Source organism: Vulpes vulpes, chromosome 15 (genome assembly GCF_048418805.1).
Source record: "Vulpes vulpes isolate BD-2025 chromosome 15, VulVul3, whole genome shotgun sequence".
Taxonomy (NCBI): domain Eukaryota; kingdom Metazoa; phylum Chordata; class Mammalia; order Carnivora; family Canidae; genus Vulpes; species Vulpes vulpes.
The window spans coordinates 56,590,602-56,662,690 of record NC_132794.1 but is presented as its reverse complement, the minus strand read 5'-3'; the positions used below and the strand labels follow the sequence as shown (position 1 = coordinate 56,662,690).

Here is a 72,089-nt window from a genome sequence, read left to right as displayed (position 1 = left end):
TTATTAAAAAATTTTTTAAAAAATAAATAAAATAAAATCTCCATGTTGCTAAAACATCATGTGATCCCACCACTGCCCTGGCAGGGCCTGGTGCCCAGAGAGTATCCAGTGATGAATTAAGAAAGGAGCAAAGAAGAGATGGAATCTTATCCTCAACTGGAGAAGGTGGGGTAGGCTAGTGTCTCTGGCACAGAGTACGTGCTCAATATCTACAGATATTTATAGAATGAATTAATAAATGAGGATATCTAGTTTCTGACCCAACTCTGCTTCTCTATGAATCTAAACAAATCAATTTAGCCTCTCTGGGTCTCCACACTGAAGAGCTTGCACAAGACCACCTCTAGCTCAAGTGCTCTATGGCCCCAGGGCTGAGGTCCCCACTGCCACGGTGTCCCCTCTCATGAAGGAGAGTGGGGTTGATGCAATAGGCCATGGAGTCTGGACACCAGTCCATAGACCAAGAACCCTCTCTGAAATTATCATAGGAGATAATGCAGAAAATTTATTCATCTTTCTCATTGTTTCTCTCTCTCTCTCTCTCTCTCTCTCTCACACACACACACACACACACACACACACACACACACACACACACCACTCACTCTCATCTCCCAGATCACCCTTACTAACTTGGCAAAGGTTTCAGCATGGAATGTCAGCTCAGGAAGGGCTGATTCTAAGCCCCCAGCAATGCCTCAAAGACTCCCGTATAAGTGGCCCTGTGTTGCACTGAATATCGTCAGATCCATTTCCCTGTTTCTCCTCCTGCATCCCATCTTTCATCTGTGCCCAACACTCATCAAGCCTCCCACAGTGCCAGAGGGGCATGGGCACAGGCTCCAGGCTCAAACTCCCTCCCTGACACTTATAAGCTGGTTGACTTTGGGCAGCCATTTAGCCATTCTGACTCAGTTCCTTATCTGTAAAATTAGGTAATAATGCCTGCCCTCAAGCTTTTTGCAAAAATTAAATGAGAGAGTGAACATAAAAAGCCTTGCACGCTCTTTTTTTTTTTTTTTTTTTTGCCTTGCACGCTCTGATGGGGGTATTGCAGTCAAGGAGAAAGATTGGGTTCAACTCCCAAAAGAGCAAGGACAAGTAAGGATTTACAGCCAGTGAGTGGAGCAGAGTGAGGAGTCAGAGCACGGAAAAATACAAAGAAGAGACATCATAGGGAGGAGATTCTTGCTAAACCAACTTAACAGGATTCTTGCTGAAGGCAGGTCAGGGTGATCAGATACCAAGGGTGTGGGGAATGAAGAATCTGATCATATATCAGGGTGATCATATATCACAGATGGGGGATTTCTTTAAACTAACTTAGCAGGATTTAGGATTCTAAAACTAGGTTGGGCAGGAACAGACGAAGAAGCCCAAGGTCGAGGCCTAACCAAATAGAGGGCTCAGAGGAGCCTGACCACAGTGTGATCAATGAGAGAGTCTTGGTCACCTGCTGTGATGGTCCAGCTACCAGTTATCAAGCCAGACACTGGGACTTAGTGTTCTGAATCTTCAAAATAATACTGGAAGGCAGGAACCCGAATCATCAGCCCTGTTTCACTGATCCGGAGATGAAGGCACCAACAGGTTAAGCATCTCACCCAAAGTCAGACTGCTAGTCAATGACAGAACAGAGGTTGGAACCCAGAAAGTCTGTCTCCAAAGCCCATAGCCAGTTGACACAACTTCTCATCTCCTTCATTCTTTGATGGACTTCATGCTTAATTACTCTGTCCACCACCAGTTTGGGACACAGAGACCTAAAGAGATAGGGATCTCATATCATCCTGCTTTATGATGGACCTCCTTTCACATTCTTAATATGTACTTTGGGGCCTAGAAAGATAAGCCATTGTAATGATTGCTCCATAATGTGAATTGACCAACAAAAACATTGGTACACAAAAGAAGAAACCAGAGCAGATTTCTGCAATAGTTTCTATTTTCGTTGTGTTCTGCTTTTGTTTGATAATAAGGGGGAAGAGACTGAGCCTGAGCACTCATCTGCAGCAAGAATTTTTTATTACCAGGGCCTGGAAAACAAAATGAGTTTTAATTTCTTCCAATTTTATTTCAACTTTGCCAGTGGACATCTGTGCTCATGGGCTTGGAAGCCATAATACATGGCTAACACTTTCCAATAATTTTCTTTTGATAATTTCCTCTGACAGTGTTGAAAAAAAGGGGGGCCAAACATGGATTAAATATCACATGACAATACTTTCCCAATTCTATGTGGCAAACTGATACTTTTTTTTTTCTACCAAGATAAGATGGAGAAAAAAATGATTTAATAGGAAAAGCATCAGGCTAGGCATCAGGGACCTTGAGCTCTCATTCTGGCTACCTACTCTTTAGCTATGTGACCTGAGATGGGTGACTTCAGCTCTCTGGATGTCTGTTTCCAAAATGCAAAACGAGATTTTTAGACTATCTTACCCCAAACACTCTCCCAGCTCTGAAATTTCCTGAGTGATAAAATATTGTGCCAAGAGACCTTCACAGTGTTAGCATTTTGGTTTGGGGCCTAGTTTGAGTTAACCTGGCTCCCCAGCTAACAGAGGGAGAAATCCATCATTAACTCTGCACTTTTATGAGCATAAAAAAGGCAACATTTATGCCAGGGAGACCACATGACACAACATAAGCGAGGGCATCCGGCTGAGCAAGGAGACAATAGGGAGTAGTGGGGACAGTGGTGAAGACGGTGTCTCTGAAAGTGGCAGCTGTGAAAATGCAGGGCTGGTATGACCAGAGTTTGATTTTTCAAGAAAAGATAGAAGTCTAGATTTTTATGAGATTTCCCAATTTTTAAAACACTACTGGGACCTGGTTAGCCAATCCTAGGTCACATGTGCCAGATCTCTGTGCCCTTCTCTTGGCTCCCAGAGTGCTCTGTATTTCCTCTGTCAAGCAGACCATCCATCCTATTTACTCATCTGTCTCCTTGCAGGGCTCAGAACATTGTGAAAGTCACGGGTTCTATGTCAGTCTTGAGTAGCACATTTGTTAATACTAAATGGAATAAAGGGATCTTATTATTTACAACTAAAGCCTCACGAAATACCACAGAGTGCATGGCTTAAACAATAGAATTTTCTTTTTCTCAACTCTGGAGGCTGGAAAGTCCAAGTGAAGGGTCCAACAGGGTTTAGTTTGGGGGGAGGCCTCTTATCAGAGCTTGTAGACAGCCACCTGCTTGCTAGGTCCTCACGTGGCCTTTCCTTGGTGCATAAGCTAAAAGAGAAAGTGAGCTCTCTGGGGTCCCTTCTGAAATGGACACTAATCTTACTGGATCGGGGCCCTACCCTTATGACCTCATTGAACTTTACTTCCTTAAAAGCCCCATCTCCAAATACAACTATACTGAGGGTTAGGGCTTCCACATATGAATTTGGGCAGGACGGTGGGGAGGACACAAATATCCGGTCTGTAACACTCACCTAATTTTAATCCACAAGAATTTACTGAAGGGCTGGGGAGGGACAGGACAAGAAGCTGAGTCCAGAGGGTGAAGGAGATAGGAGATACAGAGTCCCTCTGCCAAGCTTGCTTCTGCCTTTGCCCTTTCCTAGTGGCCCATGCTTCCTTGAGCCAAGGCTGCTACAGAAGACAGCCCTCACTCCTCACCTTGCTGGTGCTCCTCACTTTTCTGCTCTTCCATTACCCACTGAGCTCAGTGATGAGCTCACCCTAGACTATGACCCTGAGCATTCTCCAAGCCACCACCCCCATCCGCGTGCATCGTCTCCTTTCTTTACCATAAACCTGCTAGGGAGACGGCATTGTCCTCATTTTTCTTTTTAATTTAATTTAATTTAATTTTACTTTATTTATTCGAGAGGGAGAGAGAGAGAGCAAGCGAGCACAAGCAGAGGGAAAGGGCGAGACAGACTCCCTGCCGAGCAGGGAGCCCGATGTGAGGCCCAATCCCAGGACCCTGGGATCATGACCTGAGCTGAAGGCAGATGCTCAACTGATTGAGCCACCTAGGTGCCCCTATCTTCACTTTTCTAATGAGAAAACTTGGGTCCAGGCAGGTGGAGTAATAGCTCCAAGGTCTCATGGCTTGTGAGTGGCAGGCCCAGATCCAAACCCCAGTCCTCTTGGCAACAATGCCCCTGCTCCATCCGTTGAGCATCACTGCTTTCCTGCCACCCACCTATCCACCAGGTGTCCTTTCTCTGACCTAAGCTGACACTTACCAGGAGTCGATCCCTCACCTTCCCCAAACTCTGCCCTTTCCAAAGGAAGACACCTCATGTCCCAGCTGATCATTTCCCTCCTCAGAGCCAGCCTTTCATGCTGCAGGTACGAAGTGGTTCATGGGGAATAGTTTCTGGGGTCCCAGCAAGACCCCCTCCCACAGAAGTTGTTTCTTAACACCCTGCTTTCTGATGCTTGAAATTCCATTTTTTTAGCTCCCTAGGTCAATCCCTAATAACGAAGGTTGGCTAATCATCAGAATCATCCAGAAGGCGCTTTTTAAATATGATGACAAAGTTTCACTGATTTCCCTCATGTTTATAAAAGTAACAGACATTTTTTGTAAAATTTTGAACAATATATAAAGATATAAAGAAGAGAATAAAACTCACCTGAAATGCCACCCTACATAAACATCACTGATATATCTATGACCATAAATTCATGCATTTCTTTAGGAATATATATTATATATACAAATAACATTTACGTCGTCTTATCACCCATGCTGTTTTTTAATTGCTACCTCTTTAAATGTAGTATTAGGGGGATTGCCTTATGTTCTACCTCTGTCCCCCTTTTATCCAGTCCTCAGGCCAGGTCACCAATGTTAACAACCTTTCTCTATGTTCATCAATCATATGTAAATATGCAGACAAGGACAGATTGATAATGACAATGATGTGCAGTACTGAGAAGTTTAAAAGGTAGATATGGATTATCCTTTGATTTATCCCTTAAAAAATCATATACATTTCTCTGACTCTTGATTTTCTCATTTAATAATACTTCATAGGAATACCTCTTAGTCAACTTTTCTAAACCACAAAATCTCTATATAGATAATTACAATCCATTAAACTATTCTCCTATTGATGGAAGCTTCATGTCCTATTCTTGTCACTATGAATGACATCACAGTAAACATCCTAGGACATATCTTTCTGTACACCCTGCTTTTATTCTATGAAAGAGGGTCTCTGGAATGGAACTGTTAGGTGAAATAATGTGTTTTTCATTTTCATTGCTAATTCCAAAATGTTGTAGCAATCTATATCTCTCCCAACAGTGTGGAACTATATTCCTTTACTGCTTCCCACTGGCAGGAAGTATTGTCAGACTAACGGTTCACCTAACCCCTTTCTTTATCCTCCTCGGAGTAGTCACACCAGGCTCCCTAGTGCTTAGACATATCCATCCACAGACTGACTTCTAGCTGGTGAAGAAAGAGCATGGGGAAAGCCTTGTGCTCTACTCCCAGGCTCAGTTCACAAAACTGCCCCCTAACTCCCTCGCTGCCTTTCTCCAACAGCTGTGGAAGTCATGTATTAAAGACAGAGGCACACAGAATGGAGGGAGCCTGGGCTCCTGAATCCCTGCCTGGAAAAGAGCTGCTAGCCAAACAGGACCACCCACTGTGGACCACTTTTGAGCACCCAAGCTCATTTTTGTTGTCTTAAGCCATAGAGAATGATGGATTTATACGTATAGCAGTTAGTGTGGCACCCTAATTCACACACCACCTGCCATGTGTGGCACAACTCTTTTCCTCAAATTATCATTTGTGTATACACTTTGCTTATAGTAAAATGTAAATTTCAAAATGCCTATATTTTCTTGTACAACTGCATTTTATAGCTTCTATATTTTCTGTCTAAAATGGTCTCTTGGAAGTTTTTCAGAAATACTGATTCTAAGATCCATCCTAGAAAATTCTGCTATAAGCAAACTGGACTGGAGCCAGGAAATCTAGATATTTTTAAAGCTCCCTGGAGGATTCTTCTATTTTCCCAGGATTGAGTGTGTTGCTCAGGCCATTAAGGTGGCAGCCCCTACAACAGTGAAAGTAACTCTGGGGGTTATATCCAGCCTTATCACCCATTGATGCCTCTGAGAATCAGCTTACCTGTCTTCTAAAAGTAAATTCCTAGGAGCATCTGGAGAGAGCCTAACCTGAACCTATGTGTTACCCATCATTATGAGGAGGTCCTGAGTTCAAATCCTGATGACTCCTTTACCTCGTACATGCCCTTGGGCAAGAAACTTAACTTCTCTGAACCTCCTTTCTCCTTCCCTACAAAATAGGGGTGATTATAATTCCTATTTTGTGATATGAATACTGACTTTAACTTTCAGGGTCAAGGCAAAGATAAAGATACATATAAAAATATTTAAGCCTAAACTTGGTATATGGGAGCAGCCCAAGAAATTTTTACTATTAACTTTAGGTTAGAGAGATAGCAAATACCTTACATATATAAGTTACCTTATACATGTATATATATACCTTACATATATATATATATATATATTACACACACACACAATTAAAGAACAGTTTAGCTTTACAAGCATAGAAATATTTCAGAAATTCTCTGAATTTCTCAAAGCCTGCTTAGTTCTATGTGTATTGTATTAGCATATTTATGCATGTGTGTAAGTTTGTGAGGTGTGACATGTTGGTATAATTGTGTGTGTGCATGTGTGCGTCTGTGTGCAAAAAAAAAGCATCAGGTTAAGTATAAGGACTGCAAGCTCCTAAAAAAAATTTGGATGCTGTGACAATGATTCATGAAGAACTGTTCAGAGTGGTTTCTGACTAAATGGACAGAAAAATAGCTGGTGACATTATATTTAGAGAACTCAAATCTATTGGGGGCCCACACTGTGCCAGACCATGTGCTAAGGGTGTTATTTACTCTCTCATTCATCCCTTAAATAAGCCCATGAGATTGTGTGTTACTATTTCAACTTATAAGATGAAGAAACCAGGGCTCAGAGAGGCTAAGTATGTTGCCCATAGTCACACTGCTGTGAAAGGATGGAGTCAGGATGTGTTCCCCGAGTGCAAGGTTTCTTTTGGGGATGATGAAATTTTTCTAAAATTAGATCAAGGTGATCTTGCATAACTCTCTGAATATATGAAAAATTGTTGCTGTATATTTCAAAACAGTGAATTTTATGCTATATAAATTATATCTCAATAAAGCTGTTTAAATAAAAGTGCATTCAGGTCTGCCTGACTCCAAAATCAGACTTGTATAAAATGTTTTCTGGTTTAAAAACCTGCCTTTCATGTGCATCACTTTGTTGATGTCCAAACTGCCCCCTTCTCCTAACACCATGAAGTAGCTGTCAAAATCCCACATGCCAACAGGAGGGGAGGGATGGATAAACAAAGCTAAAACTGTCTTATGGCCTCTCAGGCCAGATGGCCAGCAAAACCACAGAGAGGCCAGGGGTGGGAATCAAAGTCAAGAATCAGAGTGAGGTATGTGGGAAAGCGGACAGTCAGGGCAGATGGTACCCTTCCATGCTCACCACAACTGCCACAAATCCTCTGTGGTCCATTTACAATGTGGGCTTGCTAGCCTTCATTTAAAACTCAAATCACATCTTGTGGATCCTACCAGAAACCCTCCATCGCTCTCCTTTGTCTTCAGAGTTACACACAAAGCCTTCAGGATTAAACCCAAATCCCTGAAGACCCAAAGCCACATGTTCCCCCACACTCTAGCCACCCCAAGACTGACACAGGCAGTCCCCCAACTGTAAATGGGCACTCAAGTCTTCATGCTTCTGCCCTGACACTGCTCCTTGTCTAACTAAAGGATCTTCCTACTCAGCACTGGATTCCATTTTAACATTTTCTCTGTGGTCCTCCTCTGCCTTCTCTCTTCCAGGGCCCCCACTTCCTAGTTCTCCAATTACATTTCCTTCATATCCCTGGGTTAGTACTTTTCACATGACATTGTCACCCTTTGTTTCTTGCCATCTTTCCCCCCTCTCTGCAGCACTACCACTACAGTTCCACACAGCCAACTGCCCCCTTAGCCACTCCACTTGGAAGGGGCATAGGCACTGCATTGGGCTGAATTGTGTCCTCCAAAAAGACAATGTTAAAGTGCCAACCAACCCTAGGCTCCTGTAGCATGATCTTACTTGGAATAGGGACTGTAGATGTAATTAGTTAAAGATGAGGTCATATTGACTAGAGTGGCCCCTACCTCTAAATTTGACTGATGCCCTTATAAAAAGAGAAGGCAGAGACATAGATACACAATAAGAAGGGCATGTGATGATGGAGGCAGAGATCAGAGTGGCGCAGCTATAAGCCAGGGAAGGCCAGAGATTACCAGCAACCACCAGAAGCTGTTAGAGGCAAAGAAGGATCTTTCCCTAGAACCTTCACAAGAGCATGGCCCTGCCAGTATCTTGATTTTGAACTTCCAGCCTCCAGAAGTGTGAAAGAATACATTTCTGTTGCTTTAAGCCACCCAGTGTGTGGCACTTTGTTATAGCAGCCCTAGTAAATTCATACAAACACTTTGTACCTACAGCAAGGTGAAGGGTAGCAGAATAGACCACGTCAAATAATGCCTCTTTGACATAAGGATTATTTTAAGCTGAAAGCAATTGAGAAGAGGCAAAGACAAGCTTTTCCCTATTTGTCTAAATGCAGGACATAAACTTGTAAAGGTGTCCCCCTCTACCAGGATGGACAGAAGTTCATCACCAGAGACAACTCAAAACCGTCACCCACTCAGAGATGACACCAAGGAACCTATATAACAAACTATTAACTGGCCCTTATTTTCTACTAATTACTAATTATTTGCCTTCCTACAACTTGTTGCCCTAAAACTCAAGGTACTTTCCCTTTGTCTTGTCACTTATCTGAAAACTTCATTGGTTTTTTTGTTTGTTTGTTAAGATGGTGTACAACCCCAACTTCTAGCCACTCCTTTGAGTTAGTCACCTCTGGGTACTTCCATGTGTATGTGTAATGCACATGTCAATAAACTTGTTTGTTTTTCTCTGGCTAATCTGTCTTTTGCTAGTGTAATTTACAGGGCTGCATGCAGCCAATGAACCCAAGATGGGTAGAGAGGAAAAGATTCTTTCCTCCTTGACAAGTGCCAAATCTGATTTCATGATCTTATCTCCAAACTGGCCTCTTCCACTGCTTTTAGCACACCCAATCCTGTTACATTAGCCAGAAATCTACAGTGTAGCCAGCTTCCTCACCATCACCTTCCTATCCCCAATTTCAATTCATCACTGAGTCTTACTGATTTTATCTACTAAATATCTCTGGAACCTGCTCCCTTCTCTCTAGCTTCACTGCACCAACCTCCTTTATCATCTCTCACTAGACTTCTGCTCTCCCCACACACATCCTTGCCCCTCCAATCTTTCTCCACACTGCAGGCATAAGATTATTGAAAAAGAGCTCTGATCATGGGTCTCCATGCCTGCTTAAAACACTTCCTGACTTCCCATTGCTCTTAGGAGGAAGACAAAACTTACTCCTCCAGCACAGTGGGTGTCACCTTCTGTCTCTCCCTGAGATCAGCTGCTTTTTTACCTTTTGGGGGTTTGGGGGTTCTTTTATTTATTTTTTTTAAGATTTTATTTATTTATTCATGAGAGACACAGAGAGAGAGGCAGAGACATAGGCAAAGGGAGAAGCAGGCTCCCTATGGGAGCCTGATGCGGGACTCTATCCTAGGACCCAGGGATCACGCCCTGAGCCAAAGGCAGACGCTCAACCACTGAGTCACCAAGCATCACTGGAGGGGATGCTTTAATACACCACACCCCCCACACACAGACCTTTTACTTTCACCTCTCCAGTTCATGACTCCCAGTAACATTTCTTAAATCTCTTTTTTGTCCCCTCTCTTCCTCTGAACACATTACAGAGCTTCTTACTTGCCATATGCCCGTTTGCCCTCACATGTGTTTCTTTTCCTCCTCTCTCTGTCTCTCTGTCTCTCTCTCTCTCTCTGCACTTCACTAATCAACTTCAGTTTTCCAACTAAACTCTTCCCCTCCCCCTCCAGCCTCTTTGCTCCAGTCTTTCTACAGCATGAAAGTCCTGGAACCCTTCTAACAAATGGAAACTTCCTAATCATGGGGGTGGGAAGAGAAGGGCCAGGAAGGTACATAGGGATTAAAAGTTAATGCATAAAGGCAGCATTATCCTAATCAAGAGGAGAGGAGAGAATATTCAAGTCTAAGTATCTTTTAAGATGTGGAAAAGAGAAAAAAATAGTTTTAGGAAAATGTCTACAATTTTTATCTGAACCTGAAATGCTGAATATTCCAAAAGTTCTCAGCTGGGGACGCCTGGGTGGCTCAGCGGTTTAGCACCTGCCTTAGGACCAGGGTGTGATCCTGGAGTCCCAGGATCGAGTCCCACATCGGGCTCCCTGCATGGAGCCTGCTTCTCCCTCTGCCTGTGTCTCAGCCTCTCTCAGTCTCTCTCTCTCTCTCTCTTAAATAAATAAATAAAATCTTTAAAAAAAAAAAAATAAAAGGTCCCAGTTTGTATGCTCCACATGGAGAGAACATGACATAGATACACACAAAACCATGGTCAGGTAGATAGGATACCACACAGCATTTTGATGTTCAGGAGCCAGTGGCTGAATGAACAAATTCAGTGAGAGGAAAGCAAGTATGGGAGAGAGTGGTGAGCTGATAGATTATGGGTTTACAGAGCCAGGCATGTAAGATGGTGAGTGATAAGCAACATCGACAAAGAAAGCTAAATTTTTGTGATTTTTCTGAAGGTTAATGAGTCATGAGTCAACCAGTTCTAAGTAAACATTTCAAGCTGCATTTATAGGTCTTTGGGCAGTAATAAAAATGAAGGCATTACATTTGTATTTTTATTCAATTTTACTTTATTTTAGATATAACTCCAGAATTGCAGAAAACTTGCAGGAATAACTATTTTATACAATGTCCTCAATTTGGGTTTTTCTGATGCTTTATCATCATTAAATTCAGACTATGTCCTTTAGATAGGAATGCTATGTAAGTGGTGCTAAGCCTTTCTCATATCCCCTATCAGGAGGCAGTATATTTTTATTTGAAAATAAAATATAACATAATATGGAGAGATTGTTCTGTGAATGACTGTGCAGAGGTTATATTTACAGTAAAAATGAGAACAAACAACTCCTAGAGGGACCACAGTAGGAACAATGGAGTTGTTTTCCAAAGTCTGCGGTTGTTTTCTTTCTGTCTATAAAAATTTTTCCATGTCTAGTCCTGAATCATGTAAGCCCATTTGGCCTTTAAAACTTTAAATTAGGGCAGCCCAGTGGCTCAGCGTGTAGCGCCACCTTCAGCCCAGGGCCTGATCCTGGAGACCCAGGATCTAGTCCCAAGGCAGGCTCCTTGCATGAAGCCCACTTCTCCCTCTGCCTGTGTCTCTGCCTCTCTCTCTCTCTCTCTCTCTCTCTCTCTCTCTCTGTGTGTGTGTGTGTGTGTGTGTGTCTTTCATGAATAAATAAATAAAATCTTTAAAAATTTTTTTAAATAAATAAAAAATAAAACTTTAAATTATGTAATTTAAAAAACAAGTATTTATGATAATATATCCATAAAATAGAATGCTATGCAGTCATTAAAATGGTGAGAAGATAAGAACCATATGAATAGACATGCAAAGATGTCCAGAATAGGTTTTTCTTTTAAGTAGGCTCTACATACAACATGGGGCTCAAATTCACAACCCTGAAATCAAGAGTTGAATGCTCCACCAATGGTGTCAGCCAGGTGTCTCCAGAATAGATTTTTAAAAGAATGGTACAAAGTAGCAGTGAAGGAAACCATCAGCAAAACTAAAAGACAGCCTACTCAATGGGAGAGGATATTTGCAACTGACATATCTGATAAAGGGTTTGTATCTAAAAGATATAAAAAAAACTTATACAACTCAATACTCAAAAACAAAAAATCCAATTAAAAAATGGCCAGAAGACATGAATAGACATTTTTACAAAGAAGACATTCAGATAGCCAAAAGACACATGAAAAGATGCTCAGCATCACTCATCATCAGGAAAATATAAACCAAAACTACAATGAGATATCACTTTACACCTGGCAGAATGACTAAAATCAACAATCCAAGAAACAGCAGGTGTTGGTGAGGATGTGAAGAAAGGGAAACACTCTTACACTGTTGGTGGGAATGCGAACTGGTACAGCCATTCAGGAAAACAGTATGGAGGTTCCTCAAAAAGTTAAAAACAGAACTACTCTATGATTGATCAATTGCACTACTGGGTATTTACCCAAAGAATACAAAATACAAATTCAAAGGGATACATGCATTTCAATGTTTATAGCAGCATTATGAATGATAGCCAAATTATAGAAACAGCCCAAGTGCCATTGACTAATGAATGGATAAAGAAGATGTGAGGTATACAGACCCCCATGGAATAACTCAGTCATAGAATGAAATCTTGCCATTTGCAATGACATGGATGGAGCTAGAGAGTATAATGCTAAGTGAAATAAGCAGTCAGAGAAAGACAAATAAATATGATTTCACTCATATGTGGAATTTAAGTAACAAGCAAAGGGGGAAATGGGAGAGAGAAACATTGGGTTACACAAAGTTCAAAAGGTTTCTTAGTACAGAACTCATGGAAGTTCTTCATATTCAAATGGATACTTTGAATCTTTAAGAAAGAAGTTATAAGTACATTATTTTTCCAAATTATTTGATTTCAGAATTCCTTTTTTTTTTAATTCATAGAACATTCATACTCAGGAAAGATCCTTGTGAAGGGGCCATAAGATGGAACATAGGTCCCAAAGTCACTGCTTGGGGCTGCCCAGGGCACTAACCCTATCAGAAATACCAGTGATGGGCAATTGAGTGAGTGGGAAAGACACTTTCATTGTGTTCAGCCACTTAACCATCAGGATTCTTTGTAACATCAGTTAGACTATGCTGCCCAATGCAAAAGCATGCAGGTATTTAAGTTACCTGCCAAAGAATAGATTATCTCTTTCAGTCTGAGAAGTTTTTGTCACAAACAATACTAAGCCACAAGGATTACAGCCTGATTAAGAATGGGGCACTGTAATAAGCATCTTACAAACATTATCTGTTAATCCTCTTGACTCTTTAGTAAGGTAAATACTATCACTGCCTATTTCACAGAAGAAGAAATCAAAGCTCACCAAGGGTAATAACTTGGAGGCAGGAAGTCCAGAAAAATGAATTCAGGTCAACTGGCTTCTGGATCTTTGCTCTTTTTTTTTTTTAATTTTATTTATTTATTAATTAATGAAAGAGAGGGGTAGAGACACAGGCAGAGGGAGAAGCAGGCTCCATGCATGCAGGGAGCCTGACATGGGACTCAATCCTGGGTGTCCGGGATCAGGCCCTGAGCTGAAGGCAGCACTAAACCGCTGAGCCACCTGGGCTGTCCTGGATCTTTGCTCTTAATCACATTGAGGTCCTGCCTTGTAAGCCCAGGTTACAAGGTTGGAAAACCTAGATTTCAGATGCCATGTGTTAATTATGTAAACCAACAGCACATACAAATGACTGACTTCCAGCCTTTTTATTTAGGTGGGTGATTCTCAACCAGAGGTGATTTTGATTATATCCACAGACATTTTGGGTTGTCACAACCAGGGAGGTACTACTGGAATACTACCTTTGTGGCCAAGAATGCTGCTAAAACATTGTACATTGTAAAAGACAGCCTCCCACAACAAAGAACTATCTGATCCAAAATGTCATAGTGCTAAGATTGAGAACGTTGACCTAAACATTTTATATATTTTCCTGATAGAGCTCAAAATGTCCTACATTCTTGGTTGGAATAAGAAGCATGCTTAAAAAGTCTGCTCTCTGGCTCAATACCTTAAAAAAAAAAAAAAAAGCTGCAAAAGCAGTAACCAACAAGTGGCTTTTGGTGCTCAGAGATGTTGAGCCTTGGCCATTGTGGAAGGGAGTCCAGCCCAAAGAAGACTGGCCATGGATAAGGAATGTGGTTTGGCAAAACCTCAAGAACAATATATGGTGACAGAATAGAAATTCTCTTGAAAGAAGGCCAAACCGTTTTGGTTTCCTAGTAACATAATTTTCCTGAGATTTCTCTTATATTTGAATTTGCAGCATCCCTACACCTATTTTAATCAAGGCAACAAAAGAAATTTTTTTAAAGATGACATAACAGAATCAGAACTTCCCAAAGAAGGAAGGAAACCTAAAAGACATCTTGTCCACCCCCTGCCCACCCCTCTGGTATATGCTGCTGCTGTTTCAATATCATATGATTGCAGGGTGGGGATGTCACCATCACAAGGATCTCATTCCATTTCCAGAATATTCTGTAGAAAGTTCTCCTCCCCAAGGGCAGAAACTGAACTCTGCTGGTTGCCCCTAATTCAATCCAAGGGGGAAGGAAAATAGGTACAAAGAGAACAAGACAGCACAGAAACTGCCCTTTAGTGAAAGCTGACTGGTCCCAGGCAGTATACTTGGGACTTCGGCATATTATTTTTATTCCTCCAAAAATCCTCCAGTCCTTCCAAGTCTCTGTCCTCAGCAACCTCAGGTTAATGATCATGCAGAGTCTCCTGCCAATGCCTGTTGTCTCTTTCATCGATGAAACATCACGAAATCTATTTTCACATAGAAACACCCCTTTGGCACACTGTTTATTCATGCATTCATTCATTCATTCAATCATTCATTCATCACACATTTAGTGAGCACCTTTGGTGTGCCAGGCTTGTGCCAGACATTGAGGATACCACTGTGGGCAGGCTGGTCTCTCGGGGCAGCAGGACTACCACATACTGTTGGCAAGGGAAGCCCTCAGTTTGGGCAGTCATTATTGTGATCTGTGCCAAAGAATTCCAAGGCCAACACCCTAGTGACTAGCCTACAACATTAGGGACTCATCTGGGAGAAAGTGATGTCTAACTGGAAGATAAAGCTCAGAGGGCTTCACCAGGCAACGGGAATGAAGAGTGTTCCAGGCAAAGTGAGTCCCGCGTGGATATCATGAGTGTACTTGGGGCACTGAAAACAGGTCCATGTGGCTGGAATGAAGAGCAAGGATCTGGGAGAGGCAAGAACAATGGGGGTGGGCCCAGACTGGGGTGAGCCCTGCACATCCTGTAACGGAACTGGGTCTTTAGCCAAAGGACAGGGAGGACCATTGAAGCTGGGAACAACAGGATTGATTCAATTTTCCAAAAGCCAGTCTTGAAAGCTGTGTAGAGAATAGGTCAGAAGGAGCAGAGGGTCCAGGGAGTCTGGGTCGGAGGTTCTGCAGTTATCCTGTGTTCTGCAGTTGGCAGGGTGGGGAGGAGCCATGGTGACAGTGGGGAGTGAGAGATCTAACTATGGCAGTGGAGGGGTTGGGGAACCTTAGCCACTGCCTGTGATCTCCATCAATTCACCTTCAAAGTCACCCCAAGCAACAGATGCTCAAATTTAAAGCAGGGCATTGATTATTCACCTATAGCTAATAAAAGACACCCCCCCATTCTGCCCCTCTTCCACCAGAAGCCCCCATATAGTGAATTTTATCCATCCTGGAGAAATGGGATTACTTGGGGTAGATAGGACTTGGTATTTGGACCTGCGACACTGAGAGGGAGAGGAAGTAAGAATGACCCCAATCCCCTGGCTTAGGCAGCAAGAAGATGGTGGAGTCTTTCAGGAGCCAAGAGAAAAAGCATGTACAGTGGGGGAGGTGCCAGGTAGAGCAGGGGGGCAGATGTGGGTAGAGGAAGGATTGGGAACCCTAGGAGAATCAGGGTGGGAGAGAAGACAGGATAAAGGGGCGAGCCTGACAGTAGAGTGAACAGTCTTTTGACCTCCATGAAATCTTCAGGGATGTCTGTGAGATTCACAAAATGCTCGCCACGATGGCTATCCCATGGAAACATGTGTGGCTGGGCTCTGCATCAGGGTGGATGTGAGAGAAAACAGGATGCTGGAGCCAGAAGCTGAGAAGACCCCATGACTATCATAGCCAGGGCTTCATCAGGTTGTGGAAATACACAGGATAGCAAGGACCAGAGATGTCTAGGGAATTTCACCTAAAAATGCAAGGAGAGGGAGACCCATACCCACATCTGAATTATGTTCATGTGGACCTTTGGTACAAGAATTCACTTGCAGAAAGAGCTCCATTGCATTACCGTCATCCCTTCCAAAAGAAGTTTGAAAACAATGGCATCAAAAGGGAATATTACTTAGCCACAAAAATGAATTAAATCTTGCCATCTGCAACAATATGGCAAAATAAGTCAAAGAAAGACAAATACCGTATGACTTCACTCAAATGTGGAACTTAAGAAACAAAACAAACCAATAAAGGGAAGAGAGAGAGAGACAAACCAAGAAATAGACTCATAACTGTAGAGAACAAACAAATGCTTCCCAGAAGGGAGGTGGTTGGGGGGATGGGTAAATAGATGATGGGGATTAAGGACTGCACTTGTGATGAGCGCTGAGTGTTGTATGGAAGGGTTGAATCACTATATTGTACACCTGAAACTAGTATAACACTGCATGTTAATTAACAGTCCCCCAAATGAATGATCTTCCCTCGGTGGCCCTCTGGCTACGGCCAGACCCTCTCCCTGTGGTCAGGAGTCTCATTAGCAACCTCTGAAGAATACCTGAGTGAAATAGCAATAGAAAACAACTTATATCGAGACATCTCTCATTCCAACCCAGGGAAATTGTGTACAATTCTGTGTTTTTGTCATTATTCCTGGAAATGAGGGCCCAACTTTCTCTCTGAGTTCTACATCTGGAGGCTGAATGAAAGCAAGCTTAAACAATTGCACAGAAGCTTCATAATCTCCTGGAAATCTCTTGGACAGCTATGAGGTAAATGTGGAATTTTTTTTAAGTTTGCTGAAAAATAATTTGCAGTTTGAATGTTATATGAAAACATTTTTATATCATATACATTTATTCTCTTCTTGTTGAAATAGCATTGTCTTTGTTCAATTGTTTTGCACATCACTAAGCAAGAAGAAGCCCATGTTCTGCCTGCTAATAGAGTTTTTTGGGTACTTGTCTTGCCTGCACCTGCTTTCCCACCCCTCAATCAAGTCAATCAACTCCATAAGACTAAAAAGGGTCCCGTTTCTCACTGTATTCTCAGCAGGCCGAAGACCATACCTCACTGGTAATAGGTGCTCAAGAAGAACCTGTAAATCTGGAGGAAACTGTGGGGGAAGACAGCAGTTGGCTTTTTCCTCAGAAAGAAAAGTGTCATGGAACAGCTATCTCAAAGGGCACCTGGTCTTCTGTTCTGAGGGCTCCATGACAATAGGGACCAGGCCCTAGTTAGTTTTGTATCCCCAGTCCTTGATACCCAGAAAGTACTTAGCAAACATTTGATGTAAGATGCCAGGCATTAGGGTCAGGAAAAGAACAATTATACATCAAAGGAAGTATTTCAAATCCAGGCCTTTTTTTCCCTTGCAATCAGGGAACTCCAGGCCAGAGGAGCAGCATCACTTTGGAGGCCGGCATAACAGAACCATCACTGGTGAGGAATGACAGAAGAGCTTCCAGGATCTGCATTCCTGGTAGGTAAACAATGTGGGTAAGGCACACAGATCAGCTCCTCAATGCCTGGAGTTATAGAGCACAGAGCCTCATAATCCTCAATTCAGAACTTCTTTCTGAATACACTCAACTGTTAACATTTTTCTGGGAGGAATGCTGGGGAAAGACAGATTTGGGTTTCAGCCAAAACTTCACCAATTAGCAGCTGTGTGACCTTGGGCGAATGACTTAGCCTTTCAGAGCCTCCATTTGCCCCTCTAAAATAGAGATAAAATTTAATAGTGCCTAACTCATCAGGAACTCTCAACACATGTAAAACACAGTGTTTAGTGCTCAGTGAATTTCCCAAGGGCAGAAAAGACTTACCCAGGGTGGGTCCCAGCCAAAACTGCAAGGTGGGACATATTTTCCCAATAAGCCCTCTCATGGCTCCTTTCCCCTGTAGTGATTCCATGCAAACAGGCCCAACGACAGGAATGGGGTGAGAGGATCAGCTGGGAACATACGGGTGGCACTGAAGCAGGACCTGAAAGGTCTGGGGCTAAGGGGAACCAACCTGCAAGGTGGCCTGCTCCCACCTTAGTGTCAGGGGTAGGGAAGGGTGGTGGCCAAGTAAAAGTTGTAAAGGCCATCTCAGGGAGGCCCCTACAGGAGTTTGCAGAGGGATGCAAAGGGGAGGAATGGGGATTATAGCCCCAGGAGAATTGGCAGGCAGTTTCCAGGGCCTAATCCAGGCAATCTGGAGCTTTGGATAGAGCTCTTGGACCCTCTGGGAGGAAGGCTCTCATCCACCATTGTTTACTTCAAGCTTCCCAGGCATTTGGACTAGAAATCAGGAGTAACAGCTTCTACCCATCCCCCTCTCTGACTTCCTCATGGCCCACCCTCCCCATGCCCCCCCCACCCCGAGCTCCCAGACCTCCTCGCTAGAGCAGCACACCACTTGTTCTCTTGCTTAGGTCTTTGCCCCAGCTGTGTCCTCTGCCTGGGGTGCCTTCCCTACATTGCTCACTGGCTCACTCACTGCATTTGGCTTCTAGCAGGCTGTTACCTCATCCAAAAGAACTTCCCTGTCTGCCCAGGTGAAATATCACACACTTTCCCCCATTCCTATCACTCTCTAGCCTCCTTATTTTCTTCACAGCACTTATCACAGCTGACTCATGATACATTTATTGGTGAATTTATTGCCTATCTCCTATGTAATATGTGCTCCATGAGGGTAGGAACTGTGTTTACTCCAATATCCCCAGTCTAGCCAAATGCCTGGCACCTGAGTATAAAGCTCAATAAATATTTGCTGAATGAATAATGAGTGAGTGAGTAAGTAGTGAGTGAGTGCCAAAGCCCACCAACTGGTAGGTGAAGGATACCGACATTCTAAATCAGCTCTAGAGGAGGCCAGGAGTGAGCCAGCACCTCATGAAGCTCACATGTACTAGTTGCCAGCTGGTGGCAGTGGGGAGGAGGAGCTGAGTGCAGAGAAGGCAGCAGCTCCCCTTGGGGCTTCCATATACCAGCATTGACTATTCATCTGAGGATATTGTTATTAGGGGGCTCTTCCACTCTGAAAACTTGCTTTTGATCCAGTGGTGTGAACCACTGCTGGGGAAACTTCAGGGGTGAGGGCCAGCAAGAAAGAGGTGTTAAGCTGCAGGCCCTACCCAGATCAGATCTCTTGTATCACCAAAAGGCCACTCATACAGATGGGTAATTAGAGAAATTTGATAATCTAAGCCTTAGTTTCAGGGGCATTACCCAGATGAATGACAGTTTGTGGCTAGAGCTTGGATGGCATTCTCCCCACAGGTTAGAGCTACTTCTCTCTGATGCTTAAAATCACTGTCTGGCAAAGGATGGTCTGGCTTGATCGAGCAATAGGATTTGATTCAGAGGAATCAATAAAATGTACCCTGCAAGCAGGGTATCATTAAGCTGAACAATAAGGACCCAAAGTGCAAGAATGTCCAAGTCCCACTCGGAAGCCTATGGTCACGATGGTCACGATGCTTGACCAATCTGCTCATGGCTGAACCCATTGAGAAGAACTATTTCAGTAGCAGGAACACATTTCTCTAGTTCCTGTCCATATGTGGGAAGAAATGGCAAACATTTCTCTGTGACAGCACCCACCAGGCTCTCACACCAGTGAGTGTGTCAGAAACCTCACCCGCAGCCATGCCCGACATCTGAGAGGTTTTCCCAAGAGCCTTCATGAAGAAGCAGTGTTATTTTCCAGAGAAGGGTGTGTCACAGTGGTGATACCATGGAAGGGAGAAGAGAAAACAAAACACCCCACTCTGGAAGTGATGGTTATGTAAGAGGCTGCCCCTTGTAGGTGTGTCACTGTTCCCTCTCCTGCAGCTCAGCTTCTTTGCCAGCTGCACCCCAGGGCACTGAATCCCTCCTTAGCCAAGGCCAGTTACAACACCCTATTCTCAGAAAAGTGATGCACCTGCACAGTGTTCACTTGGATGGGATCTGATCTATGCCTGGGGAAATATTCTAACTTATGTGGGCCTCAGTTGTCATCAGCACCTGCCATAACTGGAAAGTGAATGGAATTTGAATGTCAGGGCTCCCAGTTAGCTGAGTGACCCTGGACAAATGTATTAACCTCTCTGAACTTCAGCTTCTTCACTTGCAAAATAGGACAACTCTATGCCCATGCGGTTGTTTTATCAGGCTTAAAAATGATTAAGTAAAATTGTGTACATAAAGGATCTAGAAAATGCCTGGGAATGCTCAATAGGCATTATTTTCCCTGCCCAAGTCCCTAGTTGTTTGCTTACTAATATTGTATTCCTTTGCAGTAAATAATTACTCCTTTTAAATTCTGGTCTAGATTGCCCTTTTTTAGTTTCTTGTATTTTATTTTGGAGAATGTTGAATATGTTTGGTTTTTAGCTATAATAGAGCTATATGTTGGAACCAGCTCAGTCCAACTCTCTAGTACTAGAGTGATTTGAGGGATATTTGTTCTCCCATGAACTCATTTATACTCACCTTGCTCCAAAAGTATTTTGAGGAGGCTTAAAAAAATAAATGTAGCAGGACACAAAGAGAAAGAAGAGTTGTTCAAAGTTGGACACAAAGTTGATCTGAGCTTCCTAGAAGTCAAAGCAAAGAGGGAAACTTGAGCAATGATAAGACTCACAGTGTTTGTTAGATACCAGCTGCTTCTGGGAAACCATTATTCCTGCACTAAGCTCTAAGTGAGCTCTATCCCATGCTCAGCACCATCTTCACAGAAGAGCTGCCTCTGATCCTGCCTATTGGTACAAAACAGGGCACACACCTGAGGGCTGCTCAAGAGAAATCTAAGCATAGTAGTTCTCTGCTGGTCGGCTTGATCCAGCAATAGGATTTGATTGAGACGAATCAATAAAATGTATATCTGTTCCAGTTACTATAGATGCATAACAAATTGTCCCAAAACTTAGAAGCTCACAACTACCATTTTATCTTGCTTATAATTTCATGGGCCAAGAATTTGGACAGGGTACAACAGGGATAGTTTATTTCTGCTCTATGATGGTGGGGGCTCACCTCGGGGCAACTCAGAAGTTCGAATATGGAAACATCTTCACTTATATGTCTGGTGGGTGATCTGGTGCTTAAACATGGCCTTTCCATGGAGCCAAGGCTGCCTCACTGCAGGAAGCCCTCAGGGTAGTCAGAATTCTTATATGGCAGCTCAGGGCTCCAAAGACAAGAATCCCAGGGAACTAGACAGGAACTGTATAGTCTTTTCTGGCCTACTTTCAGATGTTATGAAAAGTCCCTTTCACTGCATTGGTTGGTTACAAGCAAGTCACAGTCCACCCCGATTGTGGGGAGAGGACATAGACCCCACTTCTGGATAGAAGGCCTATCAAGGTTACATTGTAGAAAAGCATGTGGATGGGAGCTACTGTTGCTGCCATCTTTGGAAAATACAGTCTGCTACATCATCACCCCTAAATATTATATTCTACAATCAAACTTTTGGTAGGATTGGAGTAGATGTAAAGGGATTAGAGGTATCTTTCTGGTGCCAAATACCAGGTGATGAGGTCTTGGCTTAGTCTAAAGGATATATAGCAAGTTTGAGAGTCACAGTGACCATATGCTACATGGATCAACACATCTGGGTCCCTACATGCATCATTCTGCTCGGGCTACCATAACGGAGTACCACTGACCTGGTGCTTCTCATAGTTCTAAAGGCTGGAAGTCTAAGGTCAAGGTACCAGCATGGTCAGATTCTGGTGAGACCTTCCCCTTGGGTTGCAGATGACTAACTTCTCACTGTATGCTCACATGATCTTTTCTTTGTATGAGGATGAATATGGGGGTTTGGTGGGTGGGGAGGATCTCTCTTTCTCTCTTTTTATAAGGGCACTAATCCTATCAGAAGGGCCCCACCCTCATGACCTTATATAACTGTCATTACCTCCCAAAGTTTCCATCTCCAAATACCATCACACTGGTGGTTACGACTTCAACATATAAATTAAACACATTCAGTCCATAACACCATGGTTATAGACATGCCATTTGGTAGAAAATGACAATTCCTGAGTATGTCCAAATATCTGGAGTCTTTAATCAAGTAGACAAATCACCCACACAAGAATTTTTCACTTTCTTTCCAACTTAGTCTTATAGCTAAAATTCAAGCCAGAGACTATGACATAGATATAAATAGACCCAGAGAATCATTATATATAATTTGGAAAGGATTTCACTGGCGTACATCTGTAAGCAGTTCAGGCACACTTTCAAGCTGTGTTTACATGATATCAAACATCTGGATGAAAACTGAAAAAAATAATCAATTTGGATTGGAAACAAAACAGAAGTACAAATCTCAGTGCCTTGGCCCTTGGAATACTGAATGCAGGGCTGATCCCCACACCCGAAGAATGAGATAATGGTGCACAAGAAGACCCATTGAAATGGCCAAGGGGCAAAAGGGGCTTCCATGGGAAGGCAGACTTTAAAAGAACTCCATTATGCAAACAGGGGATGGGATGGAAAGGGATGAAATCATGAAAATCATGAAGAATACAAATCTTAAAGAACTAAACTGCTGTAACCAGGAGCTTTGAAGAATGAAGGCAGTTATTTTAGTTCAACTGAAAACCCAATAACTCCTAGCTATCAGGGAAAGTAGTGTCCAAGACACTCGAGCTCCTAGAATCATTCATTGGAGAACGATTCCCTTACACATCACAACCTATTTCCACTCTTTCAGGCAGAAAGCTTTCTAAAATGTACTTCTTCCCCAACCTTCTATAGAAAATACACCATCCCTAGATCACCACTAACGCCCTCAATGTGTATAGTAATTATGTCATATAACCTCAAGTACAAATAGTCCCTGCTAATGACCCCCAGGACGCAAAATACTTTATTTCTTGTCCCTGCTTTTTCAGAATTCTTCTACTTTCTCTTTCCATCATTTCTCTGCTTTTTGTTCTCAGGGCATGATTAAGACAGGTTCCCTTAAACAAGGATCCTGAGATAAGGACTGGAGGGCAAGTTTGTTTGGGAGGTGATCAAGGAAGCACCAGTAGGGGCTGGACATGAGACAGGAAAGGGGAAGCAGCCCACACAGGTGCATTACTTCCAGGTGTAAGTTCCTTGATGTCTGGGAGCAGCTGGGGCTCAGGGCACTGAGACTTCCATAAGACTCTGCAGAGCTGTCCCACATGAGGGGCAGGACCCTAGATCTTAACCCTAAATCCTGTCTGTTATTCTTTAAGAGCTGCTCCCCTTAGCTCCCTGGCACTTCCAGAAGCCAGCAGGTGTTTGCAGTAGGAAGCCAGCAGGATATAGGGGGGGGGGGGCAGCCCGGGTGGCTCAGCAGTTTAGCGCTGCCTTCAGCCCGGGGCATGATCCTGGAGACCCGGGATTGAGTCCCACGTCGGGCTCCCTGCATGGAGCCTGCTTCTCCCTCTGCCTGTGTCTCTGCCTCTGTGTGTGTGTGTGTGTGTGTGTGTGTCTCTATGAATAAATAAATAAAGTCTTTAAAAAAAAAAAAAAGGATATAGGGGAAGGTGAGTGTGGAGGACAGAAGCTCCCCCACTGAGGCTCTAGAGCTGCCTAGAGTGATGGTCCACCCCTCCCTCTTATTATCACACCAGAATTTCAGGATTAAAAAGGAAGACCAGACTATGAGAATCTATGGGCCCTTCCTTTGGGTAAAAGACATCTTCTGTGATAGCCCAGGGGCCTTTGCCGTCTACCTGCTTCTAGTTCTTGGTTATATTCTTAAAAGGTACTGTAAAGCAACTAGTAGCTTTAAAAAAGTTTTTTTTTAGCCATTCAAAAATATCCAATCACACTAATTTCTGAAACTATGTAAGAGTTTACAAACTGCAGGTTGTATTAAGCAAACTCTCTAGGGATGAAAACTGACTTATTTGTATTACCTCAAATAATAGGATATGGCTAGACCTCAGAAGGAGTCAGTGTCCGGGGGGTGGGGGGGTTACAGTCTCAAGAAGGACACAGGAGTGCAAGTGGGGAAACTGAGGCAAAAACAAGCATTCTGCTTCAAGCATACACCTTCTGTAGGGCAGAGTCAAAGGAGAAACTGTGGGTCAGTGGATATGTGGGGTCCAGGGTATGCTGGATGCCAGGTTACAAACAAGACATCCTTTCCCTCATCTTGGCGAGGGAGGGGACTTGGTCAGGACAGGCATAGGCATTAGCAGGGAGGAGAGGGGTATGTTCAAGACATGTGAGATGGCAAGTTGAAGGTCCTTGGAACTGGGACAAACATCCCTGACTTATTTAAAGTCACATATCAAAAAAAAAAAAGTCACATATCAAGTTCACGAACAGCCAAGACAAAAATCCAGGTGTCTTCACTCCACCACGGCAGAAATTACCCAACAGTTAGTGGTTCTGAATCAAAGCCAGGAAAAAGATGTGGGTTCCAAGAATACCAGGGCACACTGGCCTAAAGTTTCTGTGAGGATAATTTCAGGGAGAAGGGCCCCAGGCTAGGCCAGAGAGTCAAAACCTCCACCCATCATAGCAAAGTACCCTGGCTGACAGGAAGGAGCCAGGCTTTATGCTGGGGAGAAGAGGAGCAAGGAGCCCACACACCAGAGATGGGGCTGTGGCAAACAGAGCCAGAGAATTCAAGTGTGGTCCAGGAAAGAAGCAGGGAGAGTCTGAAATGGGGTGCACGCAGAACAAACGCATCACTCCTTAGACTGGCTAGTTTTCTGCTTCGATGGGTATTCAAGGCTTTTCTGTGTGTGGAGAGCAGAGCAAGATAGTAAAGACACAAGCTCTCAGATGAAAAAGATGGAGCTTAAGCTCTGGCTTGGATGTAGTAGGATTTGGGCAAGGCTGGACAAAGTGTTGTCACAGCAACCAAAAACATAGGTGAAGAGCTGAGAGGAGGAAGCTTGCAGATTTGGAACGGAAAAGGTAACATCAAGAGACCAGGAGATAAATAGCGTTAGAATTTAATAGGTGCCACAGTGAAAGAAAAACAAAAAAATTGGGGAACAAATTTGAAAACTATGAGCCTGGGGAATTGGGGGCTGACACCTTGGGTGCTGATAGAAACTTTGGAAAGATGTGATTATTTGGAATGAAGAATCCATGGGGCCCTAATCCCACCCTGCATTCTGAATCTAGGAGAGGAGAACATGATGGGGCTGGGATCCAGTGTCCAGGGCTGACCTCTCTCATGTATGCCACTCCCCACCCCTATTAATTCTTGCAGCAATGTCACTGCACTAAGGAATAAGACCCCTACACTTGTTTTCTGGGACAGAAACCCAATATTTGATCCTTAGACTCACTGACTTCACCAAAAGAAATTAAAGTATGAGTTATAGGAATGTGAAGGGTGAACTGAGTTCCTGGATTCTTGACAATGATGTGACTTGACAAAATCCACATTGGAAAAAAGTAACACAGAGTTTGGAAGGGTAGAAGAATATAATTAAGCCAACTGGAAACATGGTGTCAACGTGTCTGCTCACGGGGAGGATTAGTGCATTGGAACAAGGTCACTTTGACTCAAATATTGTACTGTAGTGATTTTATCCTGAAAAGGCTTCAATAAATCTAACCTCTTACGAATGTCTAGATAACACAAATGTGGAAAGATCTAAAAACAGCTAAAACTGATACTGACAGCTAATGAAGAAAGTTGTTGAAAGTGAAAACTATCATGGGATGATATGTATTAATGGTCTGAACTAAAATAAACTTGATATTTTGGGCTAGGGAGGATTTCCCATCCATACCACACTGTCTGAGATGTTAAGATGTTCATATCCACAGTCAAGAGGTCAGGGAAGTAATAGAGATAGGTCCAAGGGGTTCTTCCAAGGACTGACATTAATTTATGGTTTTCCTCAGAGATTGAAGGTTTATGGCAACCAGGAATCAGAGCCAGTAGTTGAAAGATTTCTCCCTTAGAAGTGTTGATGGCTTCGACCAGGCAGATTGGCTTTGGACAGAGAAGGGAGGAATCAATTAAAGAACAATGCTAAGGGAAGACTTGGTGGGAAAGAAGATGTTGGCTAATAAGGAAAGAGAAATGGAAAGTTTGAAAATCCACTAGAGAAGGATGGGGGAGAGAAGAGAGAGGGAAAGGGAAGGAAAAAAGGGAAGGGGAGACGGGGGAGGGAGGGAGGGGAAAGGAGAGGAAGAAGGGGAGAAGAAAGGAGGGGAGGAAGTCTTTGATGAGAAATTTAAAGAGGAGTTGGTCAAGTCCTGCTTTTGATAGTTCCATCTCCAGGTAGAGATGGAAAACACTGGTATACAGGAGCTGATAAAAGAGGAAAGATCAGTACTGAGGAGAGAGATCTGGGAGCAGAAGTCAGAGGCAAGTCTAAAACCAGATGTAGTAAAGAGTAGTAAACAGCCCATAAAGGAGCATGGTAGTATAATGAGTGTCCTCAATTAGGGCCAGAAACCTGGGTTCTAGTCCCACTTCTGCCTCTAACTTTGGGCAAGTCACTCCATCTTCCTGGGCTTGTCTTTTTATATGTAAAGTGATGGACTTAGACTAGGTGACCTTGAACATCCTCTCCCTCTTCTACAGCCCATAGATGTGGTGAAATCAGAGACTTGCATAAACAGAACTTTCTAGATTGGAACATGTATTTAGCTTTTCTAAGTAAAAAATGCTTTGAATGGAGGGAAGAAAAGGTTCCACTCAACACTTGGCGAGCAGTATTTGTTCTGTAAAATAATTAGCAAGTAAGCATTATTGAACTGAGTTGTACCATAATTACAAGAGAATTAAAACAGAAAAAAAGAATTTAGAAGACTCAATTTTCCCCCCTAGATCAGAAGAGTGATTAACATAAACCATGTGTGGATGGTTAATAAAGATATATGCAGGAGGAGAGAGCTAAGATCAGATGAAAAGAGTGCTAGTCTAGGGGTCAGGAGCCTTGAGTTCCAGTCCCAACTTTGACATTTCCAGGATCTGGGCATATTATTTCCCCTCTGTGCCCCAACTTCCAAAGGAACCTAAAGATCATAGATGCCAGCCTCCTATGATGTGGTCATCCACCTGTACTCATTAAGATAGTCTTTCTGCTCTCTGTGTGTGTCTATACTAAGAGGGTCCAACTAGGAAGGCAGAAATTAGTTTATGTATTTTCGGGAGAAGTACAGGGAACTGGTCACAGAGTTGACTGAAGAGATGAGAAGCTGGAAAGAGGACAGTGAAGCAAGAGACATTAGCAGGGAGTCACTGCCACCCTGGGCTGGAGGGACAAAAGGGAGGAGGTGCTGTTGCTGGAGCCCAGAGGCCATGGTCACCCAATAGCAGCTGGAACCACAGTGGGTCCATCTGGTAGGAATTGGAGGAGCCACATAGGCGATACAGCCATTGTCTGAGGTGCCAATATCTAAAGGACAGTTGGGAGAGAATATCCCTGGCAAATGCAGACTGCAGGGGTCTGCATTTCTTCCACATAGAGCAGGGAAACGGCAAGGAATGGATCTGAGGACAAGCAGGCAAGGACTGGCACAAAATCCAAAGTCTACTTTCTTTCAATGCCTACCTATTGACCCTGCATCAGCCTAGAGTCCGAGTCTCCCACACATTTGAGGACATCCCTCCTGTCAGGCGTTATTTTCTTTCTTCCCTAGTATGATGTTCAAACCTCCTCACACAGAGTGGTTTCCGAACCCCTCTCATCGTCCTAGTTCCCCTCCTCTGGGAGCTCCCTGGTATGTCTCCTTAAAACGTGGCAACAGATGTTCACAAGACCAGGTGTCCAAAATACCAGCTCATACACAGGACTATTCCCGCCCTTCTTGAGGCAACAGAACTTTATCCCACTGTTGACTCATCTTGAGTTTATGGACAACCAAGACTACATATCTCTTCCATGTGACTCCAAGTCTTCTCTGACTTATCCTAGCAAGGTAATCTACATATTTGATAAACACAACTAAATTCTGTGTTTAAAACACTGATTAAAAAAAAAAAAAAGTAGAATAGACCAAAGACACAGTTACCCAAGTGACTGTGTCACTCTGCTTGAGACTTCTGTCCAAATTACCTCAGAACAATGAATCAAGGCTCACTGGGTAGGATTGCTCAACCGGCTCCAGATCCACCTAACAACAAGAGAATTGTGCAAGACTTCATCAAAGTCTTTATTTAAATAACAACTTATGGTATCTGTGGCAATCAGTTCCCTTCACTTTGCACCTGAAGCACACAGGGTACTCAATTAATATTCGCTACTTTGAAGTTGAATAGAATTATCTTGATTTATACACTTAGACACCTAATGACTCTGTTTAAAGGAAGTCAGCATCGTCATTTTAATGAGACATGAGAATGTACCCATGTTGGCTGCTGGTGATCACCAGTTTCTTCTTTAAGTATGTATAAACCTGTTTGTTTCAGGCTTTTGCTAGAGGGCACCAAAAATGTCACCAGTCTGTTATTCCTGGCATCTATTCCTTTCTATCCCTTTTGAAAACTGAGGCAATACTGCCCCATCCAGTCTCTGAGTACTCTTTTTTCCCGAAAACTGTAAAGACTCTGTTCCTGCTTATGCCTTGTGGGTCTTAACTGTTTTCCCCTCAGGGGAAATAATTTTTGACCCTTTCCATGCCACAGAGCCGCATAAGCATCCAGGATGATGGGAAGGCATGGGTACAGCTGAAATAGTCACTTAGGGTGCCCACATAGGAGCCCTGTGGATCCTTGAAAGAACAGCTCCAGTACAGCACAGTCACATCCCACAGCCCCCAGTGTGAATGCCGTAAGTGGGACTAGACACCATATGCAATCAGGGAGACTTCCAGTGGGGCTGAACCCTATGATCCTGGCCCCGCTGCTTAAAATGCTCACAAATAAGCCGATAGGAAGCTGGGCCAGAGCACAACAGAGATTGGGCCCATAGAGTTTTCTTCTTTCTCCCTCTTTCTCTTTCTCAATTTCCTTTTCCCTCTGAATCAATGCTTTTTTTTACTTACTTATTTTTAGTGGGAGGCAGAGGGAGAATTCTAAGCAGGTTCCATGCTCAGCACAGAGCCTGACCCTGAGATCATGACCTGAGCTGAAATCAAGAGTCAGACACTTAACCGACTGAGCCACCCAGGCACCACTGAATCAATGCTTTAAAGTCACTGTAACTGCATTAGCTGCTCCTATCTTGTAGGCAATTCATGAAGGCAAAAGTAAGAATGTAGAACAGCTTGATGCCCAAATTGCCCCGTTGCCCACATCCCACCCCCCACGAGGTGTCTAGACTTGGGACAGGGCTGTGCAAGGACACACTGCCCACAAAGAAAATGTGAAAGGAAACTTTTTCTCTCCTCGACCTATAGGAATCCCCTCTGGGCTCAATCAATGCTTAATAAATGTAAGAATGAACTCAAAGAACTCAGTCCCTGCTGAGAGAGGATCATGCCCATGAAAATTCTTGATAACCTTAAAGTCTTGAGATATAGACAGCAATTAATTTTTTAGCTACAATTTTTGTCGTTTATCTCCCTCAAGAATAAATGAAAGCTCCTGAAGGTTCACAGACATTGATTAAAGATGTATGCAAAGATTTAGACATGAAGATGTTTACTGACGATGTCAGTTATACCGGAAAATTGGAAACAACCTAAATGCCCAATAATAGAGGATTGTTTAACTACCTTCTGGTACACCCATACAGTAGAATACTGTGTAGCTATTAAATACCATGTCAAAAGGTAGATGGAATGATGTTCACAATATGATGTTCATATTATTTTTTTTAAAACCAAACAAAAAAGCAGAATACTACACACACAAAGGGAAATTTTTCAAAAGCTGTGTTAATTGCAACTAGTAGAATTATGAATAGATCTTTAATTTTTCTACAGTGATACTTTTAGAATAAGGGATGGAAGACAATAAAAGGTTATTTTTGCTAGCCAGAAAGAAAGAGGAAAAGCCCCCTCTTTCAAGGCTGTCTTCTGGCACCTTGTTCTGCCAGATGGATATGAAGCCAGTTCAAACCCCACTATCCAGCTTGCCTAGAGCCCTGTGAAAGCCACCTTGCTCTGGGTAAAAGCTTTCTTGCTGCCAGCATCCACCTTGAGACAAGTTATTTAAAATGAGGCTGTCCTGGCCAACCTCTTATCCCAGAATACCAAGGGCCACTTCAGCCTAGAAAAAATGGCAGTACCAGAGCCCTGCGGAGTTTTGAAGCAGAGCAGCAGCCCTAGCACATGAGAGGAACCTCCCTCCCCTCTCTAGGCTGCTTGCCCGAAGGTTTACAGACAGCTCCCTTTCCATCCCACAAGAGGAGACAGGCAGATGAGTCATAGCACTGGCTTAGATTAAAGGAGTATTATTGTGTTTGCAGAAATGGATCTATTTTATTATCTGCTTCTTGACACCTTACAAATAGGCTTTTCCCACCAGACAGGCAAAGTTCCTTGAAAAGCCAAGGACTTTTTTAGCTAAAACTAAGGAATGACCAATGAAAGTTAGAAACTCATGTGTCTGAAAAGCAGCCAGGCTGAAAAGATGTAGTGGAAACACTGAGGAAAGTGGTTTAAAACCCTCAGACTCTAGATTCAAGTCTGCAAAGTGATGCCATTCTTCTAAAAATACACAGAGGAACTACAGAAATCCTTTCCTCTTTTCTAAGAGCTTTTCCTTTCCTTCTTTTTCTTTTTAAAGAAAAATACTAGAATTGGCTTGTAAAGGAGATTCACCACCTCAGATTTCACTGTTTTCGTGGGGGTATTGGTCGTGAGATACTATTTTAGGGACTTCCTTCTCTTATACAGATTTTTCCACACTGGGAGGACAGATAAGGTATGTTCCACTAATGCTCCTCATTAAACACACATGCGTGCCAGCAGTCATTTCCCTTTGTCTTGCTAACCCATGACAACAGATTGCATATCATAGGAAATTGGAATAGAGACCTTATTTGGTTTGGATCTCTCTTCTTCATTGTTTAATTCCACATTCAATTTTTCATTCTAGGTCTGCCTTTTTTTTTTTTTTTTTTTGGCAGAAATATACTATGATTGAATACAGGAACAGATAAATGAATAGGCATTATTTTTCTGAACACTCACATCATACACTTTTCAGAAGCACTTTGACCAGCATCCCCCACCCCCAGCATTTTATCTCTGGGCTGAATGTACTAGTTATTCAGTAAAGATCCATGACTGATAGGCCTATATATGTCATAAGTGTGTGCTCTCCATACTTCGTTTACTGTTAACCAAGTTCCATAGTGAGCCTCCCTATTTCCTTTATTGCTGTGATGTACAGATACCTCAGTGGGAGTCTATATCTCTTACCCTTCAACCTAGACCACCTGTCCATTTCAACAAACAATCACAAGAAAGCTTCTACCAAGCGCCAGGAAAGGAGGCCTAAGGGAACAGAGAAAGTTTCACATTTCCTGTTGTTGAATCTAGGCTTGGCTTTCAGAGGAAGCTGGATGTCTTTTCTGTCCTATATACTCTGTTCTCTAATGCTACCATCATTGTTTTTCCTTAAGAATGCAAAGCTGTAGGGCACTTGGGTGGTTCAGTCCGTTAAGCATTCAACTCTTAATTTTATCTCTTTTTGGCTCAGGTCCTGGTGCCAGGGTCCTAGGATGGAGTCCCGCATCAGGCTCCTTACAGGGAGCCTGCTTCTCCCTCTGCCTATGTCTCTGCCTCTCTCTGTGTGACTCTCTTGAACAAATAAACAAAATCTTTTTAAAAATCGCAAAACTATGATGGCAAACTTTTTAAAGGATCTCAGCTATTTATTTTTCGAGTATCAACTTTTATACAAATGTTGCTGTTACTTTTCTTTTATTTAAAAATGTGACTTTAACATATTTTTCCTAAATGAGATCCATTAGATCTAAGAAGTAATGTTCTTTCCACTTAGCAAATATTAACTGTGTGCCAGGCCTCAAGTAATAGCTTCCACACTCATTATTTCATTACAGCCACCCTATGAAGGAGATGCCAACAATGAGGAAACTGAGGGAGGTTAAGCCATTCGCCCAAGATCACACATCTAGTATGGGGGACTCTTTTGACTGTTCCACGGAAACCCATCCAACTTTTGTCAACTTAAGTCCGTGAGTTTGGCCATCTAGAAAATGTTTCCTGAGGACACAAAGTAGAATGGCATTTGTATTCTGTGAGGCCCATACCTTCACTAAAGAAGGCAGCCCTCAGGTAGCCAAGAGGCCAAACTCACTGTGGCACTGTACCCTACCCGTTAGGAGCAGGTGTGGACATCAGATAAACCTGATTTCAAGTCCCAGCTCCCTCACTTACTGGACCTGCGACCACAAGAAAACTATCTACTCTCCCTGAAATGGTCTCCACGTGTATTAAATGAAGATACCAATGTAAGTCGAATTCTATGAAACTGCCAACTTTCAGCTATTTCTGAACTCCAAAAAAAGCATCTGCACACGGTGCTACCCAAATCCTTCACTGGGTCACCGTGCAGATTAAACAAGTGCATGCGGGAAACAATTAAACGGGCGCTTCTTAGCACACTTTCTCCTCCTGATTTCATTTTGCTCACAAAGTTAGTTTGCATTTCCTGTGGCACTTTGTATACAGAGAAGCTGGCGTGAGGTTACGTAAGTGTTGGAGCTGATCCTTCAGGGAGGCAGTAAGACTGCACGGATCGCGGAGAATCAGCACCCGGGGTCCGCTGCGGCCTCACCGCTCCGGCTCTGGGCGTTTCCCCCGCAGTTGTGTCGCTTCGTTACTAAGTAAACTCACAAATACCTCTTCTTGGAAAGTCAGAGCGTAGGGGCTGAAGCGTGTCGAGCACTCTGCGGTAAAGAGAAAGACGCGGTCGGAGACTCGGTCCCTGGCCGGGTCGGGGGCGCGGGGGGTCGGGGGGACCCCGCTCGGCAGGCGCCGCGCACGCGGGGAGGCAGCGCGGCCGGAGCGAGCGTACCTGCCGGGCGCTGCGCTTCCTCGCAGGTGCGGGCCTGCCCTCGGCTCCTCACGGGCTTTACCCTTATTTACTGCCCCACAACATTCCCGGCGAAAGGCATCTGGCGCTTCTGCATCTGCCTCGTGAGGAAACACCCCGAGAGGTCTGAGGCTCTCGCCCCAGGTCTCGGAGCGGGGCTCGGGCTCCAGCCCGGCCGCGCAGCCCCGGGCCCCCCGCACGGACCCTCTCCTCTTCCTCGCTGGGTGGAGACGCTCTTTCGCCTCCAGATCCTCCCGACTCGGCCTCGCCGGGGACTGCGCTCGGCCTCGCCGCCCGCCTCCAGTCCCGGGCGCGGGGCGCGGGGGGCCGGGCGCGGGGGGCCGGGCGCGGGGCGCGGGGGGAGGAGCGGCACCGCCCCGGGGTATTTAAGCCCCGTCTGGCGCCCGCGGGGCCGGCCGCTCCCGCTCCCGCTCCTCCCAGCTCGCGCCTCCCTTCCCCCGCCCCGCGCTCTCCCCGCGCGTCCCCACCCTCCGCCCCGCGCTCGCCAGGCGCGCAGGCACCGGCCGGCGGGCGCGGGGAGCGGGAGCGGGAGCGGGCGCGGGAGCCGGAGCCGGAGCCGGAGCCGGAGCCGGAGCGGGAGCGGGGCGCGGGCGGCGCTCGCCTCCGCGGAGCCGCCCCCCCGGTCGCCGCGCACCGCCCAGCCCGCCCCCCGCCCCGAGCGCGCCGCGGCAGCCGGAGCCCGGACGCCGGCCCCGACCGAGCGCCCCGCAGACGGGCGGGCGGCCGTGACCGTCCGGCCAGCAGCCGCAGCATGGATTCGGATTCCGGCGAGCAGAGCGAGGGCGAGCCCGTGACCGCCGCAGGTACGGCCGGGCCGCGGCTGGCCAGCGCGGAGGGCCGGGGCCGGGGCCGGGGCCGGGGCCGGGGCCGGGGCCGGGCGGCGGGAGGCCGGTCCCTTCCAGGCCGGGGCCGGCTCCGCGCCGTGAGTTCGCCGGGAGGCTTCCGCCGTCGCCGCACCTGGGCGCGCGGGAGGGGGAGGGAGAAGAGGTGCGCGTGCGGGGCCGGGCGGCCGGGCCGCGTGCGGGCGGGGAAGGGCTCGGGAGGCCGCACCTCCGCCCTTCGGAATAACTTTCCGAGCGCCGACCCCTCCTCGGCCCCGGGCGCTGCGGCGCAGGTGACGGCCCGGAGGCGTGGCCGGGACTCCGGGAAGGAGAGGGCCCGCGCGACGGCAGGGCCGCCCACAGCCGCGGCTGCGGTTCCGGGGCTCGGCGCGGGCAGGGAGGTCCCGGCGGAGCAGCGGGGACGCTGCCGGGGGGGGGGGGGGGGGGGGGGGGCGGGGGCTGCGCCTTCGGGAGGCGCCGCCGGCTTTTCACGATCGATAGTCATCCAAGCAATGGGTGGATGCTTACTTCGGAGGACAGGGAACGTCCTCCCCCGCCTCCCCCTGAGACTGAGCAACAGGAGGAAGCCACCCACAGCCCTGGGTCGGCTGACGGCCCGGCCCTGCCCCCCTCCGCCCGCGGGCTGCCCCCTCCGCCCACGGGCCCACGTCCCGGAGACCCGACCGCCCCCGCCCCTGCCCTCGGCTCCCCGCAGCCCCGCAGCCCCGCAGCCCCGCGGCCTGAGCGCGGGCCCCTCCTGTTCCAGGCTAGCCCCCACTCTTCCCTAGGGCAGACCAGCATCCCGAGAGTAGGGACCAAGTGCCAGAAGGCGCTATGAGCCCGGGCGTGGGCGTCAGGAAGGCAGGCTCGGGAACCGGGCAGGACAGCCCCAGGCGCTGTGCCAGAGGCCTGCGTAGATGATTCCCCTTCATCCTCGCAGCATCTAGCCAGGTGACTATTACCTCCATTCTACAGAAGCCCGGAGAGGCTAAGTGGCTTGCCCACGTCCCACAGCAGGGAGTAGCCAAGAGCAGCGTGATTCCCTATCCCCTACATGGTACCCCTCAGCCTCCCACAGGGCAGCTCTGGTCAACACCTTTGGGTGCCTGGGAAGGGATGAGCCTGGCAAAGAGGAAAGGTGGCATTACCAAGATACCTGTGTTGAGGATGCCCGTGTCTGTGCAAGGGCCACCTCCTTTGTGCTGGTATGTGTGACTCTAACGAATTAACCTGAGCCCTTTTGCCTACCGGTATGTTTCTGTAGCTATGAAGCACCAAGATTTTGTTTCACAAGGGGCTTGTGGATCTCCTGACATCTTTTTAAAGTTCCAGTGGGTGTTTGTGTGTTGTATCTAAGTATATCTGGAGAGCTGGGCTGGGTGGAGCAGGGGTGAGAGGCCGCTGACCTTGACACTTTACTGTCTCAAAATCCCAGGAACTATCATGCTGTCACCACCCCACCCTCAGATCTCGTATGCAGGTTGATACTCGAAGGAGAGAAGGAAACTTAGAGAAAGAACAGGGAGGAGACACTCCAGAAGAGTTAATCCTTGGGTGATAGCAGAGTGAAGGAGTTCTCAGGGGGCCGGGTTCTTCTCCCGAAAGCATGCCCAGCCTGGAATATCCCTGATGCGTGCATGTTGGTTTATGTCAGACCTCTGCACTGCTAACAGCAAACCTTAGGCCAGATAGGTCCCATGAAGAATAGGGCAGGCAACTCTGTGAGCTGTCACCATTTGTTTGAGCCTTGCTGTTCTCTACAGTCATTTCTTCTTTTCTGTATGTGTTTGAATCTCCCAAGCTGAATGTTTAATGGAATATCACAAGCCATTCTGCTAAATGGCATTCCATCTCATTATTCTCAACCTTAAGCTGCTATTCGTGACAAAGCTTCAAAACTAGATGTTAATTCATTGCCTTGCTGTATCTGCATCCTGTCAAATGGAAAGCCTTGTTGCAGCTTCAGATATCAGTTGAATGACAGGTATGTTATCCTTAGGGTTTGACCTTGGTCTCCATAAGGAATGAGGCATTCATCTGTATCCATGGACTTGTATCCGTGCAAGCTGGATGGGTTTTCACCAAGGACAACAGAGGAAGTGGGACTTCTTGGAGTATTCATCGTGTGTGTGTGTGTGTGTGTGTGTTCGTTCACCTATCTCTTAAGGAGTTGGGATGTAAGGGCTGCTTCCTCCGAAGTGGCACTTTGTCAAAATTGCAAAAAAAAAAAGCCCTGCTGTGAGATGGACCCCATTAAGGTCAAGAGCCTGGACTTTGGGGGCACCTGGGTGGCTCAGTGGTTGAGCGTCGCCTTCAGCTCAGGTCATGATCCTGGGATCGAGCCCTGCAATGGCTTTCCATTTGACAGGATGCATCGGGCTCCCTGTGAGGGGCCTGCTTCTCCCTCTACCTGTGTCTCTCATGAATAAATAAATTTAAAAAAGAGCCTGGACTCTGGAATCAGAACGACCTGGGTTTCATTCTCTACCCATTGAGCAAGTTTCTTAACCTCTCTAAACCTGTTTCCCCACCCTCTGTAAAATGGGGATAACAGTAGTACCACAAAGAGGTTGTGAGGATTAAATAAAATACCATGTGAGAAGTGTTCCTGGTGATCATTCAGTACATGGTAGCTGCTATGTTGATCATCACCTGACTGGATTTTTTTTTAAAGATTTTATTTATTTATTCATGAGAGACAGAGAGAGGCAGAGACATAGGCAGAGGGGAGAAGCAGGCTCCCTGCAGGGAGCCTCATGTGGGACTTGATCCCAGACCCCAGGATCATGCCCTGAGCTGAAGGCAGACGAGCAGACACTCATCCGCTGAGCCACCCAGGCGTCCCCTGACTAGGTTGTTTGTTGTGAGAATTCTGTTAAATAATGTACCCCAGTGCTTTATAAAATGTAAACCAGTAGGCATGTGTAAGACAATTAGTATTGTTGTCATTATTATCACATTAAGGTAGTTGCCTGAGCAGGTTTGTTTTGAATTTTCTCCTTTTTACTCTCCTTCTCTCCTTGGTGAAGTTGGGGAGTATGTTTGTGTGTGTGTTTGTTTGCTTGCTTCGGGGAGGTTATCTTTAACTTACCTCTTTTTCTCCTCCTCATCATCCAACTCAAGGTATGAAGATAGGGATATTCAAAACTACTGCTCTGACTCCCCTTTTTCCTCTAGTGCTAGGTAAGATTGCACAAGGCAGAGAATCCCTTACCCAACCCACCAGCTAACCTGGAGATAGCCACTTACATGCCACTTCTTTTTTCTTTTTTTCATGCCATTTCAAATAGAAGAAAAGGCCATACCCCTTCCCAACCAGTGAACCTTTTTCCTTCAAAGTAGCAGAAAGCCCAAGAGGTCCTCCCCATTCCCCCTTTCATTTTTATCCATCTGAGTCACCTTCCCAGTTATAAATTGGCAGAAGAGTGAGAAAGTCTTCTGAGGACTACCTACTCTTTACTGTCCCCCTTTGAAGAGACTTTTTCCAGAGATCTCCCCAGTGCCTGCGAAGTACTCATCAAGCAATACAATACTCTGCATAAGAGAGTGAAGAGAGGAGATGAGATTTGTCCCAGGCTGCATTTTCCGTTTTTCAGGAAGCACAGGAGGATGCTTTTGTGTCATTCTGCTGCCTTAAACTCTACTCTGCCTTTCTGTCGTTTTGGGTTCTTTCTATGATTAGGAAAGAGGCAGGGTTTATGGAACACTGGATTCATTCCAGAGACCCAACTTGGCAGTCTATCGTTTGGCAAACCCACCATCCATCTCTCAGAAATCCTAGCACTTGGTGTATTAACTCGACAGTGATTGAGTCTTTCCTAAGAAGCAACAAGAGAGTAAACGTTAGCGGTGTCAGCTTTTTCGCTTTTTGGCTTGTAAGCCAAGATAGTCTACCCAGCTGAGGGCAGACAAGCTCCTTCCACCCACAGCTAGGTGGTCCAGGGCAGTCTAGCTGGTGGGGCTTCTGTACAGCTGGACAGATGCTACAGAAAAGCATTTCCATGCAATGGAGTTGAGATATGGCAGGGGAGTTTCAAAACAGTAAAAAAAAAAGGGGGGGGGGTGGACAGCAGGCCCCTAACCTTGCCTTTGCCATTGCCTAGGTCCTAGCCCTGGTCCATGTGAACAAAGTGGCAAGGAGGGATGCCTGCATGGCTCAGTCAACTAAGCTTCTGTCTTTGGCTCCATGATCTTGGGGTCCTAGGATGAAGCCCTGCATCGAGATCCTGCTCAGTGGAGAGTCTGTTAGAGATTAATTCTCTCTCTCTCCCCCCCTCCCTCTCCCTCTCTCCCCCCTCTCTCTCCCCCCTCCTTCCCCCCACTCTCCCCCCCTCTCTCCCCCTCTCTCCACCCCCCTTGTGTGCTCATACTTTCTCTCTCTCTCTCTCTCTCTCTCTCTCTTTCTCTCAAACAAATCAGTGAACCTTAAAAAAAAAGTTGCAAGAAGCCTGGATAGGATTCAATAGGTGGCCAAGAAGAAGAAAGATATTCCAAAAGTCAGACACTACTTGAGCAAAGGCACAAATAAGCAGGGAGATGACTGTTGTGGAGAGCATATACTAGGGAGTACTGAGAAGTAAGGTTATATGAGTGCAGGGAGGGCCACACAGAAGAGGGTCTTAATTACTGGTCCTGATGGTGCCCAAGAAGCCCCTCCCCATTGATCCTTGTTGCGCAGAGATGTGACTGAGAGCTGGGTTTGCAGGAGCCACATCGGACAAAGGCTTGGAGCCTCGGCAACCAGGCGTGGCCATGGTATCAGAGGACATGGTAGCGGTAAGGCAAGGCAGGAGGGGAAGGATGCAAGTGCCTTTTTGGTGAAGCAAACAACAGTAGTTGCTGACAGATGGTATAAAAGCAGTGAAGGGCGATGGAGAGTGGAAGGAGACTGGTGTGGTGAGTTGGGATGAGGACAGGGAGATGGGGGAGCCGAACTCCCCCACCTAGGCTTCCCAGCACCACCACCCCTTCCATCAGGCACTTAGCAGTGATGTTTTGCTTAAAGGCACTTTCCCCTTGTAGACAGTAAACCGTAATAGGGCATTGGTTTCAGGGGATTGTGAGGTTCTGGAGTTTGTTGATTCTCATTGTTAGGTTCCTCTTGGAGACTGTCAAGTAACCTTTGTTGCCTGACAGATTGACATTGACAATGTGCTGGCCAACCTGGGACAGAAACCACCTGGGGATGCGGTACCACTTGCCTGTTAGTCATAGTCCTGTGTCTTGTTCCTGTTTGTGGACATTTTTAGGGGCCTCTGCCTTATCCACACAGTGGGCTGTAACTGCTTTAAGGGTCAGGACCTTGTCTCTTGCTTTCATGTTCTTGAGATTTTTATGGGCGTAATAAATGAACGAGCATCTTGAGGAGATTCCTGGGAACTCTGCTCCAAAAGACCAGACAGCCAGAAACCTTTCCTATATGGTGGAACTGCCAAACCTTTCCTTCAGTGTTTTGTTTTGCTTCAGTATTTTATTTTATTTTTTTTTTTTTTTGTACTACCTGGGACCCTGTGTTGGGAACACAGAGTTAAGAATGCAGTCCATTCTGCCTTCGGGGCTTCAAATCAGAGGGGGAGATAGGACCACATATGCTGATGGCCACAGCTTATACCAGTGCATGAAGATTCCTGACCCATCTTGCCCTGGATATACCCCAGACAAGTCTCTGTTTATACGTTTTGTCTTAACAACAGCCCTTTCCATTGTGTGCTTTATGGTCCCACCGACACCATGGATGCTAAACACACTGGCAGGTGGCTGGCTGGTTGGCTGGCTGCATGCCTGCATGGATAGATGGATACAGCCATAGCTCAGAGATACTGCAAGTTCAGTTCCAGACCACTGCAGTAAAGCAAATATTGCAATAAAGATGGTCAAATGAATTTTTAGGTTCCCCAATGCATAGGAAAGTCATGTTTACACTCTATCATATTTTCCTAAGTGTGCAATTATTTCATATCTTTTTTAAAAAACAATTTACATACCCTAATTTAAAAATACTTTATTGATGGGGTCCCTGGATGGCTCAGTCAGTTAAGCATATGACTCTTGATTTCAGCTCAGGTCATGATCTCAGAGTGGTGAGATCGAGCCCTACATGGGGCTCCTCACTGGGTGTGGAGCCTGCTTAAGATTCTCTTTGCCCCTCCCCCATCTTTCTCCCCTCTCTAAAAAAAGAAATAAATAAAAACAAAAATATTTTATTGCTAAAAAGTGCTAACCATCATCTGAGCTTTCAGTAAGCCATAATTACTGATTAAAGCTCACCATAACAAATGTTAATAATAATTTAAAAGTTTGAAGTATTGCAAAAATTACCAAAGTGTGAGACATGGACATGAAGTGAGCAGATGCTGTTAGGAAAATGGCACGGCTAGACTTGCCCCACTAAGGTTGCCACAAGCCTTCAGTTTGTTTGGGAAAAAAAAAAAATCTGCAAAGTGCATTAAGCGAAATGCAACAAAATGAGCTATGCCTGTCTATGGATAGAGTGATGGATGACTCTGTGATAGAGGTTGGCATGCAGTGGGTTTAGTTGCGGAAGGAAAGGAGAGGGGAGGGACACTGGACTAGGCAGAGTGAGAAGCTGAGCTGCAGTGCACACCCAACAATAGCCTCCAGCTCCAGCTTCTGAGTAGGGGTAAGGGGCCGGGCCTTCATGTCCTCTTACACAGTGACCAGTCATAGATGCAGACCATCCCAAGGAACAGGATGTGAGCTTGGGTGAAGCTGTCCCCCACAGCTGAGTGCTATCTGCAGGCCCCTGGCAGCCTGTGGCATGCTTGACTCTTTATTCTCTGGGAGGAACCTGGGCAATACACTGCAACATCCCCTGTAGATGGTCCCCAGAATTCTTCAGGAATGTTTCATTAGGGATGGTGGCCCTGTCTCCTGGCAAAGCTCGGGGGATAGTCGTTGAGCTGTAAATTTTGTCTAGACCTCACTAAGACAATTTAGATTGCCAAATGAAATTAGCCATTCTAGACCTCATAGCTCTGCACCCAGTTGTTCAAGCCACTCAATCCAGAGATATCAGCTGATCATCTGTTTTGTGTTCAGAGTGTACAGGGTGCATAGAGAAATGGAATTAGATGGGACCCTGCCCTCTAGAAATTTAGCCATGTTAGGGAGAGAAAACACCCACCCAGAAAAACTGAATCTGCAAGACTGAGTGGCATCAGCAATTATAGTGTAGGATTTGGAGCATGGAGCATGGGGCATTTGGAATTCTGGTGGGGAGGCTTCATCGGGGAGATGTGCCTTGAGGGTACCCTTGAAGTAGTGAAAGATTTAAATGGGGGAAGAAGAAAGAGCAGGTGGCCAGGCCAGGAGCCTGTGAAGAGCCTGGCCTGATCCCCAGTGGGGCTCTCCTTAGAGGACCAGTGGGAGAAGAGAGCTGTCCTACTTAAAAAGTAAAATTGGACGTTATGGTGATGGTTGTAGCCAACATGTAAGTTTCTAGAGCTGGAATGAGAATGTGTGTGACTGGGTAAATATAAAGTCCTGTTTCCTATGTTATTTTTCTCTTAAAAAATATGGCACTTGCTTTTTTATTTGTCAGCAAAACCAAATTATAGTCACACTTTCCCATTAGCACTGTCCTCTAACTGGTTCCTTTTCCTCAAGAGTTACCATTGGCTCCCACTTGATTCACATGCCGATCTCTGTAAAGACACTGTATACAAAATTTGGTTTTGTTTTTTTTTCAGTCACTTGGCTTCCAACTCTTTATGTAAAATGCCTGTGTAGGTGGGTGTTTGGGCTGTATTCTGTGCAAGCATAGAAATAAACGATACACAAGAATGTAAAAAACATATTTCCCGTAACAGCCTAGTCCAAGAAAACATATAGGGAGAGTGAGTACCCTTGTCCCCCACATATATTAAGGCATGTCAAAAAATAGATTACTTTTTTTACACATCAGAGATGATGTTTTTAAGGCAGTTGCATGGTCCAAATTCTGATGCTGCTTTAGAACAGTCTTCACGTTCATATTGGGTTTCTTAAACATTATGGCCTGGGAATAAATTTGAGCCTGTTCATGGAAAATCTACTAGTGTGCAGACTATAAAAATGGAAAACTTGGCGGCACAGAAAGTGCTAGACACACCCTAATAGAAACCAGTATTTTGTAGCTCAGTTCTCCAGAAAAAAAAAAAAAAAGAGAGAGAGAGACACTGGTGGTGTCTAAGTACTGGTTTAAACTGTTTGAAAAACCACAGGAGCAGCCACTAACTTGTAGATTCTCTTCTCAAAAGTAAAATATGCTTTCTGTGAAACTGTTCTAACCCTGAAAGGAAACATTTTGGTGATCCGTAGTTTTATGGAGATTCCCAGTTGATATTTTTATAGTGGAGGCATCCAATTTCATGCGCAGGAGGAAATTCTGTCAAGGGCTGTTCTGGTGAGCACGCACGTCCGCCGTTCCTGATTTGGGGCCTGTGCGTTATGCTGGGAAGGTAAACAGAGATTTTGGCATAGAACATGGGAGGGAGATAATGGGGCCGTCTGCAGGGCAGGCCTCTACCACGTTCTAGTTGGTTCCTTGGTTTCCTTAAGATAACACTGAGATCGTCAAGGAGAAAAAACTGAGGTTGGAGTTATAGAGTAGAGGAAGTGGGGTTTAAGAAGTTGTGACAGATGGGATGCCTCAGTGGCTCAGTGGTTGAGCCACTTCGGCTCAGGGCATGATCCGGGGGTCCTGGGATCAAGTCCTGCATCAGGCTCCCCACAGGGAGCCTGCTTCTCCCTCTACCTGTGTCTCTGCCTCTCTCTGTGTGTCTCTCAAGAATAAATAAAGTCTTTTAAAAAAGTGAAAAATATCAAACAAGATGAGAAACTGTAAGGATAGTCTTTGGCAGCCAGAGTCCAGCCCCAGAGGGCCAGTACTGAATACAAAATTATAGTGATGTTTTGAATTTGACTTATTTCATGTTAACTAAAAACATACAATGTAGCTGAGACTGGATTGATTGTTTATATGACATTTAACCCTTATGCCAGCCTTCCAGGATAGGTACCATAAGTAGCCTCATTTTATAAACCAGGAAACTGAGGCACAGAGAGGTTAAGTAACTTGCTCAGGGAGGTGCAGCTTGTCAGTGGATATAAAGTCACTCGAACTCCAAAAATAGTGCTCTTGTTCATGGTAGATTAAGGAACTTAAGTAAATGGATGCCATCAGCTCCCCAGGGCCCAGAACACCCTGACCATTAGGTTCCCTCATGAAACCCCTTCTGTTAGGACATTACATATCCAGAAGGCCCTGTTTTAAGCAGCAGACGTTATCTGCATTGGCTTGTTAGCACATGGGCAAGGATTGGCTGGCACAAGTTCCTGTCCTGGAGCTGGTGAAGAGTGATTTGGGAGGGAAGATGGGGAGAAGGGCACAGCGCTCTGGCCAGGGAGAGAAGGTCGTGGAAGGACCCTGCAGCCATGCACATCCCCAGAGTCATGGGACCTGGCAGGTGGTGAATGTGGCAAACAGAGGAGAGAAAGGATTGAAAAGCAGAGTCAGGAGAGGTGCTGAAGACACACATTCCTTTTATCAGAGTGTGCTTACGCTGGGTCCTAAGGCCTTTTTTTTTTTTTTTTATTCCACTTCAGCATTAAGAATCATCTCAGATATAGAATTCCCCAGGAATGCTGACTAGTTGGATTCGAGGAGGAGCAGAAACTTAAGGACGAGCCTGCTTCACAGGGAAGAGATGTTGAGATTCAGAGCTAGCTGACTGGGTTTTGGGTGTCCAGCATTCTCTCTTATTTACTGCTTTTTAGTAACACTAGTTTCTGATCCAAGGAATGCAGGCTCATGGTAGAACATGTAAAGACAGTACAAAGGAGAAAATTAGATTAGATTGAGCCCTAAGAATAGATGTGCTTTCCCAAAGCCAAAAAGCAGTGAAAAAGCAATGAAAAGATGCAAGGGAGCTTTATATGGGGAGGGAGCGGGCCTTTTAAGAGAACAAAAGTCCCCCTTCTGCAACGTTTTCGTGGGGACACAAAAAACATCTGGCTACACTGCCAGGTAGCCTCAGAACCAGAACTGGAGTCCAGATCCTCTGGCTCGTCTGTCCTTCCCTGAAAACATGGGTAATTTTTTTTAAAAGGGTAAGAGTTGTTCTGGATGTTGGGATAGCAGAGGGACGCTTGCTCTGTTTCCTTCTGACACCTTGTAGGGTGTTCTTGCCACCCCCTCCCCACCAGGTACCTCTGCCCAAGAGTTAGGCCACCACTGGCCCACACCAGGCCTTATCCTTCTGCCTGGCCCACTCCTCCCCCATAGTCAGGAGAGCCCTACACAGAGCCCTTACAAGATTTTGTATTTTTTAATAGCCAAAAGCTATTTACTTATAAAAAAGGTTTTATGGATGCCCAGTGGCAATTGCAAAGGTTAATTTACTTTTGAGTTTAATTATCTACCAGCTTCAGGGATAGATTTATTGACGTCTAGTTCTCCAATTATGTTTTTTATCTTTGTTGGAGATTGACTATTTTTGTAAGGAAACAGGGAAATTTGTTCAACTGTGTTAGCCTTTCTACCCCTAAGATTTACCTTCATAATTCAGTGATTCCATCTCAATGAAACAAGGCAGGCAGAGTTCATTTAATACGGAGTCAACTTTTAGAGAGCCCAGAGCAATATCTGATGGGATTCAACAATAATTTCTTGGAGGCATCTGGGTAGCTCAGTGGGTTTAGCATCTGCCTTCGGCTCAGATCATAATATCATGATCTCATGATCTCAGAGTCCTGGGATCGAGCCCTGTGTTGGGCTCCCTGCTTGGTGGTGAGTTGGCTTCTTTCTCTTCCTGGGCTTGTACTTTCTCTCTCAAATAAATAAATAAAATCTTAAAAAAAAAAAAAGCAACTTCTTAACTTATTTTTTCCTTTAATTTCTCCCACTATGTATAATCCTGAGTTTCCTGGACCCTTACTCCACTGCTCTTCCTGTGCCCATTATTAATGCTTTTTTCCTCCTCAGGCTGAGCCTTCAGCCTGGTCTTTTCTGGCAATACACTCTCATTTGGGAGAGACCATCCGATCTCATGGCACAGAGCCAAAGATTCCCAAAGCTGCAGTCTAGTGCAGTCCTCTCTCCCAAGCAAGAATGCTGCCTTGCGAGGCATCTGGGCATCTCTTCCTCACTGGCCAGGAGGCCTCTTGGCTCAGCACCTCCACACCCAGACCATTACCTCTCCCTCAGCTTTGCCCAGCATTTCTGTAGCCTCCTCAGCCACCAAGTCGTTCAGACTGAAACAGCTGTAAAGTTGTAACAACAATGAAATGTCCTGTACACTTGATCCATGGCAAAACCAGGACATGGATAAAGCAGGTATTATTATTCTCAATTTACAGATGAAGAAACAGAATCAGAGATTATCCCAATTCAAAGCAAGTGGTAAATTTTCACTATTGAAAACTGTACTCCCTGAATTGGGGACAGCAACAAACCCACATACCGAACCTAAACAAACAATATTCAGTCAAATAGCTATTGAACGATTAAATACATAATGACTTTTCCACATGGTGTAGTATTACTCAGTTGTTAAGAAAAATTAATTAGGAGTGCCTGTGTGGCTCAGTCGGTTAGGCATCTGCCTTCAGCTCGTCATGATCCCAGGGTCCTGGGATGGAGCCCTGCATTGGGCTCCCTGGTCAGTGAGGAGCCTGCTTCTCCCTCTCCCTCTGCTGCTCCCCCTACTCATGCACATACACTCTCTCTGTCAAATAAATAAAATCTTTTAAAAATGTAATTTGAAGAACATATAATAATATAGGGAAGAGTTTGCATTATAATGTATAAAGAAAGCTTGATGATCTATGATCCAAATTGTGCTCCATACGTGTATACATACATATTATATATACGGATATATATACACACACACATCTCCATACATATACATACACTCCTTTTTATAGAGAAAAAGAGAAGAGACCTCCTTTCATTCATACACATTAACTTTTTAATGCTGGAACAGAACCATTCTATATAATGAGTTTGTGGGTAATTGTAATTTCCTTCTTTGTACTTCTCTTCTAGATATTTCTGCAATAGGTGTGTATAACTTTCAGCACGTAATGTGGTTTTTAAAAGCAACAATCAAGTGAGATCCCGTGGCCTAGTCCACTGCTCATCCTTTGGGTTTTTTTACAGGTTTGTCCCACGTCCTCCCATCTTCTTCCTTGAAACTAGTTCTTCTCTCACTTCTCTGTGATCTTTCCCCCAGGCTTCTCTCCTCAGCTGTCTTCCTGCTCATGCATTGCCCAGGCTTTGGTTCTCCCCTCTCCCTGGTACCTCCTCACCCAGAGGGGATAGGCCTTATGGGCCCTCATGCCACGTAGAGAAAGTGTAGACCACCAGAGTGGGTAATGAGCTCATAGATGTGGGGCTCAGAGTCTGGCACAGGGCACCAGAGCCTCTCCAGCCAAATGGAATGCTGGATGAGCTTGCTGACTCAGCCACCTTGGCCCTTGAACACGGCCTCACTGTCGTTTGCTGACTGGCAGTGTATGTAGCTGGCAGCCCTGACCCTCATTCCTTCCATGACCCTATCTCTGTCCCTAACCTCTATCCCAAATATGAGTGAGTTTCACGTTCCACTTTTTTCATTTACACAGTGATTTTGTGTCTTTATTACTTTTATAATTAGAAAAAAGAGAGGTGAGGATTAGAGCAGGATTATTAACTTTCAGAAGGTATTGGTCTGCCACCAGCATTGGTCTACTATCCCCCCAAAAAATTATTATTGAGGAGCTGTATGATACTAAATATAATGTGTATCTATTTCTGAAGAAATTAGAAATTTAATTGAGGATTTCTTGTGCATCTTGGAGCTGAAAATAAGAGAGACATCATGGCCCTAATATTCATTACTGCCTCCCTCTCTCTACCTTATTCTACTCTAGTCAACCAAATTAGGGTAACCCAGTCAGGAAGTTTATAGGAAACAGAAGTGCTGTTTCACGTTTATCAGAATTTTTAACTTAGTTTAAAATTAAGAGTATTCCCCATCAGCCAGGATTTTGTCTATCTTTACTTTCTTGGTTTATGTTATACAAAATGATTATTTTTATCTCTTTTCAGAGATAAAAAAATATATATATTGATTATGCATTTTCACCCTTCCAGAAAAGTTCCTCCTCTCATTAAAAAAAAAAAGACTTAATCTTCAAGTGGAAAGCAATTATCAGTTCTTTATTAAGCAGCCGTATCTCCTTCTTATCAATTGCAAGTGAGTGCATATGACCACTGTGATTTTTAAAAGAGATCAGAGAATATGAAAGGCAGAATAATCAAGATAGGAGTGAATTCTGAGGAAATAGGCCTTTATGCCAAGAATGATAGATGGTAAGACCAGCATTTGTAGTAAGCACCCAAGTGTTATCTCCAGAAAGCTGTTACCAAATACCCCCACCCCAGGCGAGGGGTCAGTGATGGGCTTATGGGTGGGATGAAGATGTCTGGTTCCAGCCATCCTTGGATTTTGTTTGTTTCATTTTTGTTTAAAAAAAAAAAAAACAACAACAACAACTCCAGGGGCAGCCCCGGTGGCTCAGCGGTTGAGCGTCTGCCTTCGGCCCTGGGCCTGATCCTGGAGACCCGGGATTGAATCCCACGTCAGGCTCCCTGCATGGAGCCTGCTCCTCCCTCTGCCTGTGTCTTGCCCCCCCCCCCACCCCACCCCCCACCCCCACCCCCGCCGTGTGTATGTCTCTCATGAATAAATAAATAAAATCTTAAAAAAAAAAACTCCACATAAAAATAGCTCTGCCAAATTGTCATAATCCAGTGAGAGTAACTGGAGTCTGCACAAAGTCTGAAGATTGTTGATAATTAGGGGCCAAGCCTGTCTTAAGGCGGGAAGGAGGTTGGCAAGGACTAGTGACAGCTGGTCAGGTCATCAGGAAGTTGGGTCAGGTGACAGGGAGGCCACAGGGGCAGGGGCCGCAAGAAGGGACATTCTCTTGAGTCACTCAGCCTGCAGTGGGTCTGCCAGTCATGGCTGCTCAGCCTTCTTAGGCCTCTTCCCCTGGAGGGCAGTCCCTCTTAAAAAGTCCAAAATTTTGAGAAAACCTGGCTCCCCAGCTTGGGCCTCCTGACCTCCTACCTCCTGCCCAGAAACAAATCCTCCTCCTGACATCACCTCTTCTGCACCCCCTGGCCCCAGATCTCTACCTCATCCTTGATGCTTCCCTTCCCTGCAGCCTCTCCCACTGGAGTGCTTCTCTCCTTTTCCTCTGACAGCTCCCCCCCCCCCTCCTTCACAAGCCCTCCTGGGCAATAGATGGATTAGGGCAGAGGAAACTCAGATCTGGGGCCGTGACTGGTCATGAAGCAAAAGATCTTAAAGCTTCCAGAGAGAAAAACAAGGCCCTTTTACCAATGGACTAGTTATCTAAATAGCAGCACCGAGAACCAAATAACAGTGATACAATGCCTTTGAGTTCTCAAGGCGAGGGATTTCCCCGATAGAGTTCTGAACCCCATGAAGCCATCAGTGGAGTGTGTGGGTAGAATAAGGTAATTATAGGACATGTTAGGTCTCCAGAAAATTACCCTACCATGTTCCCTTCCTTAGGGAGCTGCTAGATCAGGAATCAGCCAGCTGACGCCCCAGGCCAAGTCTGGCCTGCCACCTTTCTTGGATGGCCCACAGCACTTTTATTACATTTTTTTAGTGGTTACATTTAAATGGTTATATAAGTACCCAGATATATTTTGCCTTTTGGCCCTTTATTCTCTGGCTTTTTCAGGTGGTTTGCTGATGCCTGTACTTAGACAAAGTGTTCCACTGAAATGGGGTATAAGAAAGAGGAAGCCATGAGACAGACACAGGAGAGAAGGAATGAAAGATAGAGGGAGAACCACGGTGGCAGCCTGGAGCAGGCTTAGAGGGGAAAAAAGGTGCCCAGATTTGAGCCAGGGCACAGAAAGCTGGCCCTGCCCAGAAGCTCCACAAAAGAAAATTAAAGTGAAAGATGAGTTGATTAGTCTGAGCCTATTGAGAACTTTGTATTCTGCTAGGAGCTTTGGGAGTGAATTAATGCTAGGTAGATAGAAAACTAACCAAAAAAAAAAAAAACAAGGCAGTGTTTGACTCTTTTTTTTTTTTTTTAAATTAACTTTTATTGGTGTTCAATTTACCAACATACAGAAAAACACCCAGTGCTCATCCCGTCAAGTGTCCACCTCAGTGCCCGTCACCCATTCCCCTCCAACACCCGCCCTCCTCCCCTTCCCAGTGTTTGACTCCTAAGAAAACAAGATGAATAAGAAAGGAAATGCAGTCATGGAAGTGATAGAACATACATGACTCAGCTATGAATGGTATCCAAGTCAGGGTAATGTAAATCACTGACGTCTGATTTAACCAAGTATTATAATAGAACTAAATGGGAAGGTGGAAGGAGAAATGAATGGAGAAGAGAGCTAATTTCTTGCCTTCCATAATAGGAAGTTAAAAGCACGTAAAGTCGAGGACTAACAGTATAAGCATGTAATTTAAATATAAAGAGGTAATTATTAGTTGAAACAGCTAAAAGAATTTGAAGTATTTTGCATGAAGAGCCAGCATCAGAAGTGAGCCAGAGGATGCTGCATTTTGTATAAGCCCTAGAATGACTTGACTTTTAAAATAATGCACCATATCACTTTGAAAATAGGTTTTTAAAATAACAAAAAGGAAAAGTGACTGGTCAGCTGAAGGAGTGATGTCCTGGCAACCATGCCCAGGTGGGAAAGAGGCACAGTGGGAGTGACCCAGGCCCCTGGCTGAAGGAAGCAGGCTTCAGTGTCCTGAGGCCATGCTAGTTCTGAATATCATGATTGTTCCTGACTAAGTGTGAATACATTTCAATAAAATGTCATGACTGATAGCCATTCATTCATGCACTGAACATTCTCTGCATTTCTATCCCTAGCTGGAGCTGTTGCGATGAATACATGATTCCTGCCCTCAAGCAGTTCACAAACTGGTGCTAGATAAAGTCATTCATCCAGCTGGTGTATGATGGCTCTGCGCTGTGATGAGAGTATACTAGAGGGAAATGTGATTGTCAGGACAAGTGCTCAGAGGTCAGAAGTCCACTGGCGCCTGGGAGTTTGACTAGGAATCGAGGGAGATGGGGCAAGGGAGAAACAGATGTCCGCGGAACAAAATGTCCAGGGAACAAAATGTGCAGAGGCACAGGGAGGGCCTGGGAATGATGGAGCCAGGTACAGATGAGACGTGTGTGGCCTGGAGTCAGGAACTCGGAGTTTGGAGAGGATAAAGCTGGAGAGGTGAACAGCAGATAGATCCTCAGCTCAACAAGGTGGCATGCTACAATAAAGGGCCTGCCCCTGTCGTCCCCACAGCATCGCTTCCCAGGCTGACTAGTCACTATTGGTTTTTGGAGGCTGAAATTCATTACTGAGCTCCTACTATGTGCCAGAGACACCCCTGTGGACACAGCAGTGCAGGTCCCCTCTCCTGGAATTTGCAATGAACAAACCAGTGAAGCCAGGTGGGAGGTCCTTAAATAGGCCTGGTGTGGGGGTTTTGTTCTGGATAGAAGGAGTGTTCAGGGAAGGGCTGGAAGGGAGAGCAGAAGGCCATGTTTGCATCCAGGTAGAAGATGCATAGAGTAAAACGTGGGACTGGGGCAAGGATGAGCCACTTTCTCTTTGAGCAGAAAAAATGGGATGACAGGGATGTGAGGCCCCACAGGAAGAACCAGCCCTGGGGGTTGGGGCACTGCTCCTGTATGCAGCTGTGTCAGCATGGGGCGGCCTGCTGGGGCTGGCAGCCTGCAGCTTGGTCTGTGGGTGCTGAGGCCAGCACAGGCCGAGGCCCTGGGCAGAGTTTGCTGACCACCTGCCCTGTGGTGAGCACAGGCTGTGCCTGATGGAGAAGGCAAGGGCCCCAGGAAATTGGTGGAAGGGGCATTTTGGAGAGAAGCCACAGAAAAGGAAAGCTGGAGGCTCCAAGGTCACTGCCTCAGGTTTTTCAAGGAGGGAAGAGAGGAGGCATTTTATTGCTGAAGCGGACAATTGCAGAGCTCAGAGAGAGCTTGATGGATGGAGGGGAATCAGAGTGTGAAAAGGAAGCCTGATAATCCATCCTACAGGTATCAGCTCATATCTCGTGTATGCCCAGTGCTGTTCTTTTATGGACTTAAAAATTCAATTTCTGGGGGCACCCAGGTGGCTCAGTCAGTTAAGTGCCTTCAGCTCAGGTCATGGTCCCAGGGTCCTGGGACTGAGCCCCATGTCTGGCTCCCAGCTCCGTGGGGAGGCTGCTTCTCCCTCTCCCACTGCCACTCCCCCTGCTCGTGTGCTCGCTCTCTCAAATAAATAAATCTTTAATAAAAACTCAATTTCTGATTCTGAAGAAGTTACCATTAAATTGGGAATATAAAGCAAATGAGCAGACTCATCTAGTCCAGCTCCCCCATTTGACAAACCAAGGAACCAGGAAGATAAAGACTCGGGCCCATAGCCTACAGTGAGCAGCACACTGGGGACGATGGGGCAGCCTTGGGGCAGGGCTCTCTCCTCCACACCCTGCTGCCTGCACAGTGGCTGGGGACAGGAACAGTTTTCCCTGTGTTTGGGGAGCGACGCCGTGGCTGCAGCTCTGGCATGCAGAGTTCACAGGACAGCCATTATCAGAATCTTGGGGTGACCGCACCAGATGACTCGCTTTGAAATAGTGACACCTTTTGGTGGTGCTTTCCTCTATGACCATGACCTATAAATAATTTAGAGACATTTACTGCGTTGAGACCTGTATGGAGAAAGTTTAATTTAGAAAGGAAGTCTCAGAGAAAGACACATTTAGGTGTGACTTCCAGGAACATGAGTCTCCCCAGCTTGTTTGATCCTTGAGTGATGTGAGTGGGACTCTCTCGGCTCACAGTAGTTCTGAGTAGTTCTGAGTAGTTCTGAGTTCCCACAGCGGAGCTCAGGGGAGCAACCTCAGGGACCTTGCAGGTGAGTGAGAAAACTGCCATCTCACCTCCCATCTGCAAACTACCTCCTGCAACACTGCCATTGCCCTGAGCCAGGAATGACCATGGCATTATCCAGAATTCAGCCTGACTTGTCTCAGATCTCAAATCCGTGGACAAAACCAGTTACTACAGGATATTTGGAAGGGGCACTGCTGTCAGGAAAACAAAAACTTGCATTGATGAACTTGTTCTCAAGTATCTCATCATTGGGTCCTGAACATCCAATTCCTGAGTGGGAATCTGCAACAACCACCATGAACACAGCATGGAAAGCAACAGCACAGACACCTGTCTGCACTGTAGAGAGGATTCCTGAGTGAGCTCCTGCCTCTTCTCTAAATCTTTCCAGGGGTGCCCTGACTATGTCTAGAATTTAGCCCCCAAACAGAGGCTCTTCACTTAAACTGGATTGAAATCAGGAGTATCTGTAAACCTGGAGGAAAATATTGCATCTTCATTTTCACTAATATAACAGAAATTTCACTAATACAGCTGAAATTTAGCTTTACTCCTAAATACAAATGCTGACAATAAATCACATTAGTAAAAGCAGTGCCTGTTACCTTCCCCCAATACAAATCAGTTATTTTTTATGTGACGTTATAGTTTTTGCAGACATCTTGACATGCTGTTCACATTTGTCACTACTTTGAATAATAGAAGATCTTATATTTTGGTGTACTAATAAAAAACTCCATATTAAAAAATAAGTGATATGTGTGCCCCTTTCCTGTTCCACTTTCAGATTGACTGAAATCCAAAAATATCATTGAACAAAATTTATATTTCACTAAAAAAATAATTAAGTAGAACATTGAGCAAGGCATAATGCTGTCTGCCAAATCATCTCCCATCCAGAAGTACCTTCTGGTTTCTTCTCCTTCGTGTGTTCCGACCTGTCTAGTACAGCTACCATTTTTTTTTAACTCACTAAACTGTATTAATCTAATCATGGCACCTTCCAAGACCTCATTCCTTACGTGCCCACTATCCCAGGCCACATTTTGTCTTTATTTTTTCCAGTAGAGCCTGGAAAGGTGTTCCATTTTACTGCCTGATTTTTTTTTTTGACGTTTTAAGTTTTATATCTACACTCCAAAAATTGAAGAATTCTAAAGGCTGACATTTTTATGACATCAGTCTGTTTACTAATTTTACATATTACCAAATTGGCATCCTCCCATGGCTCTGAATGCAGCATCCTACTGGTGTCCTTGTTAGCAGGCTGGTGGCCTGAGCCTGGATTTTCAGCACCTGCCGCGGAGAACAGTCTGAGAGCTGTCAACAGAGAGAGGGGATCACCCAGAGAGACAGATGTGGCCTGTGCTATTCTGATCCCCAGCAGCTCGCGAGTGTTAAAATAGCTGGTGAGCGTGAAGGGACGTGAGTGGGGAGGCTCTGGGGTGGCAGGAGGGTGGGTGCTGCTGCCATGGAGAGAGGGCTCCTGCTGGAATTGAACACTGAGGGCGTGGTGGGCGGCACCTCTGGCCCCCCAGGGGATGCTGTTGCTTGTAGGGGTACAGACAGGCAGGACCCAGCTGGGCCGGGCAGGCGACTTCATGTGAAAGGCAACGCGTGGACCTCGTGCTGAGTTCAGAAGGTGCTCGAGAGCACTCAGTTCAGCACGTACTTCATGAATCCTCACATCGTGCCAGTGTATATCCTGAACAGATAGAATGTGGGCCTCAAAGAATGAGAAAGAGCACTCAAAATCATTCATTCAGTTACTCATTTACAGACATTTATTGAACAACTTCTACATGGCAGATGCTGCCCCCGTTGTGAGGATACACAGGTCCTCTGAGCATCAGTTCTAGAATAACTCAGTGCTGATCACAGTGCAGCACTGGAAAAGGACTAAACTGGAATTGGGTGCAAGGGCCACCCTTGCTTGAAGGATGTGAGTGCTGGCCCGGGGCTCTAGGTGAGAGGAGCCTGCAGCAAGAACAAACCATCAGCTGTGCCTCTGCCACCTGGTCAGGGATCCATTGGATCCAGCTATGGGCACAGGGGGCCAGGGCAGCCAGGCTTAGAGCACCACTCCCAGGGAGAGCCGCCCTGAATTTTTGGTACTGTTTGGCTGTCACCTGCCTATCTTCACCCATTTGGGCTAGGGCAGAGCCATACATGTGAAGGGATGAAGCTGCCCTTTGGCTTGTGATTTCAGCATGTCCTCTGACATCCGAAGAGCAGGCATCTGATGGGAGGGCTGAGATGAGATGAGGTGGGCAGAGCCGGGGGTCTGTGTACCGAGCTCCTCCTCGGTGTCTCCTGCCACCTCCTGGCTTAGGAAAGGGCAGTAGAAGGGAATCCTGTTATGTACCAGTAGAGACCTATGGGCACCCTTACCCCCATCATGCAGCCTGCCACTAGGTTATTTGTTACTTTCAGTAGATTAGAATATAGTGTCTGTTGACCATGTGCTTGTGAATATTAAAGCACATATACCTGGGAGATTGTGTGGTAGAGTATATACGTGTTAAATGTGATGCATGGTGGGGTTGTGGGGGACTCATTCTCTTCCTTTAGTGTGTCTTTTCTGACTTCTCTCAATACCCATTAATCATTTTTTTACTAAAATTGTTAAAGAAAATATCTTGAGAAATAGATACTTGGTCTCCCCTCTTAAAAATAAAACAAAGAGAACAGTATTAAAAATTACACCAGTGGATGGTGTTTATCCTTTTATTCCTGAGAGTGATCTACCATTCAGAGTGGCTACTAACTTTGTGGGTGCGCTAGGGAAAGAAAAGAAAAATCTAAAGAGCTTAAAATAGTTTAAAAAAATCATAAGTATGTGTTGATTTAGGGGATTATTGCTCTTCTACATGAATAATGAATAAACATTAAAGAAATCGATTCTCCACTCATCCCCGGTCTCAAAACATAACACTTGTCACAGGTGGCTTTATGGATGAGTATTTCTAAACCTTCAAAAAACAAGGCGGCAGGACGCCTGGATGGCTCAGTGGTTGAGCATCTGCCTTCACACTCAGAGCATGATCCTGAGATCCCCAGAGTCCTGCATCAGGCTCCCAGCAGGGAGCCTGCTTCTCCCTCTGCCTATGTCTCTGCCTCTCTGTCTCATGAATAAATAAATAAAATCTTTAAAAAAACAAGAAAGCTACATAATCCATTTTATGAGGGTAGTTTATTTGGTCATTAAAATCAGACAGAGACTTTTCTAGGAAAAAGTTATAGGCCAGTCTCACCTTTGAGCATAGTTGCAAAATGCTAAATACAAAACTTACTATGGAATTCTTCAGTATATTATATATGTGTATATTACATACATATACACTATAATATATAATGTACATGTATAATATGCATTATGATGACGTGGGGCTTATTGTGGGAAAGCAATGATGATTTAAATCAGGAAGCCATTTAATAATTGGTTAAATTGACATATTAAAAGGGATAAACCATACGGTGATCTCAATAGGTACAAAGTGTTTGATAAAATTAGATACACATTTCTATCTTCAGACAAAGCCTATTAGCAAACAGGAACGTAAGGAAAATTCCTTAACTTGATAAGTGGTATCCATCAAAAACCCACAGCAGAGATCATATGGGGGGAGCAGATTTTAGAGGCAATTCTGTTGGTAGGAAACAAGACAGAGATGCCAAATAGCACCCTTACAATTCAGCATTGCACTGGAGGCTCCCACTGGTGCAACAAGGCAAGAAAAAGAAATAGAAGGTAGAAGAAAATCATCTTGTGTGGGCAATTTGGTTGTCCATATAAAAAAATCTGAAATGCTACATAAAATCAATTAGAACTAATTACAGAACTCAACAAATTTTCTCAATTGGAGATCACTGTATAGGAATCAGTTGGGTTTCTGTATATCACCAATAACCATTTAGAAACTATAATAGAAAAAAATGACACTTGTAGTAGCAACCAAAACTATGTGGTACCTAGAAGTAAATCTAATGAAAGATATGCAAGAGTTTCATGGAAGTGACTCTTAAAACATTATCCAAGTACAAAGAAGATCTAAGTGGAGAGATATATCATGCTAGTGGATGGGAGGCTTAATATCATAAGGATACCTGTTCTAGATTAATACAGGGTGTCGTGGCATTTGGCCAAATGATCCTAAAATTCATATGGAAGAGTAAAGGCAAGAACAGTCAAGATAATCTCTCTCTTTTTTTTAAATTTTTTTTTTAAATTTATTCATGATAGTCAGAGAGAGAGAGAGGCAGAGACACAGGCAGAGGGAGAAGCAGGCTCCATGCACCGGGAGCCCGATGTGGGATTCGATCCCGGGTCTCCAGGATCGCGCCCTGGGCCAAAGGCAGGCGCTAAACTGCTGCGCCACCCAGGGATCCCCGATAATTTCTCTTTTTTTTTTAGATTTTATTTATTTATTTGAGAGAGTGTGAAAGCACAAGTAGTGGGGAGGGATAGAGGAAGAAGTAGATTCCCACTGAGCAGGGAGCCTGATATGGGACTCAATCCAGCGTTCTAGGATCGTGGCCTGAGCCAGAGGCAGATGCTTAACCAACTGAGCCACCCAGGTGCCCCCAGTCAAGACAATTTCTACGAAGGATAAAATAGTGGGGGGTACCTTCCCTATGGCCTATCAAGACTTACTATGAGTTATAGTAGTTAATATGGTATAGTGCCAGTACTGAAATAGTTCAGTAGTACAGAGTAAAAGACACAGACCCATGCAGTTTGGAAACTTGATAAGAAAAAGGTAGCCTAACAGGTCAGTGGGACAAGGGTGAATTATTCAATAAACAATAAATTGTGAGGAGAAAAATGTACTTCATGCAATAAGCACAAATAAATGCCAAATGGATTAAAGACCTAAATGTGGGAAGCAAAACCTTCAAACTTCTGGAAGATATATGAGACTCACTTCTCACCTCATGGTAGGAAAGGGTTTCTTAAAATGCGATACAAAAGAAAACATTGATAAATTTGACTATGTTAAAATTTTTAGCTTCTGTATGACTAAAGGTACAACAAATAAAATGAAAAGGCATTGCTACAGACTGGAAGGAGATAGTTGCAACTCATGTGATCAGCAGAGGATTAGAATCCATAGCGTATTAAAAGCTCCTGTAGGGGCACCTGGGTGGCTCAGTGGGTTAAGCATCTGCCTTTGGCTCAGGTCATGGTCTCAGGGTCCTGGGATCAGCCTGCATCAGACTCGCTGCTCAGCAGAGAGTCTGCTTGCCCCTGGCCCTCTGCTCTCCCCCACTCTGCTTGTGCTCCTTATCTCTGTCTCTCTCTCTCTCAAATAAATAAATAAGATATTTTTTAAAAACCAAAAAACTCCCATAAATTAGCCAGAAAAAGACATACAATCCAAGGAGGGGTGGAGGCAGGGGCAGGAATTAGTAAATTCTATGAATAAGCAATTCACATTCACAGAGGAAAGATGTGAATGCTCAGTATACACAAAAATACATTGAATTTCACTAGCAGAGATATATTAAAACAGGTTACTATTTTGTACTTAGATTGCAGAAAATTAAAAGGTGGACTATTTGAAGTGTTGATGAGAAAATGGAATGGCAGGCACTCATATGCTGCTGCTGAGAGTGAAAATTAGTGCTGTCTTGCTGGGTAGCAACCGGCAGCCTCTGGCCCAGGAGCTGGCAGTCTCGTTCTAGATGTAGAACCCAGGAGACTGTTGTATGTGGGCACAGAGACAGGTCTGTGGACTCTTGCTTGCAGAAAGGGGAAAGAACTCAAATGTCCATCATCAGGAAATGTGAATGCATAGTATATTCACATAAGCAACTAAGTGACGAAATTTGATAAATTTTGAAAGCTTGATGTTGAGTGAAGAGTTGCAGAAAAACCTGTGTAGTCCGACACCCTTATCTGAAGTTTAAAAATACTCTAAACAATATACTGATGATGCGTGCTTACTTGTGAGGCAAAACTATAAAGACATGGATGAGACAAAGATGCATCAGCTTCTGAAGTGCAGTTAGATCTGGGGAGATAGGGAAAAGAGGGAGCTGAAAACAAAGAGGCCTTGTTACCTCGCCCTGTCTCCGAGGACAAAATATTGAGATCTGTTCCATCTGGGCAGTGGCCACACAAGTAGAGTTTGTTATATTATCTTCTGTTTTGTCTACATACTTGAGATGTGTCGTGGTTTCTAAAAAATTAATTCTTCTGAGGAAAAAAAGGACCCTTCATTTCCATTTTCCAGCGGGCAGTAGTTCAAAAAAAACATTTAAACTAATTGATATTTGTCACTCATGAATGGCAGTGTAGTGTGGCGGGGTGAAGCATGGGACTGTGGGGCAGCCTTCCGGGCCTGAACCCAGCTCTGCCGCATGGATGGTGGCTGCACACAAGCTGTTTAATCTCTGTGCCTTGGATTCCTTGGATGTGAGACGCAAAGTGCCATTGCTGCTGTTGATGATGATAATGATGATGATTAGTGTGTGCTCATAGAGTTGTCACAAGGGTATGATGAGTTCGTGTGCATAAAGCCCTACGGAAGTGGACTCTATTATTATGCTTGAATATGATGTACTATTCAGAGAGACACCAGTTACTTATTAAATAGATGCAAGGGAGAGTGGGGGAGGGGATGAATAAGCTTTGTTTAAAGAAATCATGTTAAGTAGATGTTGTGTTTGGTGATGGTTGCTCTTCTACTGCAGTAAGACAAAAATATCTCTCCGATCTCCAAAATTAACCTGTGGAGTTGGAGATGATTCAGCCCCCCAGTGACTTCACACGTATCTGCCTCAGCTAGCTCTGGTAAGTAAAATCATCACTCATTCACTTTTCAGAGCTAGCTGTAAAATCAATATGTCACTCTGTTGAAATATATAGAATTCCCTCTAAAAATGAGAGCGACATCTATCTTCAAGTTTTGGTGAATACATGTTTTATCACATAATGAGAATGACTTTTTTTGTATTTAAGAAAAAAATGATGAAATGTAAATCTCCTTGCTAGATGGGGATTTAAATTGAAGCCTATGTAATGTCGCAAATAAGTGAGAAATCACAAACATTAGGGAGCCAAGGATGATTTTCAGAAAGCAGATGCTGGGACGCAAAGATTGCAGGCTTTGTCTGGAGTTGGTTTGAACTTGGGCCAAATCGCAGTTCTGCTGCTTATCAGCCCTAGAGCATTGAGTGAATTACTTAAATCTGCTGTGGCTCAGGTTCCTCATCTGTAAAATGGAGCTCACCGTCCCTCTCTTGCAGAACTCTTGTGAAGACCAAATACATGGTGTCTATCACCCCAGGTACATAATCTGTGCTCAGTAGTTAATAGTCTCTCTGACATGATTATTAATTAATTAGTTACTCAGTGCTGATGGATGGGCCGATTGGAGAGGGTCTAAGACAAAAATGAGATAATGAGCTGGTATGTCTTGCTTACAGCAGACCCATCTCTCTTCACCTTACTTAGAACAATAAGTTATTGCAAGGCCCAGAAATTTTTTAAAATGAAAAAAACTTGGTCTTCTTCTTAAAGATGATCAATCAAGTGCTGCTTTTAAAGAGTAATTATTCAGTGCAAGGTATTGCAACAATCAGAACCAGCTTTCCTGTAAGAAGTGTCCCTTTTTGACTACCATCACTTTTGTACATCTTTGCACAACATCCTGAAATGTCCAGTATAGCTGGGAAGATTCATCATGCCTGGTCCCCTAAAAACACATCATTTCTAATGGCTGGATGAATGACTCTCTAGGACTGAGCAGCCATGAAGTGCAAAGCCAAAACTCTGCACCTGTTCTCAGGCCTGAGCCAAAGGCAAGATTTCCAAACAAGCCCTAGCTCGAGGTAGAATGACTGGCTACTGGCGACACCCGCTCCTCTGCATTTGCTTGTTGGCAGCTCAGTCCTTCTTCCTTCTACCCTCCCTCCCAACTGTGCCATACCCAAGCCTGCCTCTCACTTCCTAACCTCAGTTTTCATTGAATAGGAAGGGCAGTTTGGTGGCAGGCCCAGAGAGGGGAGAGAGAATTCCCTAGGAGGGATACAGTGTAGCTCTGACTCAAGAGATTCCCAACAAGCTGTGAGTAGAGACCATACTTTAATTAGCTAATTTTATATACGTGCATTTTTAAGGAAGAACCTTTTTAATCCCTCAGGATCCCCAGTTGACAAATTCTTTAGGGAAGGTTGGTCTTCCCTTCCCTTGCTTTGTGAAAACTGATAGAGTTTGGGTAGGAAAGGGGTAAGCTTGGGGTGGGACAGGTTGGTGTGAGGTGCCAACTGGGCAGGTCCCATGACCATCTCCATGCAGATTCCCCTAAGGCACCAAGAATTCAGCATGCTAAGGCCTGAATTCATCCATTCCACAGGCTCCTAGATGCTTCTTAATTGCCCCGCGGCCCCCTCCAATTTCCCATGCTAGAAGAGGCACTCAACATCATCCTCAACTCATCCCTGCCCCCCCAGCAGTCATTCCTGATCGCCCATCCCCATCACCCATAGGACAAGCTAAAATCAAAATCACAGTAACTGTCTTACTAATTGCCATGGCTTCCTACTACCTTGGGGAATAGCTCAAGGCAAGTAAAAGTGTTTCAAATCCATATTTCAAATCATCTTATTAGAATTTTTGAAATTTTTAGGCCCATTTTTTTTGTCAGATCTGATTAGATCATTACTTTTACCTTATAATTTGGCTGCGGAAAAGCTCTTATGATGAGGAGGATAATCGTCAGCCCTGCCATTTCCTTGCTGTTCACTTATGCTGGCATGATTAGTGTATTGTCTTCAGTTTTGTTGCTTGCAGGAATCTCTTGAAATCATTGGTCCATTCTGTGAGGATTTAGTTAAAACTAAATAATATAATCACTGAGTCTGTTTAACCAAGCACACATAAACAAATGCTGAAATAAATCAAAACTGTTGAAAGGGAATAAACAAGTAAGGGGTTCACTAAATACCCCCAAACTCTGAGTGGGGGACTTTCCCCACTTCTCTTAGAATGCCACATGCTGTGGGTCCCCCAGTCAGCCTGCATGTTAACTGTTAGTAATCTTGGACAAGGTGAAGTGTTACCTGGCAGAGGCTGGTGCCCCCCACGTCATGGTGATCCCACCTGTAGGACCCATAAACTGCTTGCTTCTTACTGCAGGGAGTGGAAAGTTGGGGACCTCAGGTCTCAGCTGCAGAGGTGAGCCCAGGAAATACGCGCTCAAGGGAGTGGCTCTCTTTGGGGGAGGGGGGGCCCAGACCCGAAGGAGGCTTGAGGGTGTGCTGGACTGACGTGCAGTCAGAAAAATGCATTCCTCACCCTCCCAGGCCATCCAAGTTTTACTGTGATGCCTTTTAAAATATCCCAAAATATCTTTTTTAAGCCTCAAAACTGCCATCTCATTCAAGTATGAAAGGGATTAGACCAAAAAAGGCTTTTTTTTCCATGGGCTTCTGAGCTTTGATCATTTCTCTGTGGAGAGAGGGGAGGATCCAGGTTTTTGCTGGTCCTTAACTCAAAGGCCCCACCATTAGTCAATGATCTCGTTTCATTGCACTTCCTCCTGTGCTGTGTTTTTAATATTCCAGCAGTATACAAGCCACAGTTTTATACAAGGGAAAGAAAATGTTTTCTAGTTTGACTCCACTGGAGATGCAACGACTCCTTTAGTAGTCTTCCTGGAAACCATAACTCTGTTGGGTTCACACTTCAAAACAGTACTTAAGGTTGCTTAATAGTTTTGGCCTCATGGCTACACAGGGACAACCAAGAACTGAAGCAGAGGCAGGGTCTTCTCTAGGTGTTTTGGCATTGTCGTGGATAGCCCATCCTGCCCACCCTCTCACCCCCAAAGCAACCCCTTCCTCATCATTCACACAGAGAACAGACAAGAGAACAGGCAGGGAAGGGAGAGGGTGCCATTCTTTCCACCGGCTCCTGGCCCTTTGGCAGCAGTGAAGGATAGAACAAGAGGGACATGACCGGTCCAATCAGCTTTTCTGGGTGCGTGCGCAGGTAAACAGACAGGTGCTCATCATGGAAGTTCAGGTAGTTTGTGAGGCTGCTGGATCTGAAGGAGGCTTGCTTGAACTTTTTCCCAACAGTTAAAAATAAGTGATTGAATGCCAGAAACTTGGGCTACCACTAATCACACTCTGCTCAGGGTCTTACCCCTCCATAGGCCCTGGGGACTCCGCTCCCACTTTCCTTATACTCTGGGTCTCCTGCTTTGACAGCTGGTGCTTATTAAACACCACAGATTGTTTTGCTCTGGGTACCATCTCCACTCCTAACTTCTACTTAACACTTTTAGCTAACTCTCTTCCTTGCCATCATCATCTTAGGCTGTTTACAGAAGTGAAGTGATACTGTGTGTGCACTGGCTGTGACAAAATTTCCCGTTTTATTATTTTGACACAGCTCTCCATACTCGTATTCAAGTTTTCCACACCATCCTTAACTGGAAGCAGAGAAGTTACAGAGTCCCAAGAATAAGAAGAGAAGAGTTGAGTCTGTCCCCCAGCCCCTCTGTACCTCAGTGCATCTTGGGCTGATGCTCAGAGCTCTTCATCCCTCACAACCCTCATTTGCTTTATTTTTCCCCAAACGTACTACCTGTTCTTACCATGCGAAAGCTCTTCTGCCTCTTCCCTGCCCACTCACCCGGCTTGGTAAGATCTTCCTGCTGTTTATCACCACCAGTTTGGCATTTCACCATCTGGGAGAGCTTAGTGTCGTCTAGAAATGTGGAAACATCACTTGTACTACAGCTGAACATCATTTATAGAAGCATCAACTCAGACTGGCCCCAACACTGTTCTGTTTAGTGAAGGACCCACTTAAGTTATCTTTTGCCTTCTGTCTCCAAACTAGTTCACTACCATTATCACACCAATCTCCCAACATAGTTCTTGGTAATTTTCTTTTCCTTGTAAATATTCTAAGGGTCCTTATTGTCAGAGCACTGACCTCACATTGCTTTCACTTTAGCTTCTTCATCAATCTTGTGTGTGTGTTTTTTTTAAAAAAAGATTTTATTTATTTATGAGAGACACACAGAGAGAGGCAGAGACATAGGGAGAAGCAGGCTCCCCATGGGGAGCCTGATGCAGGACTTGATTCCAGGACCCCGGGATCACGACCTGAGCCAAAAGCAGACACTCAACCACTGAGCCACCCAGGTGTCCCTCAACTGTGGTTTAAGGAAGCTCCTGTTTATTCAGTTTCACGGCTTCCTCCATCTTGTTCCATCGTGCTGGTCAGGTGAGCTATATATAATAGCTGCATAATCACATTTTTCTCTCCATTCTCAGAGATTCTGAGGTATTGTAAACAACTCATTAGCTTTCATGGCTGGGGAATGGGACCTTTTGTACAAACATGGCTAAGAGAATTGTCCCTGGCCACAACAGCCTTCTGAAGGCTTGTACACAGCAATAAGAGGACAGTTTTCACCAAGATCTAACCTGGGTCCCTTGGTGTTCTCTCAAAACAAATATGTATCCACGGGTTAGGCCTGTTTCCCCAAATATCCAAGTGTCCTCCTGACCTTGGCTCCCAAAACTCCCATTCTTCCTCTCAGCCTCCAGTGTTTCTCCGTGATAGATCATCAATATAGTACCCCCTGTAGAAGGTTCGGATAGAAGAATGAATGGAAGAAAGCAAGCTCAAGATTTCCATGTACATGGAAATCATGCATGCTTGCTGGAAAGAGTGGTGTCTCCTCACCACCCCCACCCCGCCCCCAGCAGATCCCTGGGAGCTGTAAAAGTTGACCAGAGTGTCTCGATTTTATTTCTCAGTCCTGTCCCAGAATTTCTTATAATATAATACCACAAGATGATTTTGTGTGTGTGTATGTACAAATTTTGTAGGGTTCAGGAAGTTTGAGAAGTGGGTAGACTAAACAAAACCACACAGTCTTTACTGTGGGACTTCTCAAAGCCCTGAATAAGCTACCTGGTATGGCAAATCCTCAAGAGCCAACCATAATATATGGTCATCTACAAACTTACCATAACTGACCACACACCCTTCTCTCCTAAATCACCTATCAGGACTAGTGTTCTATCAGATACATGTTGGGGCATGTCCTGACCAGGGGGTCTTAGGCATGTCAGAGTCGCTTAAGGGGCTTGTGATTACTAGCCGTCTCCCTGAAGATTTTCACACTGGCTGTCTAGGGCTGGGCGGTAGAGAGGGGTTGTTGGGGAATCTACTTATTTGTTGTTCTTTCTTAAAGCTTTCTTGGTGCTTGTTGATCCATACACAGCAGTTAGGTTCCTCCACCCTAGACTCTTGGTATTTCAGGCTTCAGAGATGTTACACCTTGGCCCTCCTGAACCTTCACCCTGGAAGTTTGTACCCTAAATCACCTTACAGGTAAATAACACATTTTTGAACAACTGAGATGACTGCAAACTTACCAGGAAAACCAGCCTTTGTGACTAGGAGAAACTATTGGCCTGTATCTTTTTTTTAAGATTTTATTTATTTATTCATGACAGACACACACACACAGAGAGAGAGAGAGAGGCTGGGACACAGGCAGGGAGAGAAGCAGGCTTCATGCAGGGAGCCCGACGTGGGACTCGATCCTGCGTCTCCAGGATCAGGCCCTGGGCTAAACTGCTGAGCCACCTGGGCTGCCCTGGCCCATATCTTTGACTTTAGAAACCACTTTATAACATTGTAGCCATCCCTATCCATCCACATTCAAGTCCACCCTTAGCTGTCCCCAGCTGTTCTCACTCTTGCCATTTTGTGTTATTTCGCATGTTTCTCCGTTTTGTTTCATTTGTCTGTCTCTCCTGTCCCTGCAGGACCATATTCAGAGTGGGACCCAAATGAGTATTTTGGAGTGATTTTCCCCATAGCAATTCATATAGAGCCAAAACTAATAGTAAGTGCTCGATAAGTGCAGAGCAACCAAAGGACAAAAGGGATTTTTGCCCAGAATGAACCATAAACGGTTAAGATTGACTACAGAAGGCAAAAGCAAGTAGAGGGGGTGGTAAATTGGTAAATGTGGCAACATGAGTGTACAACTTACCTGCTGAGATTAAAGCATCTCAAATGGCAAGTATATATTATATTCCACCACCCTCTGAAGTTTTTCTTTGTTACTTCCAATTTTTAACTCAACTATATATATATATATATATATATATATATATATACACATTACTAGTGGTTTTGGAATAGGGTGACAGACTTGTCCCAACATGCCTGTCCCTTAGTTCCAGCACAGAAAGTCAGCTCTATGAGAAACCCCTCAATCCTGGCAAACCAGGGCATTGGGCACTCTACTCAAAAGACAAAAAGAACTCCCTGACCAAATAAAATTGGGAAGTGCTACATCACACTATATTCTATTCACCTGAATTACTGCTGCTGTAATGGAGCAAATTATCACAAATTTAGACACTTCAGACTCACAAATGTATCCTCTTACACCTCTAGAGATCAGAACTCTTAAATGGGTTTCACAGGGCTAAAAATCAGTGTATTGGCAGGGCTGCATTTTTCCCAGAGGCTCTAGGGCAGATTGTGTTCCCTTCCCTTTTCCAGCTTCTAGAAACCAGCCATGCTCCAATGGCTCGTGGCTCCTTCCTCTGTCTTCTAAGCCAGTGATCATGTCACTCTGATCCTCTGCTCCCAACATCACATCCCCTTCTCTGGCCCACTCTCTCCTGCCTCCCTCTTTTACTTTGAAAGACCCTCGTGATTATATCAGGCTCACTGGATGATCCAGGATAATTTCTCCATCCTCAAATCCTGAATTTAATCACACCTGCAAAGTCTCTTTTGCTGGGTCACATTCACAGGTTTCAGGGACTAAGATGTGGACATCTTTGGGGCGGGGGAGGCATTATTCCGCCTACCACACCCAGCCCCCTCAGAGAGTTGCTAGGACACCTGGATGTATTAAAGGAATATTTCAAAGTCTCACAGGAAAAGAATTGTTTAATTACTTAACCCAGTATTTTCCAAACTTATTTGGTCAAGAAACTCTATGCCCCTGAAGAGCACTTCTTATCCCCTCTTGAAACACTGCTGCTGTCATGAAAGAGGAGAGTTCCATATAGGGTACGCACCTTGAGAGTCCATAGACTTCCTGTGTGATGTGCAGCCGAGGATGATTTTGAGGGAACTGACTTCGGCATCCAATTCCTCTTTCTCACCTCAATTCACAGTCTTTTCTACATTTCCCTGCCTGAGACACAACATGAGGTCAAAACATGGTGGTCCCCTCTCCTTTCCACTGTTGTAGCTAGAGTTCTTGCCCATGAAGACAAATATATTACCCTGGGGTGCAGAACCTCCCTGGTCAAACACAGGGATGACGCAAAACTCTGGTGTTGGTGATGCCTCTTTGAATCAAGGTACCATAACCCACCCCTATACATTTCATTTGGAGGTTTAGTACTTATCAACAGTTAATATTTTATATTGTACCCCGAAATAAAATAACTCCAAAAGAAATGTTTTAAGGCTTGGAGATTTATGACCGCTGGAATCCTCTTTTAACTTAAATTTCCACTTGTGGGCAGCCCCGGTGGCCCAGCGGTTTAGCGCCGCCTTCAGTCCAGGGCATGATCCTGGAGACCCGGGATCGAGTCCCACGTTGGGCTCCCTGTGTGGAGCCTGCTTCTCCCTCTGCCTGTGTCTCTGCCTCTCTCTCTCTGTCTCTCTCTCTCTCTCTCTGTCATGAATAAATAAATAAAATCTTTAAAAAAATTTTTTAAATGATTTAACAGGCTAATTTTTAAATACTCATTTTATATCTAGAAATCATATCTATTAACAAATTGTTACTATTTAACATTATAATACTTGCTGGCAAGTTAAGTGCACAAGGAGGTACATGGGTTTTCAAAAATCTTATGGGAATATATGAGCAAAAGGTGTGGAGCTATGGGTCTTAGAGAAAAGTGTTGGGAGTGCTGGAAGGGAAATGAGCGGCATTTGGAATCGGGCTAGCAAGGAAGCCTTGATAAAAATGCCAGCTTCACCCAACAGTTAGAGTTAAAACCACGAAGCGCCTGGTGCAGAGGCCGCCAGCACTCCTTCCTCCCAGCGCACCTGCCCCGTGTGCCCGGTGTGTGAGGCGCTGGGCATCCAGGAGGGCTTGCACACAGGTCCCTGCTCCTGCAGAGCCTACCTCCCAGCGGGCACGTGCGTATTTGATGCCCCGCTTCTGGGTCAGTATGTGCTGGGTGCATTTCTAGAGAGCCTCTTAGTGTACCTTATTCTCAGGCAGTTGTTAGGAGCTATATCTACAAAGAAATGACTCATTTTTTTTTATATTCTAGAAAGGATCCATCTAGATGCCATTGTTCCCATCAGAATAATAACCTGAGTAGGCATACACCTATTTTAGTGCAGGGCCACTATTCAGAAGTCTTTAAGCTGCTTCTGTGGAGTTGACTTCAAGGCATACAGCACAGGGGCACCTGGGTGGCTCAGCGGTTAAGCGCCTGCCTTCAGCCCAGGGCGTGATCCTGGAGACCCAGGATCGAGTCCCATGTCGGGTTCCCTGCACGGAGCCTGCTTCCTCTCTGCCTGTGTCTCTGCCTCTCTCTGTGTGTGTCTCCATGAACAAAGCACACAGCACAGTCTTCTGAAATCCTTAATACCTGTAAATATTTGGAACACCCGGGTGGCTCAATGGTTGAGCGTCCGCCTTTGGCTCAGGTTGTGATCCCGGGGTCCTGGGATCAAGTCCTGCATCAGGCTCCCCATAGGGAGCCTGCTTCTCCCTCTGTCTCTCATGAATAAATAAATAAATAAATTTAAAAATACTTGTAAATTTTTGTCTTTGGAATACGCATTTGATGTTTTGGGAACAAAGGTAATTCACACAGAAGTCTGATGACCATAGTAGATGGTCAGACTGGATAAAAATGTTTTTTGTTACAAACTCGGGGAGGGCATAAATCAGACGGTTGGGGCTTTCTCGTGTTAAAGAAGAGTCAAGAGATGCTGTTTGTTCTCTTTACGCCTCGACTGAAGGGAAAATCCTGCCTATATCAGGGTCACTTCACTGTGACCTTGCTTGAAGATTGTATGGATTCAGACTTGAGAGAGAGAGCTCCCTGCGCTGTAGGATGCCCATGGCCCCAGCTGCCTTACTGCTGCTGATCCTGCCACAGCAACCCCACTCCAGGCTGTGGCCCCCAGGGCCTGTAGCCAGAAGGCTGAGAGCTGAAGTAGCTGTCTTGCAGGGGCCTAGGGCTGAGGGAGAAAGGCTGGGCCAGTCGTGAGGGGTCATGTGGGTGGAGGAAGTGCATATATGCCTTGTTTAAATTATGTTGGAGTGTCCATTGGGTCTGTCTGTGAGACCCAAGCATCCAGGTATTAGTCACTGTCCACTGAGAAAATGAGTCCAGGGTGGGCAGAGCTCGTGGGATAGGAGGTGGGGCAGCCAGGTGAGGATTGCAGAACCTGGCATGCATGGCCGTGTGGCCCCTCTGCCTGTCCAATCTGTGACTTCCCTGTGGCCATGCAGCACTGGATAGAGTCTCTCTGGATCCTAGAAAGGTCTTCAGTCCTCAAAGGAAAACTATTTTTTTAATAGAAATTTGCGCTGTATTTTACTACTTTCTTATTCTTCTGCAGTGTTTCTCTGGTATTTTACTTAGCAGACACCATTTCATCCCTGTGCCCAGAACTCAACTGCGTGCTGTGGGAGACATCGTCTCAGTCCTGGGGCAGCCCGAATCTCCTTTGGAAGAATGATACACATACATACTGTAGAGTGATGGCCAGTGGAAAACAAGAGAAATGAATTGACTTTGGGGGGCACCTGGGTGCTCAGTTGGTTTAAGTATCTGCCTTCAACTCTGGTCATCATCTCAGGGTCCTGGAATAGAGCCCGCATTGGGCTCCCTGCTGAGCTGGGAGCCTGCTTCTCCCTCTCCATCTGCCCTTCCCCCTGCTTGTTCTCATTCTTGTGCTCTCAAATAAATAAAATCTAATAAATAAATAAATAGATAGACCGGTTTTTCTAAGGTTCTTCACATTCAGGGTACTACTATCTGAAGCATGTTTGCCTTGGACTTGTTGATGTTTGTGTTTCGCACACAGTGCCCTTCTGTTCTCTATTGCCAATTGAAAGCGTTGGTGAGGCAATATTTCTTTGAGTGCTCTTGACTTTTCTCCCAAGTCTCTGGCTCTTGTTGTGCAAATTGATGTACATATAGATAACGACAACCACAGCACAAGTGCCACCTGGCAATGGTGACTATAAGACACATAGCAATTTCCAAGATAAGAAACATGAAAAAAATACACCTTAGACTCAAAATATGGATTCTGAGACTCAGTAAGAAGACTGCCATGATCAGCTGCCTGTGTACTGCTGCTACATTCTTGTCATTAAGTGGTAATTTGCACAACTGAATGGTGGTGTTCCTTGTGAGCTAATAGGGTCAGGAGAGTATCATGCATGAAGTAGGTCTCAAAAGGTGAGATGCTCAGAGAAGAGGAGACCAGTTCCAGAGAGAGAAGAGTGCAATTTAAGAGGTTTAGGAGGCTAAACAAAGCAGATTATGTGGAGAGGACAGTGGAGTCCTAGGCTTTGGTGGAGTTTGGTTAAGGGGTTGTGGGATATAAAGGCCTTCGTTTCTGCTCTAGGAACGTAGGTTCAAATTAGTGTTTCTCACTTATAGAAACATAACAAATGGTTCTCATCTTCCTATAACATTTCTTTCTTTCCTTACTGTAGGTCCTGATGTTTTTAGTTCCAAGAATCTTGCTCTTCAAGCCCAGAAGAAGATCTTGAGCAAAATAGCCAGCAAAACCATGGCAAACATGTTGATTGATGACACCAGCAGCGAGATCTTTGATGAGCTCTACAAAGTCACCAAAGAGCACACCCACAACAAGAAGGAAGCCCACAAGATCATGAAAGACTTGATCAAGGTGGCGGTCAAAATTGGAATCCTCTACCGGCACAACCAGTTCAGCCAGGAGGAGGTTGTTATCGTGGAGAAGCTCAGGAAGAAGCTAAACCAGACCGCCATGACCATCGTCAGCTTCTATGAGGTGGAATACACCTTTGATAGGAACGTGCTGTCCAAGCTCCTGCATGAGTGCAAGGACCTGGTGCATGAACTGGTGCAGCGACACCTGACGCCCAGAACCCACGGGCGCATCAACCACGTCTTCAACCACTTTGCCGATGTGGAGTTCCTCTCCACCCTTTATAGTCTGGATGGAGACTGTAGGCCCAACCTCAAGAGGATTTGCGAAGGAATCAACAAATTGTTAGATGAGAAAGTCCTCTGAATGCCTTCTCTCTTCCTGGACTTTGCTGAGTTCCGGTTCTAGCAGCCAGTGTGGTCCAGGTTAGAATCAAGACAACAGGACACCTTGTCGAAGATGCCCACGTTCTGCCCTATTTACCTGTCTGATACTGATGCCAGATTTCACTCAGGTGTGCTTATCCCCTGAGCTCACTGACCAGGTCTGTACTTTGAATCTCCTTGGTTTGCCAGCCCAAAGGACATTTCATCTATTCTAAGTGGAAGGCTGTTGTGCTCATCAACGTGAGCTCAGTTCATCTAGTGGAGCAGAAGGAGCCCTGGACCAGAAGTTGAAGGGCATGGATTTGGTTCCCAGCCTCACCAGTAGAGCCATCCTCGGGATCCCAGAACCATGATGCCTGCCTGCCCACCTCCCAGGGCTGCTGTGAGGTTCAATGCTTTTGAAAACTCTAACATAAGGTCTTGTTATTTTCTCTCTGGAGTGTGAGAGGGATCAACCTGGATCTAGACTACTAAGCAGCAGAGAAGAAAAGAATAATAGCATCTAGTGGGCTGGGTTTACAGTCTGTCTCTAGACGTGCTGTTTCAAACATAAATGAATACAAAAGTGTGAAAAAGCAGAGCTGCAAATTGGAAAGATGTTTTCCAAGAGCTGTATTTTTTAGGCCGTAGATGCGGGTTTATGATCCTGCAGAGGGAGGCTTTCCAGTGGGTTGGGGGTGCGGAGAGAGTTGCCCCCTCCTGACGCAGGGGCAGAAAACTATGCTCCCTTTAGACCTGGCCTCCCCCTCTGAGGGGCGCCATCCTCGAGGTGCAGGAGGGCACACAGAATGGACCCCGATCCATCTCACCTGGCCGTTCACAGTCACTTTGCGCTAATTTCTTTGGTTCATTAATAAATTGAAAACTACCCTTCAAACAAGAGGTTTTGGAGTTGTGATTCCAAAGTCAAATACCTGGGAATTAGGTACAGTGTTAAGAACAATGGGATGGAAAGGCAGACAGTGACAAGCAAGAGCTGCACACTCAGACCCTGGGGGGCAGTGGGCGGGCAGGAAGGGTGGCCGCCTTCAGTCCCACTGGCTCCCAGCCTCGCTTTCACACTGTGACTTCTGACATATTTTTACCAACTCTCAACAAACATCAGGACATGGTATTTACTGCCTTCTCATGTTGTCTGTAGGACATGGCGTTAGAAGACTTGCTCTTCCTGCATCACCTCCCATCCTACTCTGCTTATAGCTGATGATAATAGCAAAATACCACATTAGCTCGGCCCATGGCTCATCCCATTAGAAGACAGTTTGTGGGAGGCTATGGAATGACATCCTGTGAGCCTCCGGTTGCCATTCAGCCTCAGCTGGCTCCTATGTCAACATCAGTGCAGTGCAAACCACCAAGTTCTTCAGCTTCCAGCACTCGAAAGTAGTTAATAGGAGGGGCGCCTTGGTAGCTCTATGGTTGAACATCTGCCTTTGGCTCAGGTCATGATCCCAGGGTCTTGGGATTAGGCTTCCTGTTCAGAGGGGAGTCTGCTCATCCCTCTCCCCCCACCCCCACAAAAAAAAAACATGCTTACTCATGCTGTCTCTCTCAAATAAGTTTTAAAACATAAAATAAAAATTAGTTCCTAGGAAGGATATCCAGTAAGGAATAGGGAACAGGTAAGTCAGCCGCAGCATCTCCTTGCAGACCTGAGGCCTGAATCTTGATGCCCTGTGCACATATGGGCTGAGGTGGTCGTTATGGCAATGGAAGCTCAGGTGGCAGGCTTCTTCCTTCCCAATTGCCGACCAGGCAGCAAGCAGCCCAGCAATAGCTGAATTTTCACATAGAGCCTTCGATGCCTGCCTTGGTATAGTCATCTGATTAAGGACTGCTTTCTAGTTTCAGGGATAGTTCTAGAAGCAGCAGGTCTTTTTTTCACTTTTTTTTCACCTACCCAGAGAATTCAGACCTACCAGGAATGGATGGCACTGTGTTCTGTTCATCTGAGACACAGTAGGGAAGAAGGCAGGGTCCC

The 72,089-nt window shown here is 45.0% G+C and overlaps 1 protein-coding gene and 1 long non-coding RNA gene across 2 annotated transcripts; one reads left to right on the top strand and one right to left on the bottom strand.

The window, feature by feature from the left end:
* Positions 1 to 30,989: 30,989 nt before the first annotated feature.
* On the bottom strand, positions 30,990 to 33,307 carry LOC140595630 (uncharacterized). The gene is made up of 2 exons (XR_011997383.1): positions 32,994 to 33,307; positions 30,990 to 32,865 (listed from the first exon to the last, which is right to left on the bottom strand). It is a non-coding gene; the product is annotated as an uncharacterized lncRNA (long non-coding RNA).
* A 154-nt stretch (positions 33,308 to 33,461) lies between these two features.
* Positions 33,462 to 70,511, top strand: TNFAIP8L3 (TNF alpha induced protein 8 like 3). The gene is made up of 2 exons (XM_072738516.1): positions 33,462 to 33,835; positions 69,526 to 70,511. The coding sequence occupies exons 1-2, from the start codon at positions 33,784 to 33,786 to the stop codon at positions 70,086 to 70,088; spliced, it is 615 nt and encodes a 204-aa protein (XP_072594617.1). The 5' UTR covers positions 33,462 to 33,783; the 3' UTR covers positions 70,089 to 70,511.
* Positions 70,512 to 72,089: the final 1,578 nt, after the last annotated feature.

Coding starts and splice junctions, on each gene's coding strand:
- TNFAIP8L3 (XM_072738516.1), top strand. CDS start 33,784: ATGGATTCGGATTCCGGCGAGCAGAGCGAGGGCGAGCCCGTGACCGCC. Junction 33,836..69,525: donor CGAGCCCGTGACCGCCGCAG/GTACGGCCGGGC, acceptor TCCTTACTGTAG/GTCCTGATGTTTTTAGTTCC.